Source organism: Pinus tabuliformis, chromosome 7 (genome assembly GCF_031772625.1).
Source record: "Pinus tabuliformis cultivar Carrire ecotype Pingquan chromosome 7, CPIR1, whole genome shotgun sequence".
NCBI lineage: Eukaryota > Viridiplantae > Streptophyta > Pinopsida > Pinales > Pinaceae > Pinus > Pinus tabuliformis.
This window is the reverse complement of record NC_142293.1, coordinates 141,805,617-141,863,832: the sequence shown is the minus strand read 5'-3', so window position 1 is coordinate 141,863,832 and position 58,216 is coordinate 141,805,617. Positions and strand designations below refer to the sequence as shown.

The 58,216-nt window shown below is 46.3% G+C and overlaps 2 non-coding genes and 4 pseudogenes across 2 annotated transcripts; all 6 read left to right on the top strand.

The window, feature by feature from the left end:
* Positions 1–21,161: 21,161 nt before the first annotated feature.
* Positions 21,162–21,279, top strand: LOC149246160 (5S ribosomal RNA; annotated as a pseudogene).
* A 605-nt stretch (positions 21,280–21,884) lies between these two features.
* LOC149246159 (5S ribosomal RNA) lies at positions 21,885–22,003 on the top strand (annotated as a pseudogene).
* A 24,001-nt stretch (positions 22,004–46,004) lies between these two features.
* LOC149246158 (5S ribosomal RNA) lies at positions 46,005–46,123 on the top strand. Its single transcript, XR_016267418.1, has one exon. It is a non-coding gene; the product is annotated as a 5S ribosomal RNA (ribosomal RNA).
* Positions 46,124–46,732: 609 nt separating this feature from the next.
* On the top strand, positions 46,733–46,851 carry LOC149246157 (5S ribosomal RNA). Its single transcript, XR_016267476.1, has one exon. It is a non-coding gene; the product is annotated as a 5S ribosomal RNA (ribosomal RNA).
* Positions 46,852–47,879: 1,028 nt separating this feature from the next.
* Positions 47,880–47,998, top strand: LOC149246156 (5S ribosomal RNA; annotated as a pseudogene).
* A 605-nt stretch (positions 47,999–48,603) lies between these two features.
* LOC149246155 (5S ribosomal RNA) lies at positions 48,604–48,722 on the top strand (annotated as a pseudogene).
* Positions 48,723–58,216: the final 9,494 nt, after the last annotated feature.

The window sequence follows — 58,216 nt, the reverse complement described above, 5'->3', positions numbered from 1 at the left end:
TGCTGGAGCTCTTAATCAGAGCTTGGAATCCAGTTGATGGGAAATTCACGATCCGTGGCCGGGACATTGAGTTTGATTCCACGGACATTTATTTTTTGACTGGATTATCACGCCGGGGCCAGATGCCCATCCTGGAGGGGCAACGACCCAGCGGTGAGACTCTTGACCAGCTGATGGCTCGAGTGTGTCCAAGGGCTGTTAAAACACGGAGCGGGAAGGTTGGTATTCCGACGGTGGACGACATGCCTCTTCGCACCATACTCTTTCTGGTGACACGGGCAGCGGGCTCTTTGGCCAATCATGAGGCCTCAAAGACCCAACTACTACTGGCTCTTGAGTGCTTACAGCCCACCATTTTCAACTGGGCAGCAGCTGTGACGACTAGCATGAAGAGGCAACTGAGCAACTGCCGACGCGGAGAGTCGAAGCAGTTTGCTTATGGGTCGCTCTTACTTCCGCTCATGCTGGAGCGAGTGCCGGCCCTACAGCTACAGACCATGGCCGTGGATCCACCTAGAGGTCCCCGGGAGACGAGGGCCAGTCGATGGGCCCGCGTCATGCCACGTGGAGGTGGTGGCCGCCCAGTGGCTTGGGGGGTGTATTTTCGAGAGTGGCTGGATCGACAGGCCATTCTCGTAGAGGACTGGCCATATGCCAGTATGGACTTCCGCAACGATCCCGACATGCCACTGCCCGCGGGAGAGCATTGGGATGATGGAGGTATGTCACTTGATCTCTTTTTAATATTTTTTAATGTTTTTGATTTTGCATGTACATGTCTTGATAAATGTCATGGTGTGCAGATGTGGGACCTGTGAGACCCATTGGCCTAGCCCCAGAGGCACGGAGAGAGGGGCAAGGAGCTGGAGCCCTGGCCCTAGTTCCTCCAGGAGTTGACACGACGGAGACTATAGCTCGCAACCTTGAGGGTTTACTGGAGGGGGTGCCAGATTACCAGGGGGTCGAGGAGGTCCCCATAGCTCACCAGATCCACACAGTGGGGGTGGCACCCAGGATGCACCGCCTTTTGAGGCGGGTGGCACGGGCAGCAGTATGCTATAGAGAGCATAACCCAGATCAGTAGTTATCTAGGTCTTTTCCACTGATGTTTTTGAGAGACACCTGTCTCGGATGTACCGAGAATACCGGTTTTACTTCAGACATATACACTTATTTTTTAGCGCCTTAGTGCGCCACACGATATATATATATATATATACATACTGTTTTTGGATGGATCTTTTCACATGTGATGATGTTTTTATATGCTATGCAAATGTTTAATACAAATGTGATCTAATGTATCAGTTGCACAACACACGACCCATGTATTTTAATTTTTATGCAAGCTTAAAGGCACATATGCAGGCACACATGCAAACTATGCTTGGAAAGGAAATTATTTACATATGCTTAATCTATGGTCTTATTATGTTTTCTATGCCTTCTTGTATGATGTTTATCTATTACGCAAATGTCTGTCCAACACATGGTTTGCCAATGCATCAGTTAACGTATTTAATCGTCTCGGAATGTGTTGATATGTGATATAATCAAAATTCCTTTCTAACAATCTCACACGTAAATACAACCTTAGAATGCGTTGGTCTCTGACGGAATATCGCCCATTGAGTTGATGGACGACAAGTTGAGAGTCCAGGTTTACCACCAATGCACGAATGCCAAGATCAACTGCTTCGGCTAGTAATTCAATTACAGCACTGTATTCGGCAACATTGTTGGTGGTACGGCCCAAACACACGCCTTGAAGATCTAGCAACTCACCGTGAGGATCGTAGATCGCCCACGCCGCAGAAGACAAATTGCAAGTACTACGGCAGGCGCCATCGGCGAAGCCAACATAAGGTGTAGTAGACATCTGCACAAGAAGCAGGAAACAAAATAAGAGGCAAACACGCCTTCACACCAAAGCAAAACAAGAAATCATGCACACATGACACACTTGCTAAGAACACACGTATGTACAAAACTAGGTGCACGAAATCATGCATAATATTTTTTCAAATAGAGCCCGTTGCGGGGCTTGTCAAGAGGATTTCCTTCGTAATCGATCAGCTCATATGCCCCCTTTTGCAAAACTCTCTTCACGATATAGGGGCCTAGCCACATGGATTCGAGTTTTCCTGCCCCCAACTTATCTTTAGCTTGATCATAGAGCAGTACTAGGTCTCCCTCAACAAAGGAACGAGGTTGAATGGTATTGTCGAAGTGAGCCTTAACCCTCTTCTTTTGCGCTTCAATAGCTAGAGAGGCTAAGCGACGGGTCTCGTCTAGCCGTTCTAAATAAAGAAGCCGTTCCTCCACCGGAGTGGTGTTGGGAAGCAACTCGACAGCTAACTTTAACGAAGGAATCTCACACTCAACAGGAAGGGTGGCCTCCAGTCCATAAACAAGCTGAAAAGGAGTGAAACTGGTGGCGTCCTTCACAGAGGTTCGATAGGCCCACAGGGCGGGGAACAGCATCAGATGCCAGTTAGACTTGTGCGTATTCACGGTACGTTGGAGCATTGTGATCAAAACTTTGTTCACGACTTCAGCTTGGCCGTTAGATTGAGGGTAATACGGCGTCGAGGTATCTTGACGCAAGCCTAGCTGGGTCGTTAGTTCCGTCATCATGTGATTACGGAAATGTTTTCTGTGATCTATGACAATAGCCTGGGGGACTCCGAACCGAGTTATGACATGATTAAACAAAAACTACGCCGCCGTGTAACCGTCTTCGTTCAATGTAGGCATCGCTTCGGCCCATTTGGTGAAGTAATCTACGGCAACGATGATATATCCATGCCCCCCGGCCAAACGAGGGTTACAGGACGTATAATCGATGCCCGATTTGGAAAATGGACCTACGGTAACAACGGGGTGCAGTGGTGCAGGAGGTGCACGCATTTTCCGGTGGTAAACCTGACATTCATGACATGCACGGACGACAAGGATGCAATCCTTGAAGATAGAAGGCCATAAATAACCAGCACGGAGGATTTTCTGGGCAGTGTCATATCCGGACATATGGCCGCCACAAGCACCGGAGTGGCAGTCATTCAATACCCGCTCAGCCTCCTCGAGAGTCAAACATCGGCGGAGAACAGAATCAACGCTGAGGCGGTACAGGGTATCGCCAATAATGCGATAGGGTTGAGATTGGTGACGAATCCTCCATCGAGCGTCTTTCGATACATTAGGACGGAAGGAAGACGTCTGCAAATATACTATGATGTCCCCATACCAAGGGTCGAGGGTGCTGATTAGAAACAATGTTTCATCTAGGATATGCTCTTCCGCACGAGATGGTACAGAAGGGGATGGCAAAGAACAGAGCAATTCCGCAAAGACCAGAGATTTCTTAAAATTGGCAGCAGTAAATTCCAAGTCAAACTCTTGTAGGATGACAATCCATTTCAAGTACTTGCCCCCCAGCAGCTGACGCGACAAGATGTAGGTCACTGGGTTGCAGTCGGAAATCACGGTCGTAATGCACAACAGGATATAGTGCCGGAATCGTTGGACGGCGCAGACAGCTGCCAATGCCAACTTCTCGACATATGCGTAGCGAGTTTCTGTATCCAAGAGATTGCGACTAAGGTAATAGATAACGTGCTCGTTGCCATCATCATCATCCTGCACCAGAACCATGCCGATGGTGGTGTCAGCGGCAGCTAGATAGAGAGAAAGATCACAGTGATAGTTCGGAGGTCTTAAGAGTGGGGCGGAGACAAGGAGGTCCTTGAGTCGCTCGAAAGACTCCTGGGCGATGGCATCCCAACGAAAGGGTGTGTCTCGCTTTAATAACCGTGTGAAACCCTTAGCCACCTCGGCATAATTTGGAATGAATCGTCTAAGGAAATTCGCTTTGCCCTGCAAGCTCTGCAATTGCTGCAAAGAGGCAGGGGGAGGAAGATTCAAGATGGCCTCAACTTTGAGGGGATCCAGACGGATGCCTTCTCGGGAGACGATGAACCCGAGCAGTCGGCCTGATTCTACGCAGAAGACACACTTATGAGGATTAAGCCTTATGCGGTAGTGTCGACAGCGGAGAAAAATTTCGCGAAGATGAGAGGGATGATCCTGACGCTTAGCTGAATGAGCCGGGAGGTCATCCAGATAAGGTTGTACAATGTGACGAATATCATGAAAGGCATAAGACATTGCACGTTGAAATGTAGCGCCGACATTCTTTAGACCGAAAGGAAGCTTCTTATAGGTGAAGGTGCCCCAAGGACAAATAAAAGTTGTCTTATGCTGGTCCGTGGGTGCAATGTTGATCTGGTTATAGCCAGAGAAGCCGTCCATAAATGAGTAAATTTCACTTCCTGCACACTCATCAATAAGCTGATCGATGAAGGGCGTAGGGAAGTTATCCTTCGGACAGGCACGATTGATATCTCGGTAGTCAACACAGACCCGGATAGTACCCTGCTTCTTATTCACAGGGACTATATTAGACATCCAATCCATAAGGGGAATGGGGTAAATGAAGCCAGCTTTAAGAAGCTTTTCGACTTCGGCCTTGATGGCTGCAGCCTTTCGAGGGTGCACAGGGCGTAAGCGCTGACGAACAGGCTTAGCACCTGGGTATGTAGGTATTTCGTGCACCACTATACTAGGATCGATGCCGGGCATTTCCTCATAGGGCCATGCGAAGACATCACGAAATTCGCGAAATAAAGCAGTGTAGAGTTGAACTTCCTCAAGAGTGCAAGTGACTCCGATATGAATGTGCTCGATGATCCCTGGTTTGACAGAGATGTCGATCGGTTGGGTTTGCGTGATATTTCCCATATTGCCCTCCGACACTTGATAAAGCTGAATGGGTGTTTGGAGGGGCGGGGATGGGACACATGAAGCAAACCGCTCGAGACATGCGGTCATTTCCGGATGGGGAGGGAGAAACGAAGAGTGATGGTGGTGATCTGACCAAGGGAACTCTTCGAGAGACATGGTCTCTATGATGGCTTCGTCGGAGGGAAATATTTCCGTCAATGGATCCGAAGTAGCCTCATCTCCTAGCCAAGGGAAATGATCATATGAATCGGGAACACTGCTCGGGAGAGCAGGTTCATCAGGGGGAGCCGATGCAGCGACAATCTCGATGTAGTTGAGTTCGGCAGGACTCAACGGCATCATATCACCCCAAGAGTCTTCCTGGTTAGCAGGAGGAAGAACCCACGGATCTGAGCGTACATAGATCATGTTGATAGGGGCGAGATTCGGAGGTGGGTGGGGAAAGACTCCCATTAAAGTGGGATCTTTGAAAAGTCCAGCACCCACGTTCACGAGTGACTTTGAGGTATGCTCCACGAATGGCACATTACCTTCAGAAGAAGAGGCGAAGAAGGAGAGCTGGTCCACCGTGACAATCTTCCCCTGGTGAGGGAAACGAATGACACGGAACAGGGAAGAAGCCACGGCTTGCATGGCGTATGTCCAGCTCTGTCCGAGGAGGAGGTTGTAGGTCAAATTGGCGTCGACAACTTCGACCTCCACTTCTACGGTCTTTCCTTCCAAAGAGATGGGTAAGCGTTGGAGGATACCGTAAGGACGCGATTCTCTCCCATCGAAAGCTTCTAGCGTCGTAGGGGACTGACTCAAAGCAGGGGAACCAATCGCTTTCCAGCAAGCAACGGACATGATGCAGGTTGAGGCACCTTCATCAATAACCGTACGATGAATCGTTCTGCTATTGATGATGACCTGTATAAGGAAAGCGACTTGGTGAGGCAATCTCTGTGTAAAACCCTCGAGATCGAAAGAAATCAAATCTGAATCTGTCGGGTCGATGCCACCAATCGCTGATAACAGGGACTTCCTCTGAGAGGGGCAGCTCTGGAGGACTTCTAGAGCGGACATAGCAGACGGAGCCTGAGCTAAGTCCTCAACAATGCTATAGTGTTGGGCAGCACGAGCATTAGGGTTGTAAGATGACTTCCTGAGTACACCTTTTGGAGGGGGTCGGGGGATCGTCTCAGTGCTGGGCCTTTCGATGTGGAGAGGACCAGAACTAGACGGAGGAGCGCTGGAGGGAACCTCTGGTTCTTTCCCGACACGAGATGAATAATCTTTCGCTCGAGTTGAGACATGGATGGGAATTTTGCCAGCCATGAACACTTGAGAACCGAATGAGGAAGAGGGTTGAGACGGGTCTGCCACCATTTGAGTCTACTGGGAAGGGAAAGGCTCTTTAAGCACGGCAGGAGTCCCAGGAGCGCCTTTCAATAACCGACTAACTTCGGACCACCTTGGGCAGTCCTTAGTGTAGTGATCCTCATCACATATGAGACAAGGATACTTAGGTTTTTGTTTAGCTCCTTCCTCGGGTGGAGGTTTAGGGGCATCCTGCTTGGGCTGACCAGATTTATCTTTAGCTTTCCCTTTCTTTTTCCCTTTTGAGGATTTATCCGCCGCGGTGGACTGGACGGCGTTTACCTCGGAGGTACTTCCAGGATTAGATTGGCCCTGAGGAGCATTTTCATTAGAAGCGTTTTGTTTTTGCTTCCCAGGGTTCGCGGCCGATTTCTTTGATGACGAATTAACAGAGCCAATGACTCCATCAACAGATGGTTTTGGCGGAGCCTTGGTCTGTCCAGGTCTCGGGGCGTCTGGCAAATAATCATATAGAGTACCCGACTGAGAGTATACTAAGTCTAGGTACTGAGCTCGCGCGATCGCTTGCTCTTCAGTTACACAAGCTCCCATGGCGATGTCTTTTGCAATTTTAGGGACAAAGGAAGTTGTGAACCAATCGGTCAGGAGTTGATCAGGAATCCAGAATTTGATCAAGCGACGACGCCTTCTCCATTCATGTATATGATCAGATATGTGCGTAGCCGTGTCCTGTTTTAGAGACGTGAGGAGATTTGTCCCTGTCTCGTACCGAATGGGTAACTGAAAATGAGTTAAAAACGCCATAGCCAGCGAGTTGAAATCTTGAAACATGCCGCGATTCAGCTCAATGTACCACTTAGCGGCTGAGCCGGTGAGAGTTCTCTGAAAGAGGCGAAGTCGGATAGAGTCATCAAGCCATGAGTTCGATGAACACCAGAGGTGATAGGTCATAACATGTGCTTGAGGATCCTCACCCGCTTTGCCATCAAATTTTGGACAATCACCGGGTATTTTAGTTGGAACTGGTGGCCAATACGCATTATGCAGAATGGGATCATTCGTTAACTTGGACACATCCGGAAGTTCCAACGTCGCTAAGAATGGCAACTGAGGGTTGAAGGACATTTGTGGCTGTGGATTCGAGGCAGTATTAGGGTTCCAACCAGGTGGTGGTTGCCCCCATGGACTCTGTCCAGATGGACCTGGCCCAAAAGGGCCTGGCGCATAGGGACCTTGTCCAGATGGACCCGGCCCAAAAGGGTCGGGCGCATAGGGACCTTGTCCGTAGGGGTTCTGCCCATATGAATTTTGTCCATATGCAGACAGTTGACCCTGAGTCTTCCCCCCAGCACCCCATGTATTAGCAACTTGACCCGCAGGTGCAGCATACTGATAATTTTGGTAAGGCGTGACCTGCATCTGTTGATAATTTTGGTAAGGGGTAAACTGAGTTTACCCCTGGGGTTGCTGGTAGCCATGTATTTGTTGGGCTCCATATTGAGCCTGGTAAGCAGGCTGCGCTTGGTAGGAAGGCTGGGGCTGTGGCCCGCCTTGCATTTGATAACCCATTTGAGTTTGAGGCCCAGAATAATGTCCTTGAACCGGTTGGGCTTGGATCATCTGGCCGAAAGGTTGGCCTGGTTGAATTTGGGATGGACCTGCTTTCCCAGAAGGACGTACTTGCTGGGTGCCGGGTTGTCCTTGAGCAACCAAGGGTTTTCCTTGCGGAACAGATGGCCGAGCTGGCTGGATGGCTGGTTGACCTTGCGGTTGGCTAGCCTGTCCAGCTGGATGAGTAGGACGAACAGTGGGTTGGCCTTGTTGCACAGAGGGCTGGCCCGTTTGTCCGGAGGGTTGTATTGGCTGAGCTATGGGTTGGCCCTGCTGTACGTAGGGTTGCCCCCCTTGCCCAGGAGATTGCATGGACTGAGCAGTGGGTTGACCCTGCTGTACGTAGGGTTGCCCCCCTTGCCCAGGAGGATTGACGGGCTGAGCAGTGGGTTGGCCCTGTTGTACGTAGGGTTGCCCCCCTTGCCCAAGAGGATTGACGGGCTGAGCAGTGGGTTGGACCTGCTGTACGTAGGGTTGCCCCCCTGCCCAGAAGGATACCACTGCTGGACTACTGGTTGACCTTGAGGAGCATAATTTTGACCAGCTTGTCCAGCGGGATAACCCTGCTGGAAACCAGGTTGGCCTTTTTGGATGTAAGGCTGCCCTGGCTGACCAAACGGATAACCTTGTTGGGTACCAGGTTGCCCTGGGTAACCAGAAGGTTGACTCTGATAGGAAAAAGATGGACCACCCATGGCCGAAGGTTGTCCTGGGTAGGGTTGTCCTTGTGGGCCCCCAGATTGTCCTAGGTAAGACTAGCCATAAAGTGGTTGCCCTTGGGGGGCTTGCACATAAGGTGGCTGGCCTAGATTAGGTGGTCCTTGAGACTGTCCAGGAATTACCTGGCCCCCATGAAAAGAATGAGTAACGGGATCATACACAATGTTTAATGGTACCGAGACTTCAACGAAAGGTTGAAGAGGCGCGGATTGAACGTGCTGGAGGTACTGACCGTTAGCATCATAATAAAAGAGTGGACCTTGGTAATTCAGGTCCACAATGGGTTGCCCATGGGCATCATACGCGCCCCCCCCCCCCCCCCCCCCGGAACAGGACCAGAAGAGGGCTGAGCACTTTGTGCAGGATCGATGACTCCAGACGAAAGCCCTGGTTGGCCACTGCTTACTTGACTGTGAGAGGGACCAGCCCCAGGGTTCGTAGATGAAGATGTTGTCACAGCACTGACGACCGGAGTTGAGTACGCTACACAAACAGTTGGATTCGTGGGAACTGAGGTAACAGGAGTATTAGGGGGTTGCGAAAGAAAAGGTTTCGTAGTGGCAATGAGACTAGGATCCCATATAGTCGTAGAAGGCATTCTGGCAGCTATTCTATCCCTCATTGACTGATACCGTGGAGGGAGTGGAGAAGTAGCTGGAATGGGAGATTCAATATTTGACACCACGTGTGTCTCACCTACGCTGGGAGATGTCTCATCCATTTGGGAAGTTGACATCGAAGACGACATACTGGGAGGGGTAACAGGAATATTGTTCTCGTTAGGCTCCCAGATAGGTGTTGGAGAGGTAAATCCCCTCTACGGATAGAGGCGATCCCTACTAGCCCAGCAGGGGTCTAGCAACAATCACACAATGCTGCTACGCATGCTCCTAATTGCAATTAAACAAGAGGTAAAGAGCACCTACTTGGATTCCTGCGCTGTCGTTTGACGAAGAGATGTCGCCTTCGCTCCTTCGCTTCAGCTGGTCACAATCCTCCGCGATCTCCGCGAATAGATACCTGCACACACGAAGAGAAAGCAAACGCAAGCGTGAAATCTAGTAAAAGCAACCATACATCAGTCAGAAAAGATGCAATTCACGTTTAACCGTTGCATAAACAAGTAAGAATGGAACAATAATAGCAGTCATCTATTATTAATCAGAATAGAGAAGAGTACAACCAAATGTTCTGACGTCGGTAACCTTCTCAGGAGGGGCCAGTCAGCATGTATCTCAAGCATTCACCTTTGAGGATGATTCTCCCAAGACAAACAACTCTCTCTCTCACACAAATGTCACAAACAACCTTCCCTAAGCAATCAATCACTTCCACACCTAGCACACCAAACCTATAGCAGCAATCTGAGCACTACAAGCTCTGTACAATCCAAGCTATTCCAAGCTAAGTCTAACTATCCAAAAACCTAGCTGCTCATGGTAATGGTGGAAGTTTATATAGGAGAATGAGCCTCCTAAAAGGGTGGAAGGATGAGCTTATCTTCAAGGGAAGTTGTTGCAAAGGGTCGAACAGACATGCCATAGGAGGAAGTCGATATTCACAAAGCTAACAACCAAGCCTGGAGTGATCTGGAAGGCTGGTTGTTTGAACAAATTCGCCCAAACTGGATCAGCGCGGATTATGAGGCAACTGACGCGATGTCGCCGCGTCTACATAACTGGGACAGTCAGGTCAGCGCGGAAGAACACGGGAAAGGCGCGCTGGCGACCAGCGCGGAAAAGTGATGTCCTTCCGAGCTGGCAGCGCGCGGGATACACTATGGAGCGCCAGTCATCGCGAGTATTTTGCAAACAGACGCGCTGATGAATAAAACTTTAGAAAAATGGGTTTTTGGTCCAGTTCAGAAGGCATGAAGCTTAGTGATTAGCACAGTGGGGTGACTGACAGGAAGGCAGTGACAAATTACTGTGTAACAGATGCCCCCTAAAGCATGAAGACCGAGAGAGTGGGAGGGGTGAAATGCTTTACAACACACGCCGAACTAGAACACCACCAGGAAGGACCGAAATATCTCTGATAATCAAGTACATGCAGTCTAGGCATGGGCGCAGCCATCCACAAAGACATGCGAAAAGGTTTGTGGAATGGACGCAGCCATCCAGCTAAAGAGACCATAATAATGACAAGATATGGTCGCAGCCATCCATGAAGACTCAGGTATGGGCGCAGCCATCCATCAATGAGTCATGTAATGATCATCCAAAAAATCGCAACCTGGCCCACAACAGACAGGGATCCAGGGTCTTGCGCTCCGTCCCGATCCGAACAAAGTACAAGTTCAAGCATGTGAATATATGAGTTGAAGTCGAACATGCATGAACATCGTCTAATTACCAGTCAATGATGAAAACTGTTAACAGACGTGAGAGGTACCACCAATAATGACAATGGCCCTCAAGGTACTATAGGTACAGTCCGCGGCATGTGAATCAATGAGCTGGCGTCGAACATCCACGGAATCATTCGATCGGAGGCCAATGATGAAAACCTCTCGTCGAACACGAAGAACCTGCCATTGAGGCATGCAGGCTCTAAGGCACCTGAAGGGAGTCTCTAAGTCACCTTCCTGGATAATGAGCTGAAGTCGACAGGAAGTGACTTTGATCGAAGGTGGGCCATAATGTTTCCCACATCATCGACGCGAGACAGAGAAAAAATGATTTGTGTGAGATATAAGGGAAGGTTGTACTAATGCAGAGGTCAACTTCTCTTGAACATATTGGCGGCACGACGGTGGATTTGGCAGTATTTGACATCAAATGAGCAGAGGTCATGGTGACAGGGCAATGAGCAGATGAGAGGTCAAAACAGGGTAACCCAAACCCACGGAGGCTAATGTGAAACGAGATGAGATATCCCCACCCAGACACGAATGCAGACTAGTGCCATGTTCAAGAGCGACATACTGCCGACACGACAATTATTACAGTTCCATTTTCCCCACCATTTCTGGCAGGTACCCCGATTATTTTTGGGTGACAAGCTTGACGGGGATAGCATATGCTTGAAGAGTGTCATTTCGACGATGTCTGATGTCATCAAGTGTTTAACGAGCCTGGAAAAGGAAAAACTCGGCGTCTTTTCTTGTTTAGAGAGCCTGAAAAGACAGCGGAAAAGGAGACTCCAGGGGGGGTCCTTTTTCGTAAAGTTGTGTCTCTCGAGCCCGAAAAAGTATAAAACAATGCTCGAGAGAACCGCCCGACCAGTATGATCGAGGAGTACTTTTCATGAGTAGTGATATTGATCTGAAAAATTAAAAAAGTAATCGGTATCACGTCGTTTCGTAACCATTAACGAACCGGAAACGACAAGGGTCCGAAAATCTTTTCGTTTTTACACGGTCGGAAAAGGGTTTAAAGACGACCGCCTCTTTTTACTTTTAACGAGTCAAGAGGGATAACTCGGCAATCTTTCCATCTTTAAACGGTCAGAAAAGAGCTGAAAGAAGACCTCCATTTTTATTCTCTTTAACGAGTCAAAAAGGGAAAAATACTCGGCAATCTTTTCATATTTTACGAGTCAGAAAAGAGCTTAAAGGCGACTCGTCCTAGAGGAACGAGTGGTATAAAGGGTAGCAACTGGTTCCGGCAATGGTGGAACTGTTCAAAACATGTAATGGTTAAGAGGCTGGCTAATAAAACCACTCATCGCTGCGGTTCCTCAGGAAAGGATAAACAACCAAGTGAGAGCATATGATCGGCCAAAGAGATGGTAGCAATGGAATGAAACAACCAAGGCTCATCTAGCAGAATTCAGCGGATAAAAATGGCAATCACGAGATGTAAATCGGGTATGGGTTCATTTTTACACAAGCTTGAACCATGGAGAACTTTGCTTGGATTCGGTTTCATGTTTACACAAGCTCGAAACGAAAAAAATATGCTTGTTATAAGTTCGCATGCCCCCAGCATAATAATGCAAATCGAGGTACATGCCCCCCAAGCTTCATTGCATTCAACAAAGTGGATGGAATGAAGGTTCACTTTCGAGATCTTGGAAAGACTCGACTGGGATTTTACGAGATCTTAATCAAAGACTCAATTTGGAAAGGGAGTTGTTTCATTTGTTAATGAGGTTGACACAGTAAAAGAACTATCCTCATAACCCTTGTTTCATTTTTTAACGAGCTTGACACAAGATCAGGAACTATGCTCGAACACCTAGTTGCATTTTTTAAGGAGCTTGACATAGGAAAGCGAACTATGCTCCGACCAGACCCAGTTTCATTTTTTTAAGGAGCTTGACACCGGAAAAGAACTATGCTCCACTCCTTGTTTCGTTTCTTAACGAGGTCGACACAAGATCAGAACTATCCTCGGGACTGATCCAGTTTCATTTTTTAAGGAGCTTGACACAGGAAAGGAACTATGCTCCGACCAAGCCTAGTTTCATTTTTTAAGGAGCTTGACACCGGAAAGGAACTATGCTCCAACCAGTCCCAATTTCATTTTTTAGGGAGCTTGACACAGGAAAGTGAACTATGCTCCGACCAGACTTCGTCATAATGAACGGGAAGTGGAGGCCCCCAAGAAAGTGGCTCCGGAGGGAAGGCCAACATCTTGGAAATCAGGACCTAATGCCCCCAGGACACGATGCACGATGGTGTCATCGCTGGATATAGGCACGGGGGAGGTGGCCACGTAGTTGATCTGGGGTGAGACAGATGCAACAGGTGGATGAAAACCAGGAGGGAAGGACAATTGTGCCGGAGGGGCTTGTGGACGAACGAACGATAATTGATCGATCGTCACTATTCTTCCATCGTGTGGAAAGCAAACCACACGGAAAAGTGAAGAAACAAGGGCTCCCATGGCATACACATAGTCACGACCAAGGAGAAGACTGAAGTCTAAAGAACCTTGGGTAACCGAGACGTCTATATAGACGGTCTTGCCTCCCAAAGTAATAGGAAACTGTGGGAGGATCCCTAATGTCTGACTCGTTCCTCCATCAAACGCGGTGAGATGCGGTGCGACAGGTACAAGCGATGGGGAACCCAAAGCTCGCCAAGTAGTAACGGGCATGAGACTAACCGATGCTCCTTCGTCTAACACAGTGTCGGGCAGCGCCTTATTGCAAGCATAGGCGGTGACCCAGAAAGGCACATGGGACGGAAGGGGAGGGGCAGTCAAACGACTCCAATCAAAGGAGATGACCAAACTACTTGGTGGGGGAACCATATGGTTGCCCCCCTGCTCGGAAAGAACCGAATCTAAATTCTCCGGAGAGGTTTCAGGAGAACCTTTATCAAACTCAGGAGAATCTGAGGAGACGAGAAGAACATGAGAATTTTTCTCTTCCGAAACAGAGTGCTTGAGAGGAGGGGAACTCGAATCAACACTCTTTCCGACCAACGGCGGGTCTGGAACAGGCTGGGGACAGCCAGGTTCGGGAAGAGGAGCCTGGACAAGAGAGGAATCTGAAGCAATCTCTTTGTCAACAAGGGCGCGATCTACAGCTGTGGAAAGACGTTGATAACCAGCGGGAAATGGATTCGGAGGAGCAGCAAGACTTTCCAACACAGCAGAGGCTTTATCCATGAGTGGACAAAGGTGAAGGGGATGTTTGCCTTCACAAAGTCGACAGGGGATTCGAAACTTCCCTTTCTCCTTACCATTCCCAACTGATGAGGTAGCATCGCCATGATCATTAGTGGACGATGAAGGGCGGGCCGGATCGTGGGACCAAACTTCTAATACCCTGGGAATGCCAGGACAATCACGAAGCAGATGGTCCTCCCTGCATAATCGACAAGGAAACTTAACCTTCCGCGGAGGAGCAGAAGGTGACCCGACTTCATGTGTACTAGAGTGGATAGCTGGACTTGAGGGGGGGACTGTGTGTGTAGGCTCTCCCTTAGAGGACTTCTTCTTCTTGGTCTTCCTCTTCTTCTTCTTAGCCACCTGGTTACTCACATCAAGAATTTCACCAGGCGAAGTACAAGAGGACGACGTAGAAGTAGGCGTTGAAGGGGAGAGGTCCACCTTTGGATCAACATGATGTTGTTCAGGTGGTGGGACTGATGGACTAACAGCCGATACGGTAGAGACCAAAGAGGTTGAAAACAACCACACAGGCAACCCGACAGTTAACCCTGGTAGGGACAACGTCGCCATATACGGAGCACCAACATTCCCAAGAGGAGGGAATTGTCCTGGATTCCCATCAGAGGGGGAACCTGGGTTGGTGAATCCCGGAAAAGTTGCCATAGCAAACGAAAACGAAACCTACTCAAGCTAACGCACACGAGATCTAATCAGGTGATGTTATCGCGGCCGAATAAATTTTTAAGACACAGGAACTGAACTTGACCTTTTCATGTTTCAAGAGTCGAGAAAAGGACGAAAAGATGACTCCAGTCTCCTTCGAATGTTTAATGAGCACGAAGTGACAAGACGCTCACAGGCACCTTTTCGTTTAGGGAGTCCGAAAAGGATCAAAAGTGACTGCTCTGGAACTCTAGGTAGAGGGTGTGCCAAACTTTTCGCAAAACCACAGAATACTTTTTAGGGTACGGGTGGTCAATCTTCGTGAATGCTGTGTTCACTGCATTGCGAATCGTAGGGCGGCCGACTCGGCTTCCTATGGATAAAGGATAAAAGCCTAGTGGGGTCTCCCTATATACGCGACGGTACGTGGGAGCGCAGTCCGTGTTAGACCACTATCGAGTCACAGAAGGAGGAATCACCCAACCTAATGTGAAACAACAGTGACTATGTTTTAAGACGCCGGAACACGTCTCTAACCTAGACCTCTAGATATTTGCGTTTAGTTCCAATGCGTTTTTAGATTCATTCGGTTCATTTTACAGTCGATCTTGAGATTAAGTTTCGATTTCAAGCTCTATCGTATGTTCGCTCACAATTACTTAGATGCAATCTATATGCCAAAGAATTCTGTTTTGTTCGATGAATTCTAGCTATGAGAGAGCAAAGAATTTTAAATCAAACCAAACGAATACAAACAAACAAGCAGCTAAATGCAACTAAAGCGAGGAAAGGAAACTTTTTCTTTTTGAAGATGCAAATCAATGAAATGTTCTTTTCCTTTTCAATTTTTTAAAGCAAAGCTACTAGTTTGATTTCCTTCCAATGGCACAAAGCATCTAAATGAATTTGGAGGAACCGGAACACCAAGTAAACTACTTAATGAAAGCACACAGAGTTCCCGAAACACTCAACCAAAGTTTCCAAATCAAAGGAAAACAAAGTGCCGCACGAGCTATGTGATCTAAGCTCGGCAAGACAAGCAAGGATTGCAAGCAAGGAGGAAGCGAATGTGAACTGATCGATCCAAACAATCGTAATCTATGCTTGGTAGTGAAGAAATCGAATCAACATAAAAAAGGTGGTTCAATAATCGGCACTAAAAATCAACCAGCAACAAGCAGTGAAAAAGCCTCAAGCAAATCAATAAGAGGGTTGTGGATGAACCTTGAATAGACAAGTAACCCAAGCAAACGGTTTCTCGATGAAACTTCTAAAGGGCTAGGTCACATGGCCTAAAAACACAAGAGTCACTCGAATGAAATCAAAGAGAGAGCATCCCTTAACCAAAAGCAATCAAAACAAGCTAATGAGGGACAAGAAACCACAGGGGATAAGAAAGATTGATGAATTCAGGAGATAAAGTTATAAAAACAACTTTTCAGGAATCAGCGCAAGTTTTACACTAAAAACCCATGTCAGCGCAACTTTTACACAGACCACCCGAGCTGTCAGCGCGACTTTTGCCCAAAAAACCGAGCTGATCTCAGAAAAACACAGTCGTCGCGGAATTAAGCTAGAAACCCAAGGTCAGCGCGGGTAGAAAGCTAGCAAGTGGCGCTGACATCGCGACTATACACGTCTTTTCCGCGCTGATCCGATTTTCCAGGATCGTCGCGACTGTTAGGCGTATTTACGCGATGAACAGGATGTTGCAAAAGGGTGAGCGCGATGTCAGCGCGACTGTTGAAATTAAATCTGCGATGGAGCTCAAAAATAGTGACAGGCAAATCAAAACTCCCAAATCAAAACAGCCAATCTTTCAATCAAACAGGGGCATCTCCCAGATCAACCCAGGAAACGCAAAAGATTGATAATTAATCCCCAATTTCAAAAAGAGAGCAATCAAATTCAAACAGAAAGATGGACTCAAGAGACAAAAAGGCTGATCCCCAGTGGAGTCGCCAAATTGTTGGAGAGGTAAATCCCCTCTACGGATAGAGGCGATCCCTACTAGCCCAACAGGGGTCTAGCAACAATCACACAATGCTGCTACGCATGCTCCTAATTGCAATTAAACAAGAGGTAAAGAGCACCTACTTGGATTCCTGCGCTGTCGTTTGACGAAGAGATGTCGCCTTCGCTCCTTCGCTTCAGCTGGTCACAATCCTCCGCGATCTCCGCGAATAGATACCTGCACACACGAAGAGAAAGCAAACGCAAGCGTGAAATCTAGTAAAAGCAACCATACATCAGTCAGAAAAGATGCAATTCACGTTTAACCGTTGCATAAACAAGTAAGAATGGAACAATAATAGCAGTCATCTATTATTAATCAAAATAGAGAAGAGTACAACCAAATGTTCTGACGTCGGTAACCTTCTCAGGAGGGGCCAGTCAGCATGTATCTCAAGCATTCACCTTTGAGGATGATTCTCCCAAGACAAACAACTCTCTCTCTCACACAAATGTCACAAACAACCTTCCCTAAGCAATCAATCACTTCCACACCTAGCACACCAAACCTATAGCAGCAATCTGAGCACTACAAGCTCTGTACAATCCAAGCTATTCCAAGCTAAGTCTAACTATCCAAAAACCTAGCTGCTCATGGTAATGGTGGAAGTTTATATAGGAGAATGAGCCTCCTAAAAGGGTGGAAGGATGAGCTTATCTTCAAGGGAAGTTGTTGCAAAGGGTCGAACAGACATGCCATAGGAGGAAGTCGATATTCACAAAGCTAACAACCAAGCCTGGAGTGATCTGGAAGGCTGGTTGTTTGAACAAATTCGCCCAAACTGGATCAGCGCGGATTATGAGGCAACTGACGCGATGTCGCCGCGTCTACATAACTGGGACAGTCAGGTCAGCGCGGAAGAACACGGGAAAGGCGCGCTGGCGACCAGCGCGGAAAAGTGATGTCCTTCCGAGCTGGCAGCGCGCGGGATACACTATGGAGCGCCAGTCATCGCGAGTATTTTGCAAACAGACGCGCTGATGAATAAAACTTTAGAAAAATGGGTTTTTGGTCCAGTTCAGAAGGCATGAAGCATAATGATTAGCACAGTGGGGTGACTGACAGGAAGGCAGTGACAAATTACTGTGTAACAATAGGGTTCCAATCTTCTTCGTAATCCGCGTCGCCCGGGGCATGTACGTTGATAGGCTGGATACTCGGGATAACCGGAAGAGTATTGCTTACAACTGGTACCTCAGGAGCAACAGAAGATGGAGAACCTTGCTCACTTGGACCGGGAGTTGATGGGTCAGCCAGGATGACAAACCCCACACAAAACCCTAAAGGAAACTAACGACAAAGACCCTACTCAAACTAACGCATACAAAATCTAACCAGGTGATGTTATCGCAGCCGAATAAATTTTTAAGACACAGGAACTGAACTTGACCTTTTCATGTTTCAAGAGTCGAGAAAAGGACGAAAATATGACTCTAGTCTCCTTCGAATGTTTAATGAGCATGAAGTGACAAGAAGCTCACTGGCACCTTTTCATTTAGGGAGTCCTAAAAGGATCAAAAGTGACTGCTCTAGAGATTCTAGGCAAAGGGTTTACCAAGCAATCCGTAAAACTGCTTATACACCTTGGCAATTATATGAGAACCAAGGACTTTCCGTACTGCAGTCAATCTTCCCGAATGCTGTGTTCGGTGTGTTACGGTTCGCAGGGCGACAGACTCCGCTTCCTATGGATCAAGGATAAAAGCCTATTGGGGTCTCCCTATATACGCGACGGTACGTGGGAGCGCAGTCCGTGTTAGACCACTATCGAGTCACAGAAGGAGGAATCACCCAACCGTAATGTGAAACAATAGTGACTATGTTTAAAGACGCCGGAACACGTCTCTAACCTAGACCTCTAGATGTTTGCGTTAAGTTCCAATGCGTTTTTAGGTTTATTCAGTTTATTTTATGGTTGATCTTGAATTAAGTTTCGGTTTCAGGCCTTATCGTGTGATCTCTCACAATTTCCTAGATGCAAACTACATGCCAAAGAATACCATTTCGTTCGATGAATTCTAACTATGAGAGGGTTAAGAATTTTCAATCAAACAAAATGAACTCAAACAATCAAACAATCTAATGCAGCTAATGACAAAGAAATGAAATTTTTCTTTTGAGAACACAAATCAATGAAATGCTCTTCTTTTCATTAACTATTGAATGTAAAAGATGCTAGTTTGATTTCTTTTTCAATGGCACTATGCACTTTAAAATGAATTTTGAGAGACAGCAACACCGAGCAAAAAGAAGTAAAATCACTCAATGAAAAGCACAACAAGCGTGAAAAGAGCTGATTGAACCCTAGCAACCGTGATCTGTGTCTGGGTAGTGAAACAATCTGAGGATCGGTTCAACGACAATCACCTCAAGCAAACAAGCAAAGAAAGCAAAAAAAGGAAGGTTCCGCAATAGTAAAGGCAAGTAGCAACGAACCTTGTGAACAAGTGAATAAAACAAGGTCAATCCAGTAAAAACGGGATGATGGCACTAGGTCACGGGACACAAAAACGAAATTCGTCCGACAAGACTTTGCAAGCAAGTGTGTAGCAGTTCAAACAATAAATATCAAGTCATAAACCAAGTAGAAAGAGCTGGAGATAGTCAAACCAACAGGCTCAGGAGGTAAAATTGAAACAAATTCAATTTTACAGGATCAGCGCGGGTAGCGCTCAGCAACTGTGCGCTGACAAGAGGTTACGTGTAGCAACTTGGCGCTGTCAGCGCGGAAGGACACGACTTAAGAGCGCTGGTTCGATTTCATAACCGTCGTGACTGTTTTACGTACAAGCGGGATGACAACAGGTTTAAAGAAACAGCTATGCGCTGTCAGCGCAACTGTTTTGATTTAAACCGCGTTGAGGCTAAAAAAGAGGCAAAATCAAGCCAAAAACTCCCAAACCAAGGCCAGAACTCTTTAAACAATTAAGACACTTCCCAGATTGAACTAGGAGGGCTAAAACAGAGAACTAATCCCCAATTTTGAAAAGCGAGAACAATCAAACTCAAACACAAAAAATAACACAAAGAGACAAAGGCCAGCTCCCCAGTGGAGTCGCCAAATTGTTGGAGAGGTAAATACCCTCTACGGATAGAGGCGATCCCTACTAGCCCAGAATGGATCTAGCAACAATCAATCAATGCTATTGTGCAAGTTCCTAATTGCAATTAAAATAGAGGCAATGAACACCTACTTGGATTCCAACGCTATTGTTTGATGAAGAGATGCCGCTCTCGCTCCTTCACTTTGGCCGGTCACGATCCTCCGCGATCTTCGCGAATAGATACCTGCACATACGAAGAGAAAGACAAACACAAGCGTGAAATCTAATAAAAGCAATTATACATCAGTCAGAAAGGATGTAATTCACATTAACCATTACAAAGACAAACGAGAATGGAACCATAACAGTAGTCATATATTATTAAATCAATAACAGAGAAAGGTACAACCAAAGTTCTGACGCTGAGTCCTTCTCTAGAGGGTCCAGCCAGCAAGTCTCTTAAGCATTCACCCTTGGAGGTAGATTCTCCCAACACAAAAGCTCTCTCTCACACAAGCAATACTCACAACCTTCCTTAAGCTTCCTCTAGCAAAACCACACTTGTCACACCAACTACCTACTAGCAGCAGCAATCCAAGCACTATGAATTCCACACTATCCAAACTAGCTGCTCATGGTAATGGTGGAGGTTTAAATAGGAGAAGGAGTCTCCATGAATGGTGGGAGGACAAGCTTATCTTCAAGGAAGGTGGTTCCAAATGACGAACATACATGCCATAGAAGGGAGGGCGATACTCACAAGGCCAACAACCAAGTCTGGAACCATCTGGAAGGCTGGCTGTTGGAACAAATTCGCCCAAACTGGATCAGCGCGGGTGTAACACTGAACTGACGCGCTGACAGCGCATCACAGTAACAGAGAAGGTTGTGTCAGCGCGGCTTAATACTTTCATAGGATGCGCTGGCGCATAAAATTCGACCAGCGCGGGAAACCTGTGTGCTTCCGCGCTGGCAGCGCATCAGTTACACTATCAGCCGCCTGTCAGTGCGGTTATTTTAATAACAGACGCGCTGATGCAATAAAATTTGGCAAAGTGGGTCATTTGGCCAGTTTAGAGAGCATGAGCATGGTGTATTTGATTTCATGAGACAGTAGGGAGACTGACAGGGAGACAGTGACAAATTACTGCGTAACAAGAACCGTGGAGGGTTCACGGAAAGGCCGCGCGAGCTCCACGCAGCGTCGTCGGTGGTCGCGGAACTTACGCCTTTTCCTTCTCTCTCTTCTTTTCATTTTCGCTCGTTCGTTCTTCCACTGGCTCCTCGCAGGGCGGGAGGCGCCGCCGAGTCGGGGAAGAGGGCGAGCCCCTGCGCCGAACCGTTTCGGATCGAGGGCCGTGGATGGGGCCCGTGGCTCGGCAGTGTCCCTTGAAGAGGGGGAGGGGGCGAGATCTTTCCGGGTGCGGTCATACCAGCGTTAACGCACTGAATCCCATCAGAACTCCGCAGTTAAACGCACTTGGGCTAGAGTAGTACTGGATGGGTGACCTCCCGGGAAGTCCTAGTGTTGCACCCTCCCCCCTCTTTTTTGTGCGGCGTTTTGCGACGTGGGGATACTTATATAGTGATTTTATAATGGAATCCCGCGAACGAAGAGATCGCTGGAGCATTAAGGGGGCGGGGGGAGCGTCGTTGAGGGAAACGACGACTCACTTTAAGACTGCTCCGAGGGAAATTCGAGAACAGGTTCTTTTCCCTGGTCGGAAGTCACCGGCGGGATCACAGGGCAACGGAGGCGACGTATTGTGGCAGTGGGCGATGAATCTAGGACCGTTCGCATCACCGCTGCGAATATGACATGAGGAGAGTGGGTAAGAGGTGTAGATCGTATGTGATTTTGTAGGAATTCGAATTTTGGAAGAACCGTGGAGGGTTCACGGAAAGGCCGCGCGAGCTCCACGCAGCGTCGTCGGTGGTCGCGGAACTTACGCCTTTTCCTTCTCTCTCTTCTTTTCATTTTCGCTCGTCCGTTCTTCCGCTGGCTCCCCGCGGGGCGGGAGGCGCCGCCGAGTCGGGGAAGAGGGCGAGCCTCTACGCCGAACCGTTTTGGATCGAGGGCCGTGGATGGGGCCCGTGGCTCGGCGGCATCCCTTGAAGAGGGGGAGGGGGCGAGATCTTTGTGGGTGCGATCATACGAGCGTTAACGCACCGGATCCCATCAAAACTCCGCAGTTAAGCGCGCTTGGGCTAGAGTAATACTGGTATGGGTGACCTTTCGGGAACTCCTAGTGTTGCACCCTCCCCCCTTTTTTTGTGCGGCGTTTTGCGACGTGGGGCTACTTATATAGTGATTTTATAATGGAATCCCGCGAACGAAGAGATCGCTAGAGCATTAAGGGGGCGGGGGGAGCGTCGCTGAGGGAAACGGCGACTCGCTTTAAGACTGCTCCGAGGGAAATTCGATAACAGGTTCTTTTCCCTGGTCGGAAGTCACGGGCGGGATCACAGTGTAACGGAGGCGATGTATTGTGGCAGTGGGCGATGAATCTAGGACCGTTCCCATCACCGCTGCGAATATGACACGAGGAGAGTGGGTAAGAGGTGTAGATCGTATGTGCTTTTGTAGGAATTCGAATTTCGGAAGAACCGTGGAGGGTTCACGGAAAGGCCGCGCGAGCTCCACGCAGCATCATCGGTGGTGTTGTGGAGGTAAATCCTCTCTGTGGACAGAGACGATCCCTACTAGCCCAGACCGGGTCTAGCAACAATCACACAATGCTATCACGCAAGTTCCTAATTGCAAATACAAAGTAGATGGTGAGAACCTACTTGGATTCCAACGCTAGTGTTCGTAGAAGAGATGTCGCCCTCGTTCCGTTGCTTTGGCCGGTCACGATCTCCATGATTAGACACCTGCACATGCAAAGAACACCACGAAAACAAGCATAATATCTAGTAGATACAATTATATATCAGTCAAAAAAGATATAACTCAACATCAAACATGAAACAATGAGAGTGGAACCATAATGATAGTCATCTATTATTGATAAGTAACAAAGAAGAATACAACCATTGTTCTGACGTCAAATCCTCCTTTGGCTGGGTGATCAGCTACACAAGTCTTGCAAAGCTTGTTGGGATGAGGAACAAGCCTCTCTCTCTTTGGGTGACAAGAATCTCCTTACTTAGATTTGGCCTTATGGGTGCAAAGAAGGCTCTTGCAGCTTCAAACTCTCTATCACTATGCTGGGACCAGAACTACTGTAACTATGACTAGCTTGCTCAAGGCATAGAGGCAAGCTTTTATAGATAGAGAAGAAAGAGATAGGATCAACCACATTATTCATGGGATTGGCTTTATCACTTGGAAACTTCCATGAAAGGTGGCAAACCACTTTCCTTTCTATGGAGATTCGAAGCCAAACCATCCTTGCTCAACATAGATTCAGTTGGTGAATGGGTTGAAGAGAACCTTCGGGAGTTTGGTGGTTGAAAACTTCACTCAATTCAGTTGGCGCGAGTGCGACTCTGAGACAGAGCACCAATAGCGCGCCCTCTTTAGAGGATTTCCGTCATTGGCGCGGGCAGTGAACTGAGGACCCGCGCTAATGCAAAAAGAGTTGTTTTCATGGAGATTTTGCAGGAGATGTCTTCAGGGCAAATGAAGCTCATACTTAGAGGAATGTGATGCAAGTGGTTTCAAGCCATGTCACTTCTCACAGGTCCCGGAATGAGTCCTCCAGTGTATGGGTGAGGGGTAAAAGGGACGGTGACAAACGGTGACAAATTGCTGTGTAACAGATGCCCCCTAAAGCATGAGGCCCGAGAGAGAGAGGGGTGAAATGCTTTACAAGAACATGCGTGACTGAAAACACGGCCGCCGGAGAACCTACGTAAAGAAGTACACTATTTCTCAAGTACATGATGTATGTGGTATGGGCGCAGCCATCCATAACAAAGTACATAACGATCTATTTCAAAGGTATGGACGCAGCCATCCAGAGAGGACCGATAAATAGACTCAGGCATGGTCGCAGCCATCTAGTAAATGAGTCATGTAATGATCATAATAAGCCACAAATCACAACCTAGATCCCAATAGACAAAATCCAGGGTCTTGCGCTCCATCTCGACCCGAACAGAGTACAAGTTCAAGCATGCGAATACATGAGTTGAAGTCGAACATGCATGAACATCGTCTGATTACCAGTCAATAATGAAAACTGTTAACAGACGCGAGAGGTACCACCAATAATGACGATGTTCCTCAAGGTACTATAGGTACAATCTACGGCGTGCGAATAAATGAGCTGGCGTCGAACACCCGCAGAATCATTCGATCCGAGGCCAATGATGAAAACCTCTCATCGAACACGAAGAACCTGCCATTGAGGCATGCAGGCTCCAAGGCACCGAAGGGAGTCTCTAGATCAACTTCCTGGATAATAAGCTGAAGTCGACAGGAAATGACCTTGATCAAAGGTGGGCCATAATGTTTCCCACATCATTGACACGAGACAGAGGAAAGATGTTGTGGTGATTCAGAATTATGTGAGGCATCAGAGGGAGGTTGTATTTTAGCAGAGGTCAACGTCTCTTGAACATATCGGCGGCATGATAGCGGACTTGGCAGTATTTGACATCAATTGAGTAGAGGTCATGGGGACAAGGCAATGAGCAGATGAGAGGTCAAATAGGATAACCCGAACCCACGGAGGCTAGTGTAAAACAAGATGAGATGTTCCCACCCAGACACGAATGCAGACTAATGCCATGTTCAAGAGCGACATACTGCCGACACGACAACGATTGTGGTTCCATTTTCCCCACCATTTCTGGTGAGTACCCCGATTATTTTTTGATGACAAGCTTGACGGGGATAACGTATGCTTGGAAGGCGTCATTATGACAGAATCCGATGTCATTAAGTTTTAACGAGTCTGACAAAGGAAGAACTCGGCGCCTTTTCCTATTTAGAGAGTCTGAAAAGACAGCAGAAAAGGAAACTCCAGGGGGGTCCTTTTCGTAAAGTTGTGTCTCCCGAGCCCGAAAAAGTATAAAACAATGCTCGAAAGAACCGCCCGACCATAACGATCGAGGAGTACTTTTCATGAGTAGTGATATCGATCTGAAAAAGTAAAAAAACGATCAACATCACGTCGTTTCGTAACCATTAACGAACCGGAAACGACAAAGGTCCGACAATCTTTTCGTTTTTACACGGTCAGAAAAGGGTTTAAAGACGACCGCCTCTTGTTTACTTTTAACGAGTCAAGAGGGATAACTCGGCAATCTTTTCACTTTTAATGAGTCAGAAAAGGGCTGAAAGATGACTCCATACTGACTTTTTCGTGTATTTACCGAGTCCGAAAAAGTATAAAATACAACTCGTTTCACCGTCGAAGTCGCAAAAAGGACCTGCCATAGCACGAATAACAAGCATAACATCCATTTTCGACCAAAAATATATTAAAATATTCAAAAAACAACTTTTTAACCCTAATTACAAGCCAAAAAGTCTATAAATATGGTGAAAATGTAAAAAACAAAATTACTTTTACCTTTTACCTTTTGCATAGTGGTAGTGGTCCATTTGGGGTGCAAACTTTGAGCAGCGATTACCGCAAATCTGGGCAACCATTTGAGATTCCGCCAGTTCCAGGTAAGAGGCGCTCTCTTAAGCTTCATTTCCATACCTGTTTTCATGCATTTTGTTCCTGAATTGAGCCTCCGCAAGGGGGATTTTAAAATTTAGGGTTGCGCCCCATTGGCGCGGGTATCCGGCACGGGTCCGCGCCAATGGGGTGATTTACCCAAAGGTACCGCGCCAACCGCGCGACCTAGTTTTTCACTTAAATTTTCCCATCATTTTTTAAATTTTTCCGGTGTATATGCTTACCAGGGTTTCATTAATGATTTATTCATCCTTGTGGGTGCAAGAAATACGCAAAAATGCCAGTGGAATGGAAAGAACGAGAGCATGATGCCGTAGATGCCTTAGCCATCGCGGATGAGGGATGCATGAATGCTTTGAGAGACTGTGGTCTCAAGAAATTCTTCCTCACCTCCTATCTGCGAGCTCAACCAGAGCTATTACAGTTTATAGTGGATGCTTGGGATGTCGATGACCAAGTATTTCGACTACGGGATCAGACCTTAGAGCTGGATGTATCTGATGTGTACTTCATTACTGGGCTGTCACGGAGAGGGGCGAGCCCCATTCTGACCGGAAGCAGGCCTTCCGCAGAGAAAATAGGTGAAGTGAAGGCTCGTGTGTGCCCAGAGGCACAATTTGGGAAGAACAGCGCTAAGGTGGATATCGCCACCATCCATGATTTGGTTCTTAAGGTGATACTGTTCACCATCACACATGCAGCTGGGGTACAGGCACCCCATGAGGCCAGCAAGAACCATCTGTTACTGGCGACAGAATGTCTTAGCCCCACCATTTTTGACTGGGCTATAGCAGTGACTATAAATATCAAGAGGCAGCTTACAAAGTGTAAGCGCGGGGGAGTGAAACAGTTCGGGTATGGTTCGATTGTGGTATCATTCTTCTTGGAACGATTACCTTTATTCCAGTACCAGGGAGCTGTAGTAGCAGACCCATTACCACGAGAGCCAAGAATGGCTCGTTGGGTAGCATTGATGCCTAGAGGAGGAGGAGGCCAGCAGATGTCTTCGCGGCCCGAGTTCTTCATATGGCTTCGCCGCCAGTTGATCGTGGTAGAGGACTGGCCATACGTGGGAACCAACTTCATGGGGGACCCAGACCTCCCACTGCCAGAGGGGGAAGAATGGGAAGAGGAGCTAGGTATGATATTCTCTTTTTGATGTTTCTTATGTATTTTTTTTTTTTTTTTTTGTCAATACATGCATGTTCTGATGACAGTTATATATATATATATATGCAGATGTGGGCCCAGAGCGACCAGTCGGTTTGTCTCCTATAGCGAGGAGGGATCAACCTGCAGCTGACCCTCAGGCAAGAGGTGCCGTGGGGGAAGAGCTGGTGCAGAATCTCGAGGGACTTACCCAAGGGATTCCAGGCTATGCTAGATTGGCAGATGCGTCGTTCGCATATCAGAGGCACACGGTGGGGGTGCCGACCCGCATCCATTGTCTGCTGAGACGTTTGGTGCGCGCGGTGGCGTGCTATCATGAGCACCACCACGAGTAGACTCCTAGGTTTCTTTCATGCATATTTTTTGAGGGACATGTTGTCCGAGGATGTATCAGGATGAACATGTATTATTTTTTGAGTTTTGTAATGCACGCGGTGCAAACATTATGACACACATATATATATACATATGCCTATGCTTTATTATTGTGCTTTTATGTGCTTGCTTGTATAATGTTTTGATTATAGATTACGCAAATGTCTATCTAATACATGATTGGCCAATGCATCAGATAATGTGTTTAATCGTCGTGGAATATGTTGATATGTGATAAAATCAAAATTCCTTTCTAACAATTTAACACGTAAGTACAGCCTTAAAATGTGACGGTCTCTGACGGAATATCGCCCATTGAGCTGGTGGACGACAAGCTGAGAGTCTAGGTTAACAAGCAATGTACGAATACCGAGATTAATTGCCTCGGCTAATAATTCAATAACGGCGCTATATTCAGCAACATTGTTTGTAGTGCAGCCTAAACAGACACCTTGAAGATCTATCAACTCACCGTGAGGATCGTAGATCACCCACGCCGCAAAGGACAAATTACGAGTGCTGCGGCAGGCACCATCAGCGAAACCAATGTAAGGTGCACCCAACATCTGCGCAAGAAGCAAAAAGACACAATAAGGGGGCAATCACGCTTTCACACAAAACCGAAAACATGAAAACTCACACACACACACACACACGCATGTACAAATCAAAGCGTATGAATCATGCATAGTACTTTTTCAAGTACAGCCCATTGCGGGGCTTATCAAGAGGATTACCTTCGTAGTCAACTAGCTCGTACGCCCCTTTTTGCAATACTCTCTTTACAATGTAAGGGCCTAGCCACATGGGCTCGAGTTTTCCTGCCCCCAGCTTGTCATTTGCTTGGTCGTATAGCAGGACAAGGTCTCCCTCAACAAAGGAACGAGGATGAATGGTATGGTCAAAATGAGTTTTGACTCTCTTCTTTTGAGCTTCGATGGCTAGGGAGGCTAAACGACAGGTCTTGTCTAACTGTTCTAGATAAAGAAGCCGTTCCTCCACCGGAGTGGTGTTGGGAAGCAACTCGACGGCTATTTTCAACGAAGGAATTTCACATTCTATAGGAAGGGTAGCCTCCAGTCCATAAACTAGCTGAAATGGAGTGAAACCGGTGGCATCCTTCACAGAGGTCTGGTAGGCCCATAAGGCGGGAAACAACATCAGATGCCAATTAGACTTATGCATGTCAACAGTACGTTGAAGCATCGTAACCAGAATCTTGTTCACGGCTTCAACCTGGCCGTTAGACTGAGGATAGTACGGGGTCGAATTATCATGCCGTAAGCCTAGTTGGGTTGTCAGTTCCGTCATCATGTGATTACGGAAATGCTTTTCGTGATCTGTGATGATGGCTTGTGGAACTCCGAACCATGTAATAACATGATTGAACAAAAACTGCGCCGCTGTATGACCATCTTCGGTTAATGTGGGCATCGCCTCGGCCCATTTGGTAAAGTAATCGACGGCAACGATAATAAACCCATCCCCCCGGCCGAGCGAGGATTACAGGTTGTATAATCAATGCCCCATTTTGCAAAAGGGCCGACGGTCACTACAGGGTGCAGCGGGGCCGGTGGCGCATGCATCTTCCGCTGATATATCTGGCATGCATGACAAGAGCTATTACACAACAATTTGTCACCGTTTTTCACCGTCCCTTTTACCCCTCACCCATACACTGAAGGACTCATTCCGGGACCTGTGAGAAGTGACATGACCTGAAACCACTTGCATCATATTCCTCTAAGTATGAGCTTCATTTGCCCTGAAGACATCTCCTGCAAAATCCTCATGAAAACAACTCTTTTTGCATTAGTGCGGGTCCACAGTTCACTGCCCGCGCCAATGAGGGAAATCCTCTAAAAAGGGCGCGCTATTGGCGCTCTGTCCCAGAGTCGCACTCGCGCCAACCGAATTGAGTAAAGTTTTCAACCACCAAACTTCCGAAGGTTCTCTTCAACCCATTCACCAACTGAATCTATGATGAGCTAGGATGGTTTGGCTTCGAATATCCATAGAAGGGAAAGTGGTTTGCCACCTTTCATGGAAGTTTCCAAATGATAAAGCCAATCCCATGAATAATGTGGTTGATCCTATCTCTTCCTTCTCTATCTATAAAAGCTTGCCTCTATGCCTTGAGCAAGCTAGTTACAGTAGTTCTGGTCCCAGCATAGTGATAGAGAGTTTGAAGCTGCAAGAGCCTTCTTTGCACCCATAAGGCCAAATCTAAGTAAGGAGATCCTTGTCACCCAAAGAGAGAGAGGCTTGTTCCTCATCCCAACAAGATTTGCAAGACTTGTGTAGTTGATCACCCAGCCAAAGGAGGATTTGACGTCAGAACAATGGTTGTATTCTTCTTTGTTACTTATTAATAATAGATGACTATCATTATGGTTCCACTCTCATTGTTTCATGTTTGATGTCGAGTTATATCTTTTCTGACCGATATATAATTGCATCTACTAGATTTTACGCTTGTTTTCGTGTTGTTCTTTGCGTGTGCAGGTATCCTATCACGGAGATCGTGCGGATCGTGACCGGCCAAGGCAAGGGAACGAGGGCGACATCTCTTCTACGAACACTAGCGTTGGAATCCAAGTAGGTTCTCACCATCTACTTTGTATTTGCAATTAGGAACTTGCGTGATAGCATTGTGTGATTGTTGCTAGACCCGGTCTGGGTTAGTAGGGATCGTCTTTGTCCGCAGAGAGGATTTACCTCCACAACTATTTGGTGACTTTGCTGGGGAATTAAGGTCTTGTCTCTTTGGTTTCTCGTTTGATTGCTTAGATAGCTTTCTGGGTTGGATTTCTTGTTGTTTCTTGCTCCCTGGTTTGCCTAGATACTGTTTTCAAGCCCTGGGTTGCTTGCTTTTGTTTTTGACTTAGCAAACTCGATTAGCGCGCTTTTTAGCCTTACAGTCACGCCAATTGGTGCAAGTTGCTCAAAGACAACCCGCGCCAATCCCATAAAACCGCGAGTTTTCCGCCTGACAGTCGCGCCAGGCCTGTGAACTTTTCCAGTTTGCTTGTTTGCAGCCTTCCAAGCTTGGGTTTTGTGTCTAGCTACACCTTTTTCAATCACTTGAGTGTGTCAGAGTCTTGTTTGACTGGTTTTGAGTTTTTTGGCAAATTATTAATTTGAGTGTTTTTAGTTTATGATCTTTGGAACTCACACCCGTTTTTCTTGATTTTCACTTGATTGGTTCTTAGATTACATTAGAATCATCGTGTGTATGAGAATTCTCTTGCATAGATCACACTTGCATAATTAGAATTCTCATTTTCAGGATATGAATGAAAAGTGTGCATAGATTACATTTGAATACTTTGGGTGTTTGCCATTTTCCACCGATTTCACATTTTAGCCCTAGGGCATCTAGTGGCTTTGTGCATCAAACCTTCCTTAGGAGTTTTTGTCTTCTGTTGGTCCAGTCAACTTTTTGGTTACTCTCTTGCACTTGTTCAGTGATTGTTAAACTTTTTATTGCGTTATTCGAGTGATTCTCTTCTTTTCGCTTGGATTTCGCTTGGCTTCGTTTTGGGCTTAGATTACATGGCCCATTGAGGTCTTTGAGATCTTCTCTTGGTTTTGAAGGACTGCCTTGGTGTTTTTGGGACTTGATTTCGTTCTCATTGAGTGAAGTTTGTCTCTTTTACTTGGTGTTATTATCTCTCAAAATTTGTTTAGTGCGCTTTGCCATTGAAAAGAAAACGAACAGTCTCTTTTGTGTTGAATTAGTTAATTGAAATTAGGAGCTTTTCATTGATTAAGTGATTTAAAACAAAGAAAAGTTTCATTTATTTGTCATTAGCTGCATTAGAGTGCTTCTTGATTGTGGTCATTTTGTTTGAAAAATTCTCAACTCTCTCGTAGTTAGTATTCATCGAACGAAATGATATTCTTTGGCAAATAGCTTGCATTTAGGGAATTGTGAGAGATCACATACGGTAGGACCTAGAAATTGAAACTTAACTAAAGATCAACCATAAAATGAACTGAATGAACTTAAAAACGCATTGGAACATAACGCTCACTAATTAGAGGTCTAGGCTAGAGACGTGCTCCGGCGTCGTTAAACCTAGTCACTGTTGTTTCACATTACGGTTGGGTGATTCCTCCTTTTGTGACTCGATAGTGGTCTAGCACGGACTTGAGCTCCCACGTACCGTCGCGTATATAGGGGAGACCCCACTAGGTTATCATCCTTTATCCACAGGAAGCCGTGTCTGCCGCCTTACAAGCCGTAACGCACCGAACATAGCATTCGGGAAGATTGACTGCCGTACGGGAAGTCCTTGGTTTTCATATGACTGCCAAGGTGTATATGCAGTTTTACGGATTTGTTTGGTAAACCCTTTTGCCTAGTTCTCCAGAGTAGTCACTTTTGATCCTTTTCAAACTCCTTAAAAGAAAAGGCTCACTTGAGCAGTGTGTCACTTTGGGCTCACAAAACATTCGAAGGCGACTAGAGTCACCTTTTTGTCCTTTTCTCGACTCTTAAAACATGAAAAGGTCAAGTTGTGTCCTTGCGTCTTAAAATTTATTTGGCCGCGATTAACATTACCTGGTTAGATCTTGTGTGCGTTAGCTTGAGTAGGCTTCATTTCGTTCTCGATGGCAACTTTTCCGGGGTTCACCAACCCAGGGATCCCCTCTGATGGGAACCCTGGTCATTTCGCTCCTTTTGGAAATGTTGGTGCTCCTTATATGGCAATTTTGTCCCTCCCAGGGTTAACTGTTGGGTTGCTGGTTTGGTTGTTCTCAACCTCTTTGGTCCCTGCCGTCTCACCGTCTAGTCAATCAGTCCCTCCACCTGAACCACATCATGTTGATTCTAAGGTGGACCTCTCCCCTTCTACGCCTACTTCTACGTCCTCATCTTCTACTTCGCCTGGTGAAAGTCTCGATTCGAGTAACCCAGTGGCTAAGAAGAAGAAGAAGGCTCCCAAGGGAGAGGCTAGAAGTACAACTCTTACTCCGAGTACACCTAAAGTCGGGCTCCCTTCCACTCCTCCGCGGAAGGTCAAATTTCCTTGTCGATTATGCAAGGAGGACCATCTTCTTCGTGATTGTCTTGGCATTCCCAGGGTACTAGAAGTATGGTCTCGCGATCCGGCCCGCCACTCATCGTCCTCTGAAGCTCACGACGATGCTACCTTATCAGTTGGGAATGGTAAGGGAAAAGGGAAGATTCGAATCCCCTGTAGACTTTGTGAAGGAAATCATCCCCTTCACCTTTGTCCACTCATGGATAAAGCCTCCGTTCTCTTGGAAAGCCTTACAGCTCCTTCACCCCAACTTCCCGTTGGTTATCAACGTCTCTCTGTAGCCGCAGATCGTTCCCCTGCTGACAAAGAGATTGATTCATATTCTTCTCTTGTCCAGCCTCCTCTTCCCAAACCTGGCTGTGCCCAGCCTGTTCCAGACCAACCATTGGTCGGAAAGAGTGTCGATTCGAGTTCACCACTCGTCGATCACTCTGTTTCGGAAGAGCATCACGCCCATGTTCTTCTCGTCTCTTCAGATTCTCCTGAGTCCCGAAATGACTTTCCTAACCCAGCTGCTCCCAAAGGTTCTCCTTCGGTTCCTTTAGCACATGGGGGCAATCATATGATTCCTCCACCAAGTAGTCTGGTCACTTCCTTTGATTGGAATAGTCGGTTGCCTTCCATCCCACATGCCTTTCCAGATCACAGTACATGCCTGTGCTAAGGCAGTACCTGGCACTGTTTTGGATGAAGGGGCGTCTGTCAGTCTTATGTCGTACACTACTTGGCAAGCTTTAGGTTCCCCGCAGCTTGGACCAGTCACTTAGAATCTGTTGGCCTTCGACGGAGGAGCCTGTCCATCTCTAGGAGTTCTCCCGAAGTTCCCTATTACTTTGGGAGGAAAAACCGTCTATATAGACGTCTTGGTTACCCAAGGTGTTTTAGACTTTAGTCTTCTCCTTGGTCGCGACTATGTTTACGCCATGGGGGCCCTCGTTTCTTCGCTTTTCCGTGTGGTTTGCTTTCCACACGATGGAAGAATTGTGACTATCGATCAAGTGTCATTCGTTAGTCCCCCGATGCCTCCTGCACCATTGTCGTCCCCTCCTAGTTTTCATCCACCAGTTGCATCTACCCCACCACAGATCAACTACGTGGCCACCTATCCCATGCCTGGATCCAGTGATGCTGCCATCGTGCATAGTGTCCTAGGGGCATTGGGCCCTGACTTCCAAGATGTTTCCCTTCCACCGGGAGTGGCAATCTTGGAAGCCCCGACTTTCTATTCATTATGATGAAGTTCGGGTGGAGCATAGTTCCTTTCCGGTGTCAAGCTCCTTAAAAAATGAAACTAGGTTTGGTTGGAGCATAGTTCCTTTCCTATGTCAAGCTCCTTAAAAAATGAAACTAGGCTTGGTCGAGCATCGTTCCTGATCTTGTGTCAAGCTCGTTAAAAAAATGAAACAAGGGTTATGAGGATAGTTCTTTTACTGTGTCAACCTCATTAAGAAATGAAACAACTCCCCTGTCCAAATCAAGTCTTTGAGTAAGATCTCGTAAAATCCAAGTCCAGTCTTTCCAAGATCTCGAAAGTGAACCTTCATTCCATCCATTGAGTTGAATGCAATGAAGCTTGGGGGGCATGTACCTCATTTTGCGTCATTATGCTGGGGGCATGTGAACTTATAACAAGCATAGTTTTTCGTTTCAAGCTTGTGTAAACATGAAACAGAATTCAAGCAAAGTTCTCCATGGTTCAAGCTTGTGTAAAAATGAACCCATACCCGATTTACATCTCGTGATTGCCATTTTTATCCGCTGAATTCTGCTAGATGAGCCTTGGTTGTTTTCATTCCATCGCCGCCATCTCTTTGGCCGATCATATGCTTTCACTTGGTTGTTTTTCCTTTCCTGAGGAACCGCAGCGATGAGTGGTTTTATTAGCCAGCCTCTTGACCATTACATATTTTGAGCAGTTCCACCATTGTCGGAACCAGTTGCTGCCCTTTATACCACTCGTTCCTCTAGGACGAGTCTCCTTTAAGCTCTTTTCTGACTCGTAAAAAATGAAAAGATTGCCGTGTATTTTCCCTTTTTGACTCGTTAAAGAGAATAAAAATGGAGGTTTGCTTTCAGCTCTTTTCCGACCGTTTAAAGATGAAAAGATTGCCGAGTTTTCCCTCTTGACTCGTTAAACGTAAATAAGAGGCGGTCGTCTTTAAACCCTTTTCCGACCGTGTAAAAACGAAAAGATTGTCGGACCCTTGTCGTTTCAGGTTCGTTAATGGTTACGAAACGACGTGATGTTGATCGCTTTTTTACTTTTTTAGATCGATATCACTACTCATGAAAAGTACTCCTCGATTGTAATGGTCGGGCGGTTCTTTCGAGCATTATTTTATACTTTTTCGGGCTCGAGAGACACAACTTTACGAAAAAGGACCCCCCTGGAGTTCGCTTTTCTGTTGTCTTTTCAGACTCTCTAAATAGGAAAAGACGCCGAGTTCTTCCTTTGTCAGACTCGTTAAAACTTCATGACATCGGATTCCGTCATAATGACGCCCACAAGCATATGCTATCCCCGTCAAGCTTGTTAAAAATAACTGGGGTACTCGCCAGAAATGGTGGGGAAAATGGATCCATAATTGTCGTCGTGTCGGAAGTATGTCGCTCTTGAACATGGCACTAGTCTGCATTCGTGTCTGGGTGGGAACATCTCATCTTGTTTCACATTAGCCTCCGTGGGTATGGGTTATCATATTTGACCTCTCATTTGCTCATTGCCTTGTCACCATGACCTCTGCTCATTTGATGTCAAATACTGCCAAGTTCGTTGTCGTGCCGCAGATATGTTCAAGAGAAGTTGACCTCTGCTAAAATACAACCTCCCTCTGATACCTCAGATAATTCTGAATCACCACAACATCTTTCCTCTGTCTCGTGTCAATGATGTGGGAAACACTATGGCCCACCTTTGATCAAGGTCACTTCCTGTCGACTTCAGCTCATTATCCAGGAAGCTGATCTAGAGACTCCCTTCGGTGCCTTGGAGCCTGCATGCCTCAATGGCAGGTTCTTCGTGTTCGACGAGAGGTTTTCATTATTGACCTCCGATCGAATGATTCTGTGGGTGTTCGACGCCAGCTCATTTATTCGCACGCCGTAGATTGTACCTATAGTACCTTGAGGACCATCGTCATTATTGGTGGTACCTCTCGCGTCTGTTAACAGTTTTCACTATTGGCTGGTAATCAGACGATGTTCATGCATGTTGGACTCCAACTCATGTATTCGCATGCCTGAACTTGTACTCTGTTCGGGTCGAGATGGAGCGCAAGACCCTGGATTTTGTTTGTTGGAATCCAAGCTGTGATTTGTGGCTTATTATGATCATTACCTTGGATCTAGATTCTTGTGTGCTCTGTTATGGATGGTTGCGCCCATACCACATACATCATGTACTTGAGATATCAGTTGTACTTCTTTACGCAGGTTCTCCGGCGGCCGTGTTTTCAGTCACACATGTTCTTGTAAAGCATTTCACCCCTCTCTCTCTCGGGCCTCATGCTTTAGGGGGCATATGTTACACAACAATTTGTCACCGTCCCTTTTACCCCTCACCCATACACTGGAGGACTCATTTCGGGACCTGTGAGAAGTGACATGACCTGAAACCACTTGCATCATATTCCTCTAAGTATGAGATTCATTTGCCCTGAAGACATCTCCTGCAAAATCCTCATGAAAACAACTCTTTTTGCATTAGCGCGGGTCCACAGTTTATTGCCCGCGCCAATGAGGGAAATACTCTAAAAAGGGCGCGCTATTGGCGCTCTGTCCCAGAGTCGCACTCGCGCCAACCAAATTGAGTAAAGTTTTCAACCACCAAACTTCCGAAGGTTCTCTTCAACCCATTCACCAACTGAATCTATGTTGAGCTAGGATGGTTTGGCTTCGAATCTCCATAGAAGGGAAAGTGGTTTGCCACCTTTCATGGAAGTTTCCAAATGATAAAGCCAATCCCATGAATAATGTGGTTGATCCTATCTCTTCCTTCTCTATCTATAAAAGCTTGCCTCTATGCCTTGAGCAAACTAGTTACAGTAGTTCTGGTCCCAGCATAGTGATAGAGAGTTTGAAGTTGCAAGAGCCTTCTTTTCACCCATAAGGCCAAATCTAAGTAAGGAGATTCTTGTCACCCAAAGAGAGAGAGGCTTGTTCCTCATCCCAACAAGCTTTGCAAGACTTGTGTAGTTGATCACCCAGCCAAAGGAGGATTTGACGTCAGAACAATGGTTGTATTCTTCTTTGTTACTTATTAATAATAGATGACTATCATTATGGTTCCACTCTCATTGTTTCATGTTTGATGTCGAGTTATATCTTTTCTGACCGATATATAATTGCATCTACTAGATTTTACGCTTGTTTTTGTGTTGTTCTTTGCGTGTGCAGGTATCCTATCACGAAGATCGTGCGGATCGTGACCGGCCAAGGCAAGGGAACGAGGGCGACATCTCTTCTACGAACACTAGCGTTGGAATCCAAGTAGGTTCTCACCATCTACTTTGTATTTGCAATTAGGAACTTGCATGATAGCATTGTGTGATTGTTGCTAGACCCGGTCTGGGCTAGTAGGGATCGTCTCTGTCCGCAGAGAGGATTTACCTCCACAACAAGAGCGGACAGCAAGAATGCAATCCTTAAAAATGGAGGGCCAAAAATAACCAACGCGAAGGATTTTTTGAGCTGTGGCATATCCGGACATATGGCCACCACAGGCGCCAGAGTGGCAGTCATTCAGGACTTTCTCAGCCTCCTCGAGGGTAAGACATCGGCGAAGAACAGAGTCAACGCCGAGACGGTACAGGGTGTCCCCTATAATCCGATAGGGTTGGGATTGATGGCGGATCCGCCGCCGCGCATCTTTGGAGACAGAGGGGCAGAAAGAGGACGTTTGTAAATAAACAATAATGTCCCTGTACCAGGGATCGAGGGTGCTGATCAGAAAAAGGGTTTCGTCCGGGATATGATCCTCTGAAAGAGAGGGTGCAGAAAGAGATGGCAAAGAACAGAGTAATTCAGCAAAGACCAGAGACTTCTTAGACTTGGCAGCAGTAAATTCCAAGTCAAACTCTTGGAGGATTATGATCCATTTCAAGTATTTGCCCCCCAGCAACTGACGCGACAAAATGTACGTCATCGGGTTGCAGTCAGAAATCACGGTCGTGGTGCGCAACAGGATATAATGCCGGAAACGTTGGACAGCACAGACAGCGGCAAATGCCAACTTCTCGACATAAGTGTAGCGAGTTTCCGTATCCAGGAGGTTGCGGCTGAGGTAATAGATAACGTGCTCATTTCCATCATCATCATCCTGCACTAGAACCATGCCGATAGTGGTATTGGCGGCAGCTAGATATAGAGTATAATCACGATGGTAGTTCGAAGGTCTCAATAATGGAGCAGAGACAAGGAGGCCCTTGAGTCGCTCGAAAGACTCCTGAGCGATAGCATCCCAATGAAAGGGTGTGTCTCGCTTCAACAACCGTGTGAAACCCTTAGCCACCTCGGCATAATTCGGAATGAATCGTCTAAGGAAATTTGCTTTGCCCTGCAAGCTCTGCAACTGCTGCAAAGAAGCAGGGGGAGGAAGATTCAAAATGGCCTCGACTTTGAGGGGATCCAGACGGATGCCTTCTCGGGAGACGATAAACCCGAGTAGTCGGCCTGATTCAACGCAGAAGACACATTTATGAGGATTGAGCCGAATGCGGTAGTGTCGACAGCGGAGAAAGATTTCGCGAAGATGGGAAGGATGGTCCTGACGCTTGACTGAATGAGCTAGAAGGTCATACAGGTACGGCTGCATAATGTGTCGAATGTCATGAAAGGCATAGGACATCGCACGTTGGAAGGTAGCGCTGGCATTTTTTAAACCGAAAGGGAGCTTCTTATAGGCAAAAGTGCCCCAAGGACAGATAAAAGCGGTCTTATGCTGATCAGCAGGCGCAATGTTGATCTGGTTATATCCAGAAAAACCGTCCATGAATGAGTAAATTTCGCTTCCTACACACTTATCAATAAGCTGATCGATGAAGGGTGTAGGGAAGTTATCCTTAGGACAAGCGCGATCGATATCACGGTAATCAACACAGACGCGAATAGTGCCCTGCCTTTTGTTCACAGGAACTATATTAGAGACCCAATCCGTCAGCGGAATGGGGTAAATGAAACCAGCCTTGAGAAGCTTTTCGACTTCTGCTTTGATGGCCGCAGCCTTTCGGGGGTGCACAGGGCGTAGGTGCTGACGGACAGGCTTAGCACCTGGATATGTAGGTATCTCGTGCACCACTATACTAGGATCGATGCCGGGCATCTCTTCATAGGACCAAGCAAAAACATCACGAAATTCGCGAAATAGATCAGTGTAGAGTTGAACTTCCTCTGGAGTGCAAGTGACTCCAATATGAATGTGCTCGACAATCCCTGGTTTCACAGAGATGTCGATGGGTTGGGTTTGCTTAATGTTCCCCATATTTCCCTCAGAAGATACTTGGTAAATTTGAATAGGTGTTTGAAGGGGCGAGGATGGGATACACGGAGCAAACCGTTCGAGACATGCGATCATTTCCTGATGGGCAGGGAGAAAGGAAGAGCGGTGGTGATGATCTGACCAAGGGAGCTCTTCAAGAGACATGGTCTCTATGATGGATTCATCGGAAGGAAATATTTCCTTTAATGGATTCGAAGTAGCATCATCTCCAAGCCAAGGGAAATGAACGTACGAATCGGTAACACCACTCGGCAGAGCAGGTTCGGGAGGGGGAGCCGATGCAATGACAATTTCGATGTAGTTGAGCTCGGCAGGGCTCAACGGCATCATATCACCCCAGGAGTCTATCTGATTAGCGGGAGGAAGGACCCATGGATCAGAACGTACGGAAATCATGTTAATAGGGGCGAGATTCGGAGGTGGAAGGGGAAAGACACCCATTAGGGCGGGATCTTTAAAGAGCCCAGCTCCCACACTCTCGAATGATTTAGAGGTATGCTCCACGAACGGCACATTACCTTCGGAAGAAGAGGCGAAGAAGGAGAGCTGGTCCACCGTGACAATCTTCCCTTGATGAGGGAAACGAATGACACGGAAAAGGGAGGAAGCCACGGCTTGCATGGCATATGTCCAGCTACGTCCGAGGAGGAGGTTGTAGGTAAGATTAGCGTCGACAACTTCGACCTCCACTTCTATCATCTTCCCTTCCAAGGAGATGGGCAAGCGTTGGAGGATACCGTAAGGACGGGACTCTCTTCCATCAAAGGCTTCTAACGTCGTAGGAGACTGGCTCAATGTTGGAGAACCAATAGCTTTCCAGCAAGCAACAGACATGATGCAAGTTGAGGCACCTTCATTAATGACTGTACGATGACTCGTTTTACCATTGATGATGACCTGTATAAGGAAAGCAATTTGGTGAGGCAGTCTCGGTGTATAGCCCTCGAGATCAAAAGAAATCAGATCCGAGTCAGCCGGGTCTATGCCACCGATGGCCGATAGCAAGGACTTCCTCTGGGAGGGGCAGCTCTGGAGGACTTCTAGAGCGACATAGCAGATGGAGCCTGGGCTAAGTCCTCAACAATGCTATAGTGCTGGGCAGCACGAGCATTCGGGTTGTAAGAAGACTTCTGGAGTACACCTTTTGGAGGGGGTCGGATTGTCGTCTCAGTGCTGGGTCGTTCGATGTGGAGTGGACCAGAACTGGACGGAGGAGCGCTGGAGGGGGCCTCCGGCTCTTTCCCGGCATGAGATGGATATTCTTTTGCTCGAGTGGTGACATGGATGGGAATCGTTCCAGCCATGAAGACTTGAGAGCCGAATGAAGAAGAGGGTTGCGATGGATCTGCCACCATTTGAGTTTGTTGGGAAGGGAAAGGTTCTTTAAGCACGGCAGGAGTCCCAGGAGCACCTTTCAATAATCGACTAACTTCGGACCGCCTAGGGCAGTCTTTAGTGTAGTGATCCTCATCACAGATAAGACAAGGATACTTAGGCTTACGTTTGGCTCCTTCTTCAGGTGGAGGTTTAGGGGAGTCCTGTTTGGGCTGTTCGAATTTATTCTTGGCTTTCCCTTTCTTTTTCCCTTTCGAGGATTTATCCGCCGTGGTGGACTGAACGGCGTTTACCTCTGAGGTACTTCCAGAATTTGATTAACCCTGAGAAGCATTTCCATTAGAAGCATTCTGTTTTTGCTTCCCAGGGTTCGCGGATGATTTCTTTGAAGATGCGTTTACAGTGCCAATAACTCCGTCAACAGATGGTTTTGGCGGAGCTTTGGATGTTCCGGGTCTCGGGGCATCTGGCAAATAATCATATAAAGTACCTGACTGAGAATATACCAAGTCAAGGTACTGAGCACGCGCGATAGCTTGCTCTTCAGTTACACAAGCTCCCATGGCGATGTCTCGTGCAATTGCGGGGACAAAGGAAGTCGTGAACAAAACGAACAGGAGCTGATCAGGAATCCAAAACTTGATCAAGCGACGACGCCGTCTCCATTCATGTATATGATCGGATATGTGTGTGGCCGTGTCCTGTTTGAGAGACGTAAGGAGATGTGTCCCTGTCTCATACCGAATGGGTAACTGAAAATGAGTTAGGAATGCCATAGCCAGCGAGTTGAAGTCTTGAAATGTTCCGCGATTCAACTCAATATACCACTTAGCGGCCGATCCGGTGAGAGTCCTTTGGAAGAGGCGAAGTCGGATGGAGTCATCAAGCCATGAGTTGGATGAGCACCAAAGGTGATAGGTCATGACATGGGCTTGAGGGTCCTCACCAGCTTTGCCATCGAATTTCGGGCAATCACCGGGTATCTTAGTTGGAACTGGTGGCCAATATGGATTATGAAGAATAGGATCATTTGTCAACTTGGACACATCTGGAAGTTCCAACGTCGCTAAGAAAGGCAACTAAGGATTAAAGGACATTTGTGGCTGTGGAAGAGAGGTAGTACCAGGGTTCCAACCAGGTGGTGGTTGCCCCCACGGACTTTGTCCGGATGGGCCTGGCCCATAAGGGTTCTGCCCATAGGGATTTTTTCCATAGGGGTTCTATCCATATGGATTCTGTCCATATGCAGACAGTTGACCCTGGGTCTGCCCCCCAGCACCCCATGGATTAGCAACTTGACCTGCAGGTGCAACATACTGCTGCTGATAATTCTGGTAAGGAGTGACCTCCATCTGTTGATAATTTTGATAAGGGGTAAACTGAGTTTGCCCCTGGGGTTGCTGGTAGCCATACGTTTGCTGAGCTCCATACTGAGCCTGATAAGGAGGTTGCGCTTGGTAAGAAGGTTGGGACCGTGGCCCACCTTGCATTTGATAACCAATTTGAGTCTGGGGCCCACAAGGATGTCCTTGAACGGGTTGAGCTTGGACCATCTGGCCAGAAGGTTGGCCTGGTTGGGTTTGAGATGGACCTGTTTGCCCAGAAGGATGTGCTTGTTGGGTACCAGGTTGTCCTTGTGCAACCGAGGGTTGTCCTTGCGGAACAGATGGTTGAGCGGGCTGGACGGCCGGTTGACCTTGAGGTTGGCCAGCCTGTCCAGAAGGATGACTAAGCTGGGCAGTGGGTTGGCCTTGCTATATAGAAAGATGACCCGCTTGCCTAGAAGGATGACCAGGCTGAGCAGTGGGTTGGCCCTACTGTATGTAAGGCTGCCCCCCTTGCCCAGAAGGATACCCCTGTTGGACTGCCGGTTGACCTTGTGGAATATAAGTTTGTCCAGCTTGTCCAGAGGGATAACCTTGCTGGATACCAGGTTGGCCTTGTTGGATGTAAGGTTGTCCTGGTTGTCCAGACGGGAAACCTTGCTGGGTACCAGGTTGCCCTGGATAACCAGGAGGTTGACTCAGATAGGTAAACGATGGACCACCAGCGGCCGAAGGTTGTCCCTGATAGGGTTGTCCTTGTGGGCCCCCAGATTGTCCTGGGTAAGACTGGCCATAATATTGCTGCCCTTGGGGGGCTTGCACATAAGATGGCTGGCCTTGATTAGGCGGTCCTTGAAGCTGTGCAGGCATTGCTTGGCCTCCATGAAAAGAGTGGGTACTAGGGGCCCAAGCAATGGATAACGGTACCGAAACTTCAACGAAAGGTTGAGTAGGCAAGGGTTGAGAAAGTTGAAGGTATTGACCAGTAGAATCGTAATAAAAGAGTGGACCTTGTGCGTTCAGATCCTGAACAGCTTGTCCATAGGCATCATACGGCCCCCCTCCTGGAACAGGACCAGAAGAGGGTGGAGCACTTTGTGCAGGGTGGACAACTCTAGGCGAGAGTGTCGGCTGGCCATTACTCACTTGACCGTGAGGGGGACCAGCACCAGTGTTCAAGGCTGAAGACGCTGTTACGGCACTAACAACTGGAGTTGAATGCGCTACACAAACAGTTGGATTTGTCGGAACTGAAGTAACCGGTGTAGAGGACACATGTGAAACAAAACCTCCCGTGGTGGGAGTGATATGGGGATCCCACATGGTCGAAGCGGGGATCCTGGCACTTACTCTATCCCTCAACGATTGATAGCGTGGGGGGAGTGGAGAAGTAGCTGGGATGGGAGTGTCGATATTCGACAAAACAGGTGTCTCACTCACTCTAGGAGATGTCTCATCCATGTGAGAGGTAGACATTGGAGACGAAACACCAGGGGGGGTAATAGGAATATCGTCCTCGTCAGGCTCCCAGATCGGGTTCCAATGAATTTCGTAACCTTCGTCGTCCGGAGCACGAGAGTTGATCGGTTGGATACTCGGGATAACAGGAAGAGTATCACTTACAACCGGTACCTTAGGAGCGGCAGAAGACGGAGACCCGTGATCACTTGGAACGGGAGTCTACGGTTCAGCCAGGATGACAAACTTCAAACAAGACCTAAGGGAATCTAAGGATAAAGGACCCTACTCAAACTAACGCACACAAGATCTAACCAGGTAATGTTTATCGCGGCCAAATAAATTTTAAGACGCAAGGACACAACTTGACCTTTTCATGTTTTAAGAGTCGAGAAAAGGACAAAAAGGTGACTCTAATCGCCTTCGAATGTTTTGTGAGCCCGAAGTGACAAACTGCTCAAGTGAGCCTTTTCTTTTAAGGAGTCCGAAAAGGATCAAAAGTGACTACTCTGGAGAGACTAGGCAAAGGGTTTACCAAACAAATCCGTAAAACTGCATATACACCTTGGCAGTCATATGAAAACCAAGGACTTCCCGTACGGCAGTCAATCTTCCCGAATGTTGTGTTCGGTGCGTTACGGCTTGTAAGGTGGCAGACACGGCTTCCTGTGGATAAAGGATGATAACCTAGTGGGGTCTCCCCTATATACGCGATAGTACGTGGGAGCTCAAGTCCGTGCTAGACCACTATCGAGTCACAAAAGGAGGAATCACCCAACCGTAGTGTGAAACAACAGTGACTAGGTTTAACGACGTCGGAGCACGTCTCTAGCCTAGACCTCTAATTAGTGAGCGTTATGTTCCAATGCGTTTTTAAGTTCATTCAGTTCATTTTATGGTTGATCTTTAGTTAAGTTTCAATTTCCAGGTCCTACCGTATGTGATCTTTTACAATTCCCTAAATGCAAGCTATATGCCAAAGAATATCATTTCGTTCGATGAATACTAACTACGAGAGAGTTGAGAATTTTTCAAACAAAATGACCACAATCAAGAAGCACTCTAATGCAGCTAATGACAAATAAACGAAACTTTTCTTTGTTTTAAATCACTTAATCAATGAAAAGCTTCTAATTTCAATTAACTAATGCAACGCAAAAGAGATTATTCGTTTTTCTTTTTCAATGGCAACGTGCACTAAACAAATTTTGAGAGATAGTAACACCGAGCAAAAGATCAATTTCACTCAATGAGAACACAATCGAATCTCCAAAACACCAAATCAGTCCTTCAAACCAAGAAGAAAGCACAAAGACCTCTATGAGCTATGTAATCTAAGCCCAAACGAAGCCAAGTGAAACCCAAGCGAAAAAGAAACAAATCACTTGGAAAAAGCTTTAACAACTACCGAGCAAACGCAAAAGTAATCACAAAGTAGACTGGACGATCAAAGAACCCAAGACTCCTAAGGAAGGCTCGATGCACCAAGCCACTAGATGCCCTAGGGCTAAAAGGTGTAATCGATAGATAAAGGCAAACACCCGAAGGATGAAGGTCCAAAACGAGTCAAACCAGGATCAAACACACTCTAGTAATTGAAAAAGACACAGCAAGACACAAAATCCAAGCTCAGAGGGCTTAAGGACAAGCAAACTGAAAAGTTGACAGGCCTGGCGCGACTGTCAGGCTGCAACTCGCGCTTTTATAGGATTGGCGCGGGTTGTCTTTGAGCAACTTGCGCCAATTGGCGCGACTGTAAGGCTAAAAAGCGCGCTAATCAAGTTGGCTAAGTCAAAAACAAAAGCAAGTGACTCAGGGCTTGAAGACAGTATCTAGGCAAACCAGGAAGCAACAAACAGCAAGAAATCCAACCCAGAAAGCTATATAAGCAATCAAAGCAAGAAAAACCAAAGAGACAAGACAAACTCCAAGTTGTTTAGTCCGTAAACCAAACCGGAGATTGACTGAAGTGGCGTTGATCTACTTCGCTAATGCAAAGCAATAGCGTTTCGAAGGCTACCTGGCCGTACTTCAGGCTCCGTCTAAAGTTTACAAATCAAACAACAAGATCCCCAGTGGAGTCGCCAAATTGTTGTGGAGGTAAATCCTCTCTGCAGACAGAGATGAACCCTACTAGCCCAAACCGGGTCTAGCAACAATCACACAATGCTATCACGCAAGTTCCTAATTGCAAATACAAAGTAGATGGTGAGAACCTACTTGGATTCCAACGCTAGTGTTCGTAGAAGAGATGTTGCCCTCGTTCCGTTGCTTTGGCCGGTCACGATCCCCACGATCTCCGTGATTGGACACCTGCACATGCAAAGAACACCACGAAAACAAGCATAAAATCTAGTAGATACAATTATATATCAGTCAGAAAAGATATAACTCAACACCAAACATGAAACAATGAGAGTGGAACCATAATGATAGTCATCTATTATTGATAAGTAACAAAGAAGAATACAACCATTGTTCTGACGTCAAATCCTCCTTTGGCTAGGTGATCAGCTACACAAGTCTTGCAAAGCTTGTTGGGATGAGGAACAAGCCTCTCTCTCTTTGGGTGACAAGAATCTCCTTACTTAGATTTGGCCTTATGGGTGCAAAGAAGGCTCTTGCAGCTTCAAACTCTCTATCACTACGCTGGGACCAGAACTACTGTAACTATGACTAGCTTGCTCAAGGCATAGAGGCAAGCTTTTATAGATAGAGAAAAAAGAGATAGGATCAACCACATTATTTATGGGATTGGCTTTATCACTTGAAAACTTCCATGAAAGGTGGCAAACCACTTTCCTTTCTATGGAGATTCGAAGCCAAACCATCCTTGCTCAACATAGATTCAGTTGGTGAATGGGTTGAAGAGAACCTTCGGGAGTTTGGTGGTTGAAAACTTTACTAAATTCGGTTGGCGCGAGTGCGACTCTGAGACAGAGCGCCAATAGCGCGCCCTCTTTAGAGGATTTCCCTCATTGGCGCGGGCAGTGAACTAAGGACCCGCGCTAATGCAAAAAGAGCTATTTTCATGGAGATTTTGCAGGAGATGTCTTCAGGGCATATGAAGCTCATACTTAGAGGAATGTGATGCAAGTGGTTTCAAGCCATGTCACTTTTCACAGGTCCCTGAATGAGTCCTCTAGTGTATGGGTGAGGGGTAAAAGGGACGGTGACAAACGGTGACAAATTGCTGTGTAACAGGTGGTCCCACAACTTACGCATTTTCCTTCTCTCTCTTCTTTTCATTTTCGCTCGTCCGTTCTTCCGCTGGCTCCCCGCGGGCTGGGAGGCGCCGCCGAGTCAGGGAAGAGGGCGAGCCCCTACGTCGAACCGTTTCGGATCGAGGGCCGTGGATGGGGCCCGTGGCTCGACAGTGTCCCTTGAAGAAGGGGAGGGGGCGAGATCTTTGCGGGTGCGATCATACCAGCGTTAACGCACCGGATCCCATCAGAACTCTGTAGTTAAGCGCGCTTGGGCTAGAGTAGTACTGGGATGGGTGACCTCCCGGGAAGTCCTAGTGTTGCACCCTCCCCCCTCTTTTTTATGCGGCGTTTTGCGACGTGGGGCTACTTATATAGTGATTTTATAATGGAATCCCACGAACGAAGAGATCGCTGGAGCATTAAGGGGGCGGGGGGAGCGTAGCCGAGGGAAACGACGACTCGCTTTAAGACTGCTCCGAGGGAAATTCGAGAACAGGTTCTTTTCCCTGGTCGGAAGTCACGGGCGGGATCACAGTGCAACGGAGGTGACGTATTGCGGCAGTGGACGATGAATCTAGGAGTCACCGTTCGCATCACCGCTGCGAATATGGCACGGGGAGAGTGGGTAAGAGGTGTAGATCGTATGTGCTTTTGTAGGAATTCGAATTTTGGAAGAACCGTGGAGGGTTCACGGAAAGGCCGCACGAGCTCCACGTAGCGTCGTCAGTGGTCGCGAAACTTACGCCTTTTCCTTCTCTCTCTTCTTTTCATTTTCGCTCGTTCGTTCTTCCGCTGGATCCCCATGGGGCGGGAGGCGCCGCCGAGTCGGGGAAGAGGGCGAGCCCCTGCGCCGAACTGTTTCGGATCGAGGGCCGTGGATGGGGCCCGTGGCTCGGCGGTGTCCCTTGAAGAAGGGGAGGGGGCGAGATCTTTGCGGGTGCGATCATACCAGCGTTAACGCACCGGATCCCATCAAAACTCCGCAGTTAAGCGCGCTTGGGCTAGAGTAGTACTGGGATGGGTGACCTCTCGGGAAGTCCTAGTGTTGCACCCTCCCTCCTCTTCTTTGTGCGGCGTTTTGCAACGTGGGGCTACTTATATAGTGATTTTATAATGGAATCCCGCGAACGAAGAGATCATTGGAGCATTAAGGGGGCGGGGGGAGCGTAGCCGAGGGAAACGGCGACTCGCTTTAAGACTGCTCTGAGGGAAATTCGAGACCAGGTTCTTTTCCCTGGTGGGAAGTCACGGGCGGGATCACAGCGCAACGGAGGCGACGTATTGCGGCAGTGGGCGATGAATCTAGGACCGTTCGCATCACTGTAGCAAATATGACACGAGGAGAGTAGGTAAGAGGTTTAAATCATATATGCTTTTGTAGGAATTCGAATTTTGGAAGAAACGTGGAGCGTTCATGGAAAGGCCGCGCGAGCTCCACGCAGCGTCGTCGGTGGTCGCGGAAGTCCTAATGTTGCACCCTCCCCCTCTTCTTTGTGCGGCGTTTTGCGACGTGGGGCTACTTATATAGTGATTTTATAATGGAATCCCGCGAACGAAGAGATCGTTGGAGCATTAAGGGGTCGGGGGGAGCGTAGCCGAGGGAAACGGCGACTCGCTTTAAGACTGCTCCGAGGGAAATTCGAGACCAGGTTCTTTTCCCTGGTCGGAAGTCGCGAGCGGGATCACAGCGCAACGGAGGCGACGTATTGCGGCAGCGGGCGATGAATCTAGGACCGTTCGCATCACCGCAGCGAAGATGACACGGGGAGAGTGGGTAGGAGGTTTAAATCATATGTACTTTTGTAGGAACTCGAATTTTGGAAGAACCGTGGAGGGTTCACAGAAAGGCCGCGCGAGATCCACGCAGCGTCATCGGTGGTCGCGGAACTTACGCCTTTTCCTTCTCTCTCTTCTTTTCATTTTCGCTCGTCATTCTTCCGCTGGCTCCCTGCGGGGCGGGAGGCGCCGCCGAGTCGGGGAAGAGGGCGAGCCCCTGCGCCGAACCGTTTCGGATCGAGGGCCATGGTGGGGCCCGTGGCTCGGCGGTGTCCCTTGAAGAGGGGGAGGGGGCGAGATCTTTGCTGGTGCGGTCATACCAATGTTAACGCACCGGATCCCATCAGAACTCTGCAGTTTAGCGCGCTTGGGCTAGAGTAGTACTGGGATGGGTGACCTCCCGGGAAGTCCTAGTGTTGCACCCTCCCCCCTCTTTTTTGTGCGGCGTTTTGTGACGTGGGGCTACTTATATAGTGATTTTATAATGGAATCTCGCGAACGAAGAGATCGCTGGAGCATTAAGGGGGCGGGGGGAGCGTAGCGAGGGAAACGGCGACTCGCTTTAAGACTTCTCCGAGGGAAATTCGAGACCAGGTTCTTTTCCCTGGTCGGAAGTCACGGGCGAGATCACAGTGCAACGGAAGCGACGTATTGCGGCAGCGGGCGATGAATCTAGGACCGTTCGCATCACCGCAGCGAAGATGACACGGGGAGAGTAGGTAAGAGGTTTAAATCATATATACTTTTGTAGGAATTCGAATTTTGGAAGAACCCGTGGATCGTTCACGGAAAGGCCGCACGAGCTCCATGCAGCGTCGTCGGTGGTCGCGGAACTTACGCCTTTTCCTTCTCTCTCTTCTTTTCATTTTCGCCCGTTCGTTCTTTCGCTGGCTCCCCGCGGGGCGGGAGGTGCCGCCCAGTCGGGGAAGATGGCGAGCCCTTGCGCCGAACCGTTTTGGATCGAGGGCCGTGGATGGGGCCCGTGGCTCGGGGGTGTCCCTTGAAGAGGGGGAGGGGGCGAGATCTTTGCGGGTGTGGTCATACCAGCATTAATGCATCGGATCCCATCAGAACTCCGCAATTAAGCGCGCTTGGGCTAGAGTAGTACTGGGATGGGTGACCTCCTGGGAAGTCCTAGTGGTGCACCCTCCCCCCTCTTTTTTGTGCGGCGTTTTGCGACGTTGGGCTACTTATATAGTGATTTTATAATGGAATCCCGCGAATGAAGAGATCGCTGGAGCATTAAGGGGGAGGAAGGCGACGTAGCCGAGGGAAACGGCGACTCGCTTTAAGACTGCTCCGAGGGAAATTCGAGAACAGGTTCTTTTCCCTGGTCGGAAGTCACGGGCGGAATCACAGTGCAACGGAGGCGACGTATTGCGGCAGTGGGCGATGAATCTAGGACCGTTCGCATCACCGCTGCGAATATGACACGAGGAGAGTGGGTAAGAGGTGTAGATCGTATGTGCTTTTGTAGGAATTCGAATTTTGGAAGAACCGTGGAGGGTTCACAGAAAGGCCGCGCGAGCTCCACGCAGCGTCGTTGGTGGTCGTGGAACTTACGCCTTTTCCTTCTCTCTCTTCTTTTCATTTTCGCCCGTCCGTTCTTCCGCTGGCTCCCCGCGGGGCGGAGGCGCCGCCCAGTCGGGGAAGAGGGCGAGCCCCTGCGTCGAACCGTTTCGGATCGAGGGCCGTGGATGGGGCCCGTGGCTTGGCGGTGTCCCTTGAAGAGGGGGAGGGGGCGAGATCTTTGCGGGTGCGATCATACCAGCGTTAACGACATGAGCTTCTCCTTCCTAAGGCTTATTAATCTTACTAGGTCGGATTCATCCAAAGGATGGACTTATATTACAAGCATATGTTGTCCCCATCAAGCTTGTGTAGAAATAACTGGGGCACTCGCCAGAAATGGTGAGGGAAAATTGGAAGTATTTCATCAGTTGTATTCACTTGAGGCAGCTTGTTGCTCTTAAACATTGACACTCATTTGTTGTTTGTGTTGGGTTTTGGGACATCGTCACACTGTCACTTGCCTCCCTGGGTTTTGAATTATCCATTTTAAACCTCTCATATGATCTTTGCCACGTCACCATGACCTTTGATCCTATGATGTCAAATGCTGCCAAACTCTGGAGTTGTGTCATCCATATGTTTAAGAGAAGTCTTCCTACGTGTACATTGTCTGATCATCTTGGATTACTATCATTCATTGTGTTTCCCTCTCGTGTCGATGATGAAGGATTCATTATAACCTTCCTTTGACGGATCGCTTCCTGTCGACTTCAGCGCATTATCCAGAAAGTCAATTGAGAAACTCCTTTCCAGTAACTTAGAGCTTGCATGCCTCAATGGCAAGTTCTTCGCAGTCGATGACAAGTTTTCATCATTGGCCTTCGATCAAATGATTTCATGGGTGTTTGACTTCAGTTCCTTATTCACACCCCGTGAATTGTGTTGCTGGTACCTTGAGAGCCTTTGTCATTATTGGTGGTTTCTCTCGCGCTTGTTAATGGTTCACATCATTGACTAGTAATCAAGCGACTTTCTAACATGTTCGACTTCAACACATTTATTCACACGTTATCATTTGTACTTTAATCGGGTTGTGTTGGAGCGCAAGATCTTGGGCTTAGATTACAAAGGTCCAGGCTGCGAGGAGTAATGAGTCATTCATGATTATATACATGATTATTTAGATGGATGGTTGTGCCCATGTCGTGGATCTATTTCATATGATCCCTCCAGTCGAAGGGTTGTGTCCACGCCAAGGATCCATGCACATGATCTTTTCCTTGATGGATAGTTGCGCCTATACCATGGATTCTCGTATTGTTATGCCTCTTGTTAGTGTCAGTATCTTCATCCCTCCATTAATGATCAAAATTCTCTTGTTGCATTGCATTTTAGGTGTCTCATTCGATCAACTTTATTCCATTAGGTCATGGATCATCTGATGGCAGTGGAATATTATCAATTTTCCCTCATGGTCTTTACCTGCTAGCCTATTTTCACAAATTCAAGTCATTTACCGTCATTTTCTGTCTTTACATCTGCAAAAGTCATTTTTAGGGTTTTAGATCTCATTAGGTCTAGGGTTTTGTCATTAAAGTCTTGTAAAAGTTCAATAATGGTCAGCAGGCACATGAGGAGGTCAAATAAAACTTCAGGATCAAAAATTTCAATAATCACATGCTCAGTGATTGATTTTTCCTCAAAACCCTGTTTTGAGGAAAAACAGAGTTTTATTGTTTTATGTATAAAAATTTCATGTAATTTCATTTTTCCTATATGTAATAAGTCCGAGATGCAGCCCTGGTCACCTTGCTAAGCTCCTGCACTCCAGCTCCTGCAGGTCAAAAATTCAAATCATTTAGTCCATCAAAGGCAAAAAGCAAGTGAAACTGTCAAAACAGATTTTATAAAGACAAAGTGAAAAACAAACATTAGAAAGTGGGTTATTTTTAAGTGAAAAATTAAATTCATGGGTATATAAAGTCTTTTCATGTTGAAGAATTCATTTGTGCCTAAAGAAGTGAAAGAAACCAGAGAAAATTGCGAATTGAGGCCGAGGGAGAGAAATCGCATCAAAATTGTGCCAAACTTCCTGGCATGGCGCACCTGGGTTGAGGCGCGTTGCACCTGGTCGGCGCAGCGCACAGAGTGCAGAATTAACACTAGAGAGTGAACTAGCGCAGCGCACCTATGTCTTGGCATGACGTACCGGTCCTCCAAACTCAAACTTCACTCAAATCAACTTGCTAAGCTTCAAAATATTGCCATCTTTATTCAACAAGTAAGTGAAGCATTCCATAGTGTCATTGCAAGGGTTTTAGTCATCTTTGATGGTGTGAAAATAGGTGAAAGGGAAAACCCTAGTTTTTTGCACACTTTTATTGAAAAAATTGCCTAGGGTTTGCAAAGTTATAATTTTTGTTGTTGTCCCCTGCACCATTTTCATTTTCCTCTTCACTACACTTACCCCTCTTTCACCTATAATCATCCTACCCCGTTATTCCCAAAACCCAAACAACAAATTCCCATTATTACCCTAAACCCAAATCCTCATTCCCCAAACCCTGCCACTCCCAAAAAACCCTACAGTCAGCACAAAATCCCTCATTCACAGTCCCACTCATCAATCCCTTTCATTAAACAGCAAACAAATATTCTTCATTGAAAATCTCTTCATACTCATCATTGAAACACCATACAGTGGCAAACATGGAAATAGATTCACCTTATGAAAAGGATGAGGAAACGGTGAGTGATTCCTCCCAAGAAATTCATGCACCAAGAAAACCTCACAAGGGAGGAAAACACATCCGGGAGGAGCCCACTACATTTATGGAGCTATTGGCTTTCCCTCTTGCAGTAGCTTGTTTCAAACATCAGTCTTGCTACCAGTTTTGTGAGATGGTGGAAAGAGTCAAATACCACCATGAGCTTGCTAGATTGTTTGTCCTCCATCTTCACAATGGCTAGGTCAATTTGGTAGGTGTTACATTCACTTTGACACCTGAAACTATAGCTAAGGCAACAGGTATTCCGAATGTGGGAGAACAGTGGAACAAGGGACAGCTAGTGGACAAAGAACATTATGAGCCTTATATCATGGTTGCCTATCAGAAGCAAATCAGTAGGGTTTTCCCTTTCAGATACCTATAGGACACATATGCTCCACTCATGAAACTCATAATCAAATACTTCCCTGTGAAGGAAAATTTTCTCGCTTGTACACCTATCATATTAGACTATTGATGCATTTCAATAGAGTGAGGATGATGAACATCCCCTATTCATGTGTCGGAATATTGAGAAAAGGACCACATTTGTGCAAAGGAAACCTCCTCATCAACAGTACAACAGAATTTATCGCTTTGCATTGAACAAGATTGTGGTTTTGCATCAACTGAGCTTGTTGAATGTTTCATGTGATGATTTCACTTCACATGAGGTTTTCACAAGTCCTCAAGTGACCAATCAGTTTTTCATGAGGCAGGAGGGCCTTCACATTAGCAAGAAGTGCATGAGACTCAAACCACCAGTGTGCCAGTATATGTCACTTACCAAAAGGGCACAAGAAGGCTATTTGCAGCAGCCAAATGAGTACTATGTCCACCGAGGTGAAAGGGGTCTCATTTCCTTCAAGAGCAAAGCAGGTATAGGACAAAGGTAAACAACTAGTGCACGAGGAAGGGCCTTCTGAAGGTCAAGAGAGAGACTTCATTCTCATTCAGGATGAGGACACTGATTTGGGCCCAAAGCTCAAGACTGAAAGAGATCATCCAGGAACAAGAAGCTGATATTCATGCCTTAGCTCTTAACCTGGAAAGAGCTAAGTGGATTATAAACTATCTTGAGCAAAGGAACAAGCAGCTGGAGGATCAGCAGACGATCATGGAGTTGCAAAACATAAGAGAAAACCGGCAAGCAGCCAAGAGGAGGAAAATCAAATTGACACCACTAGAGCAAGAGATTGAAGTTGATCGTGAATCTTGGCTAGAGAGGGCAAACATGCACTTGGAGAAGCTGTTTGAGAAGGCCAACAAAGAGAAAAAGATGTTGAGGCACATGGCCTATCACTATTTGGCAAGAAACAAGATTTGCAAAGCGAGAATAAGGACCTTGAAGGCCAAGTTGAGCAAAACTTTGAGGAGGAAGAAAGAGAAAAATAAGCTCAAAATCTTGGCTGAGGCTTCCTTAGCCCAACATAGTACTGCAAGTCACTCAGCCCTAATTTCAAGAAATTTGGCACACTTTTTGTCAATTTTGAATTTTTGAAGGGAAAAGCAGGATTTTCTGCTTGGTGAGTAGCGCCACCCGACGCTCGCTTTTGCTAGGGACCTCCTCTGGAGGAAAACTCTACATTTTTGGATTTCTCATGCAAAATTATGAATGCCTAGAAATTACTAGAAATTTTTGTCAAGTTTTGAGTTTCCAAAAGGTTCAAAAACATCTCAAAAATGCCCTCTCTGCCCCTTTTTGGTCACATAGGAAGCAGTGTTGGGATAACTCACTTTTGGAGGGGCAAATGGACACCAAATTTATAAATTTTACTTTTTTCTGGAAAGTAGATAGATAGACCTTTCCAACAAGCCCACTTGGAGAAAATTTGGTGCACGGGAAGGCCTCCAAAATCAGCTACAAAAGGCACTACGCACAGGGACAGTGGCGCGACACACAGGATGAAAAATTGCTATTTTTGCCAAAAACTCTGTTTTTCGCCTAGTTTTTTCTCAGTTTGATTTTTTTTCTCTCTCATGGTCAAACTCATGATGTAAATTGATGTAACTTGATGGAATTTGATGTAAAAATGTTGAAAATTCACTCATGGAGGTAGATACATCATGAAAAGGTAGTTTTGAACTGAATGAATCAATTTCCTAGATTTTAGAGGCAAGTTGTTCCACTGCCTACTTTTCAGTTCTTAGTTTAGATCTTGTTGAAACGTCTCCTAAACTCGTGAATTCGACCCCTAAAGCCTAGCATGAGTTGTTTGTTGCCTATATCTTGTACTTTTTCAGTCATTTGTCAAGGTTGGACTCTTGTGAATGCTTTGAGCATTATTGTACATTCCTCTCTACAGTTTGGCAAGGAAATAGACCAGGGTTTGCAGCATTTTGTGGGATTATTGTAGCAAGGTGATTTAGTATTGTTTTTCCTTTTGTGATTCAAGTTATCATGTGTTTATGTGTGCCATTATCTCTCTCTTTTCAGCTTAACTAAATGAATCAAGTATAAAGGTAGAATTCATTGATGTTGCAGTGCTCTACCTTAGGGTTTGTTTAGTCTTATATGTTTTCTACTGTTTGAAGAGGATCCCTAAAAATTTCATGCCCTCTTCAGCTCCTCACCGGTCTTAAATCTCTCCATTTCACTTAATTCAAGATACTAAAGCATTTTCCTACCTCGCCCCACAGAAAACTCTGCAAGACTGAGTCCATTCCCCAGACCCAAAACTGCCTTTCACTTTTGATCCAGCAAACCATCATAAAACTCAATTAAACTCCTCTGAGCATATACCTAGCCTAAAATTAGTCTTTACATCAGTCATCTCAAGCCTCATTTGCTATATTTTCCTGAGATTGACAAGGAGAGAGCCCTCTCCCGACCTGGTAGGGCTAGCTACCAGGTTAAGCATGGTTTGATGTTACCCTAGACCTGCCTTTCTCAACCTAAGGTAGATTTAGGCCCTAACACCTCTCATGTTTATAAAGCATGCCTATCAGATTTCAGATATGTACATGTATGCTTGCTTACAGGTTTTCTGACGACGGACTCTGGTTCCCCACATCTACTTGTAAATCATTTCACCCCTCACTCTAGTTCGACCTTCACGCTTTAGGGGGCATCTGTTACACAACATTTTGTCACTGTCCCTATACTCCCCATTCCATGATCCCGGAGGACCTCTACAGTGACCCTCATGTGTTTTCCCATCATGAAGAAACTCCCATTATGTCCCTCTTCATGAGCAGAACATTTCCCTTTTGCATCATTTCCTAAGAATCTTCTTTTTACCCCAGTTTACAAGACCGGTGCTACTGACCAGTTCATCCCCCACGCTGATCTGCAGAGTTTAACATTAGGACTAGTTCCAATCAGCGCTACTAAGCCTTGTTTCAGTCATGCCAACCCTCGTTTGGCAAGTTTTTTAAATATGGAGTTGAAGCTTCTAGGTCTAGAAGCTTTATAACGGAAGTCTGGTAAATGGTTGGGTTGGATGGAGCCGAGGAAGTCAGTTTGGGTTCCTTTCCCCTATTAGGATGGAACAAACCCAAGAGATAAGGCCTATCCCATGATAAGAGGAACTATATCCCCTCCATCAAAGCTATATAAGCACGCCATTTCCCAAGCTGAACTAGTTTTTGGATGTAGTTTCAGTCTTAGTATTTTTGGAGCTTGAATAATCAACAAAACATATATAGCTTGTAGCTCTCTAGTTTATGTTTGAGGGAGAATAGTGTGTCTAGTTTGGTTTGATACTAAAGGGAAGAAGCCTTAAAACTTCCATTGTTGGGGCTATCCATGTGATGTTAGCAGAAGTGTGGGAACCCGAATACGTCGGAGGAGACCAGCAACGTCAAGGCATTGGTTGTAATCTCTTTTTGAACTTATATGAATACAATTATTGATTGATTTCCTACATTGAAGTGTTATCTTACATTTGATGGCTTAATGTTCCTTGACCTCTTAAGTAGGTTGAATGCAATTTGTATGCTATCACGTTTGTTGTTGTTGTTGTTTGCTTGTTTCAGGTATTCGAAGGAAGGAAACGAAAAGTAGTTGGAGTAAGGAAGTGGGATCATCACCAAGCAGAATATTGTTCTAAGAGGTAGGCCCTCTTATTTGATTATAGCTTAAGGAATTTTTCCATATATTGTTTGTTTGTGGATAGACCCGCTCTCTCAGGCTAGAGGAATTGTCTTTGTCCGCATCGAGAATTTACCTGCACCACACTTCCCCCTCACCGTGTCAACTTGAGGGGAACTATACTCTGATATTATTATATTCAGTCCTGGCCTATGTATTTCTAGGCACATTATGTATATGTGATCCATTGTATTTTTGTCTAGCCCATTGATGCCATCATATCATGTATCATGTACTTTGTAGCTCAATCCCAAATTGTTGGGCTCACTATTACTCTTTGTACGCAGTTATCTCAGCAGGTATGGGTATGCCTCCCCCGCCTCATTTGAGACCATGTACTCCAACATAAAAGGATAATTCTATTTGTTTAGTAGGTCTTTCCCCCTCCATTTTGTCCTTCCTTGCATTGCTCTCTCTCTCTCTTTCTCTCTCTCCTTTGGTGTCTCGTGGAAGTGTAACCTACAACATATTTCGGTCATATGATTTGCTACTAACACTCATACGTTGGGGGGCAATGTGTTATCACCAAAAAATGATCACCTAACCATTTCTAACTAGATGGATCGAAATACACCATCCAAGATTGATTTTACCATAGTAAAATCACTTTCACCATGGGAAATAATTTAGTAAACCATTTTTATTAAAATATTTTTATGATTAAAAAAAAACAATGAGAATAATTGAACAAATCATTATTTATTTATTTTTCTCTAGGAATAATTATTAAATCATTGTTTGATAATTATTCATTGTCACATTTGACTAAATCCCCTAGGAATAATTAAATAAATCATTATTTATTTATTATTCATTATTTCTATTATTGGAATAATTACTAAATTAATATTTAATAATTATTTTAATTTCATGCCACTCTTAATCCTCATAAAATGATTAATAAATAATTTTAGTTGTTAATTATTTATAAATAAAGATATTTGACCATTTTGAATATCTTTTCCCTCTCCAAAAAATATAATAAAGTATTCATAACAGTTAGATCTTGATTTGGTCAATATTATTTTACTATTCTCAATTTTCGAGATTAAGTCAATACTTCTTTATAAATAAGAGGGGTTTCCATTCATTCTTCACCATGATCATTATCATCGTCACCATTTTCGTCTTTTTTCACTTGAGCTCCCATTTGAGTTCTCACATTGTTTTGGGTTTTTCACACATTGAGAGAGAGAATCGATTACTAAAGCATCAAGGACATCAAAGGAGCTATCCCACGGCGGAGGATTTGCAAACCCTTTTTGTAGATCTCCTTCACCAAGTGTTACCAATAAAAGATTTATTCATTTTAAAAAGTCTTTCCCTTTGGGTTATTACATTCGATATATACATTGTTGTTTGTCGTTTTGGATCGTATATGTTGTTTTGTTGCAAGTTTTCTAAGTTTTATTATAGATTTGAAGTGTAAGCAACCACGAATTGTTGTTAGGTTCACGTGTCACCTAGTGAGTTAAGTGAAGTGTTTTTGGTACACCTTCTAATAAATTTCACACTAATAGTTATAAAATTACATTGCACTTTAATAGTGTTTTATTTTATGAAGTTTGTGTCATATTGTTGGAAATGAGATCACTACTGAAGCGGGGGGTGAATCAATAGTGCATGTGATTATATAATCTTTATCTCTTTTACCAAATCAAAACTTATGAAACCAACATGAAATCAATGTATCAAACCATGTAAAATCACCATATAAAAACACAATAAAAATCAACAAAGAAAACATGCACATAAGAGGGAACAAATGTTTTTTGGTGGAAAACCCTCTCCAGGGAAAAAAACCACCCATTGTTGTTGTTGCTCAAATATTCTATTGTGTTGAACAAGGTTTTACATAAAGGATCTACCACCCAGTAGATGGAAGACTCAACTACTAAGATAGTTTGCTAGCAACATCAATTGGAAAAACTATTCTCTCATGACTCTATGAGTCACTGAAAGCCACCACAACCAATGAGCCTTACCCAGCTCTACTGGAATCTAGAGAAAATGCTTCCCGTATTGATTTGTCTACTAGAAGGCCCCCACCTTATCTACACACTTCCTGTTATGAAGCCTCAACACCCTCACTACCTCCATGAGAACCACATTTTTGTTGGCATTATGATACAAGTGTTGTACTTGATGGCAACTCACTCACAAGTCAATTTAGAATTGATAAAAGGAAACTCGCAGTGTAACAGGTCAATTCAGAGGTAACAGGGCATTGGTATAGAAGAATGGGAAGTTGGAACAAAGGTCTACTAATC